The sequence below is a fragment of the Chlamydotis macqueenii genome, chromosome 2 (genome assembly GCF_036417535.1).
Source record: "Chlamydotis macqueenii isolate bChlMac1 chromosome 2, bChlMac1.mat, whole genome shotgun sequence".
NCBI lineage: Eukaryota > Metazoa > Chordata > Aves > Otidiformes > Otididae > Chlamydotis > Chlamydotis macqueenii.
In genome coordinates, this window is record NC_141557.1 from 149,773,349 (window position 1) to 149,845,437 (window position 72,089).

General features: G+C 41.1%; 2 protein-coding genes across 2 annotated transcripts in view; one reads left to right on the forward strand and one right to left on the reverse strand.

The window, feature by feature from the left end:
- Positions 1 to 435: 435 nt before the first annotated feature.
- Positions 436 to 17,962, reverse strand: TNFRSF11B (TNF receptor superfamily member 11b). Its single transcript, XM_010117928.2, has 5 exons — positions 17,703 to 17,962; positions 7,802 to 8,168; positions 4,008 to 4,202; positions 3,459 to 3,683; positions 436 to 1,556 (listed from the first exon to the last, which is right to left on the reverse strand). Exons 1-5 carry the CDS (start codon positions 17,730 to 17,732, stop codon positions 1,168 to 1,170), a joined length of 1,206 nt encoding a protein of 401 aa, XP_010116230.1. The 5' UTR covers positions 17,733 to 17,962; the 3' UTR covers positions 436 to 1,167.
- Positions 17,963 to 66,292: 48,330 nt separating this feature from the next.
- Positions 66,293 to 72,089, forward strand: part of COLEC10 (collectin subfamily member 10) — a 23,304-nt gene continuing 17,507 nt past the window's right edge. The window contains exon 1 of the mRNA XM_010130181.2: positions 66,293 to 66,574. Coding sequence (XP_010128483.1) covers positions 66,427 to 66,574 — 148 coding nt within the window. The 5' untranslated portion in view covers positions 66,293 to 66,426. The remainder of the gene's footprint in view (positions 66,575 to 72,089) is intronic.

Below are 72,089 nucleotides of genomic sequence, written 5' to 3' on the forward strand. Positions count from 1 at the left end.
GTGACCTCTCTGTGCTCCCTTCCTTTAAACATAGTGGCAATATGTGAGGCTTTCCAAGCCCATCAGGGCCGTGCATCATCTTTCCTCCGTGAAATTACAAGCTGTGGTTAGGGCAAAGGTTGTGAGCCTTCCAAGAATGACGCCGGGCCAAGAGTGATGCTGGGCCAAATGCGTCTATGGAGTTGTCATCGAGTGTATCGCTGTCGCTGGACACTCTGAATGAGAACCTTTAATACTTTTTACCTTCTTTTACACCTGTGCAATGACCATGAAAATCCATTGCTGGTCAATATTTACTTGGCTCACATATTACCTACTAGACCAGACAGGGAGGAGCAGAGAGACAAGCCCAAGATAAGCAGCGGAATCCACATAGTCTGTCTTTGTTATTAGTCCCTACTCCACAGTCAAGAGTAAAACACCAGTCAAAAAGTGAACTGAAAAATTTAATGGCTTTATAAAATAAGATTATGAAATTCTATGTAAAAATCCAGCTTCTTAAATATGATACATTCACTTCCTCACAGAATATTTAAATATTCAGGTCACTTATGCTGTATTTTCACCGTATTTGAATCAAAATCATTGGATAAATTAAAACATCCCTACCAAAAGATACCACAACTTATACAAATAAAACTAAGCAATAATACTTTTTAAATACAAAATGTAAAGAAATTAATAACTCTTAGAGCATGCTACAAAATTTTGCCAGAAAAATATATGGGATCATTTTTGTTTACCTAGAAAATATACAGCGTGCTTTTCATTTCTCTTCCTAAAATTCAGTCTCATACAAATTCCATTTAACTTAATAAATATGTACAACAAAAATGTTTATACCTCGAAGAATATAAATAGCAAATACTGTAGTAGAGCCTGGTCCGGCATTCTTTTCTCTTCTAGTGACTATAGTGGGTCTTTTCAACTCTGAATGTGCAAAAATGCAGAATCAGGCTCTTAGTGTTATCAACAGGTTAATAGCTTTTACAAAAGTGATTTTATTAAAAAAAAACCTTCCAAAAACACTGCAAAAGACTTAGAGCTATTCCAGTCAGGCATTTCTATAAATAGTAAGACATAATGTAGGGAAACGACGTTCCAGTTTAATTACTGCTGGCAGTAATTAGGGAAAAATAGTCAGTGGAGAATGAAAAATATCTTGAATTAGACACACCTTACTTTCACAGATTTAACTTGGTTCCCTATCATTTCTAAAAAGAGTTTCTGGTATAATCTATACATCGTAAATCTGTGAAGAACCTTGATCACCTTCTTCAGACTTTGGATGGCTGGTTTTGGAAAGTGGTATGTTTTCAAGTGCTTGAGTCCGTACATTAAACCTTTCATGGTGTCTTGGTCACCATTCTTTATTCTCCACAGATTGAGCAGCTTCAGAACTTGCTCTGTAGGTTGACATAGTTTCATTGTGCGCTCGATATCTTCTTTTCCCACTTTCTTGCCTGGTAAGCTTGCCATCAGTGTGTTCAGATGTTCAAAGGTGAGATTCGGGTGCCCAATATGCCTTAAGACACTGTTTTCACAAAGATCAATATCTATAGAAAGCAAAAAGAAAAGAGAGGTAAGTATGATGCATTACAACTTTACTATGGCTTGCAAAAAACCTTCCAAATTTCAAGGTTAATATTCCTTCTTTTTTAATGTTATTTCAAGTAATTTTCCCAGTAATGCTCTTTTTTAGGCGCATGAGAAGGACTTAACAATTTAATTAACTTTGTAAATACAAACAGCTCCAAATTACAAACCAACTTAGTAGCAAGTATTTATTGCTATACACTTGTTTTGTCTGTCTTGTAAAATGTTCTTTGCATGTGATAGGACTCCTAATATTTGATTCCAGTGAATGAAAAATTTGCTTTTCTTCAGAAATGCCTAGCTAAGCTTTGCTCAAACTGTAATTTTCATTTTTGAAGTATTCTAGACACTTCACAGTCTGACATAAGCATACATATTAAAAAGGAGAGGGAGAAAAAAACATTTCTGCAGCATTTTTCAAATCTATTCCTAGTGGACAAAAGGTCATTAGAATGTGGCAGTTGTTGATGGGGGCTTACATGGAAAGAGTTGACCTGACTCTCACAAAAACCTCAGTGTTAACATCGCAGCCCTATTTCACCTTTGACACCTGTCATGGCAGATTCAGCACAAACGAAGCTGTGAATTGGCGTGATAAACAGGTACCGGAAGGGAAAAAGAGGGGAAAGCCTGTCTGTGTATTCCTCACTCCCATGCGTCCCTGTTCTGTGAATATATGTCCTAGTCCAAGCTGTCAATCTCCTCTTTATAGAAAACAAATGGCACTCTCAGTGGCAGGCATCCAGCTCCCTCTAACCTCAACAGCCACTGTGCAGATGTAACAGTGGGAAATATTTTCCCCACTTGACCAAAATTCTTCATACGTTGTGCTGGTTTTGGCTGGGATAGAGTTAATTTTCTTCATAGTTGCTTGTGTGGGGCTATGTTTTGGATTTGTGCTGGAAAGTGTTGATAATAGAGGCATGTTTACGTTATCGCGTATTAAACTGCCTTTATCTCAACCTACAAGTTTCCTCACTTTTACTCTCCAATTCTCTCCCCATCTCACTGCAGCAGAGTTAGCGAGCAGGTGTGTGGTATTTAGTTGCCAGCTGGGGTTAAACCATGACAGTTGTGCAGTCTCAAAAGGGGATCTTGGATGTGACACGACACAGGTGCCCAAGCAGACTACATGTCTGTGAAGAATTCAGTCCTCAACTGATCAAGAGAAGCTGAATTCTCTTCCTGCTTCCCCTTGACTTCACTGTGCTTATTGCATCAATAAATCTCAGTCAAGCCCTGCCGGTTCTCCTCAGAGCATAACACATCACAAGGAGATATCTGATCCCAAGCAATTTTTTTAAATGCCATTTAGAACGTTGATTTTAATTGTCCTGGTTCTGGCTAGGATAGAGTTAATTTTCATCTGAGCTGGGAGAGGAACTGGAGCTGGTGGCCCCTGTGGCTGGGGGACACAGCTGGGATGTTTACTTATTAGCCAACAGCTGGGGTAACTTTACCCAAATTGGTCAAAGGGCTATTCCATCCCATGTGACATCATGCCCAGTATATAAGTGAGGAGAGTGCTGAAGAGAGCCTCCTGCTATTTAGGAGGGAACTGAGCATTAGGATCTGCTGTGAGCTATTGTACTGTAAATTATGTGCTTGAGTATTTTCTGTTATTGTTTTTTGTTGTTGTTGTTGTGTTGTTTGTTTTCCATCTTTGTTTTCTTTTCCTCTGTTGTTCTCTTAAACAGTTTCTATCTCAACCCACCGGTTTTGTCTTCTTTTCTTTACTGGTTCTCCTCCCTGTCCCACTGTAGGGGGTGTGGTGAGAGGGGAGTGAGCGCCTGTGTGGTATTTTAGCTGCTGAGTTGGGGTTAAACCACGATATTAATGTACATGCTATCCAAATAAGGTACCTTGAATGATCTTCTTGACTGTATCCTGTTCTTTGTTTTGCTGCTTCCATAATTTCAAAAGCTGGAAGGTCTGCTCTTGAGAACTGTGCCTTTGTTTAATCCTTTCAATATTTTCTGTGCTAACCTTTGTCCCAGGCAAACTATCTGCTAGTATATTCAGCCAGTTAGGTGTGAGCTGGGTAGGAACAGCAAACCTGAACATAGCCTCCTCGCACAGCGTTACATCTGAAATGAGAAAGAGAAAGAATGTCAATTGTTCTAATCTCTGTACTCTGCTTGTCTCTGGAAAAAAAAAAAAGAGCAAGCAGCAAGGATGATAAGAAAAAATGTTTAAAGAACAAACTAAGAAGTTGCCTTTATCATGCTGTTGCTTTCTGTGCTTGGGTTCCATTAGATCTGACCTACAATAATTAAAACTCTACTATGGCAATCACCGTAGCAGGCGAATAGCTAACAAGCTAGATATTTTTATCATAAATGCTGATACATTCATGTTAACTATAATTAAAGGTAACTTTTCAGATCATTCTTCCTTAAAATGGTGCATACCTATTCCACATTTCTGAGGTGCGGTATCTGTATTTTCCTGACAGACATTGTCACGAACTGCATTTCCCTTCAATGCTATTTTGAAACCCAGTGCACTACAGTTTGTATGCTTTAGACAGGCTGCTTTGGATGATGTTTCATTTGAGAAAAATCCTTCTGGACATCTCTTACATACAGTGTCACTCTCAGGGGTACCTGTGGAAACAGAAAAACAATGCATCCAATTACATATAGCCTCAACTGTAAAAAACAGAAAAAAAAAACCAAAGAAAACCCCCAAAAATACAGAAATAAAAGAAAATATTCTTCATAAAATTATCATGCTTCTACTTTTACATTTCTGATCTATAAAGGAATGACATTTAGGGAAAAAAAAACTTTTTTTTTTTTTTAAAAAAAGGTTCTTTAAAAGACTGATACAGTAGATTGTAGTCTTACATACACTCATTATCCACTTTAAAATTGGTAATTACTGCTTAAATCAGTAATTTAGTAAAGTAATGTCTTTAAATCAGTAATTACTTGAGTCTATTCAGACATTTCATGATGTCTGACCTTCATCCTTCAACTGTACAAATATTTTGTAAAATAATGAAATGGCACAAGAAACTGCTCTAAATTGTGCTCTGTGATACCTGCCCAAAACCTTACACTAATGGATTACTTTAGTTCTAGTTAAAAATATAATCCAGATAAATATCAACCAAAGAACCCCTAAGAAGTATTTTTCCTGCTCAAGTACTAAATTATACAGGAAAACAGAATTTCTGTAACATTTTCAAACTTCTTTCTGGGCTTGAATTAAATATTATTTAAAGCACAGAAAGTAGAATGTCCAATATAGCAAAAATATTTAATATACACGTTTGCTTGGTGTTCTGTAAGGCATAGTTTTACTTCAGAATTAAATATATGATACAACAATAGACTGACAATATATGGTTTATCACATTGACAATGAGGAGGAAAATTAATGCATGAAATCTGAAACAATGCAAACAGTGTAACCACCAGTGGCAGGACAATAACAGGACCGATAAATGCTGTATATTCACTCCTAATTCACCTTTGTTCAGCCAACATTTAAGCAAATGCCTGAAGTCTAATATCTAATAAGCATTATTGAACATGAACTTAGGCATGATTTAAAAGTATTTGGAAATAACTGGAAACTATATTTGAATAAGAAAATGCCTCCATCTAGTGTATTTTGGAAGTATTTACATGTGGATGCTTATTTTAATGTTAGCTTTTAAGTAGATTTTATTTATTTTGGGCATTTCCTAAGAGAAAAAGAGTATGAATCTCCAGTCTTCAACCAGCCATGAAATAAAGAATACTTGCATACACCCAGCCTAGCACTTCTTTCATCAGACAACAAGTGAAAACAAAGGAGAAGTTTTTAGTTGTTGGGCACCTGAAAAATCAGGGACCCTGTATATTGCCAAATGCCTCAAAATTCTCTGCTTTCCACAGCCAGCACCCAAGCCGCTGCAGTAGCATCTGCCATGGTGTTTTCTTGCACAATGCGCGCTGCCTGCTGCTCTGGGCTGTACAGAGCTCCAGCCAAGACCTGCACCTGAGCAGGCAGCAATTAGCTTTGCTGAGAAGTTGGAATTTTTAGCAACTTTCCCTGCTACAGGCACGCTGCTGACGTGTTCCAGCAGCGAGGACGGGGAAGAAAGGAGAGTCCCTCTCAGAGCTTCTCATATAACCTTTGCAGTGCACGAGGGAAATAAAACGGGTAATCCATCAGTGTTCTCAGGGTTGAGCATAAAGCCACCTCCCAGCTTTGCCAGCTTCTTCTTCGCTGCTTATCTGTCTTCTCTTGTTCAGGGCACAAACCGCCGCAGCCCAGCCACCCTTCCGCCGCTCCCTCCAATTTGCCTGGAATCCCCCATTCTCCCCAGGGAAATGACAGCCGCCGCCGGGGAGATAACACAGCCTCATAGCAGCACTGCTTCCCCAGCGTGTTGTTGCTAAAAACTCTGCCATGTACAGGGCCAGCCGCCACATTAAGAAATAAAACCTTAATCTGCACTCACAAAAGGGGACTACCAAAGTAAAGGGATCTGCCCAGTGTAATCCTGAGCCACTGGCAGAGGGGAAACCGATTTCTAATGTTTTAAGCTTTGAATGGGACACTGGACCATGCTAGCTCCCTGTGTGGCAGCGGAAGCGTATTTTTCTGTACTTAGGTTTTATTTCACCTGAATTTACATCATGTAAAGTTCATGGCTATCATATAGCAGAAACTGGGAATATGGTGTCGTCCATGCTTATTCAATTCTTAGTCAATGCCTCACCTCAAAAACTGACTGTTGACACAGGGGGATGCAATTATAGTTACAATGATTTCATTCCTCTTTTGAGGTCTGCTTGGGTTTAGCCTGTTCATTCTGATGGTCTTTTGGAAACCAACCTTCCAATAAATTACATGATTTGACAATTTATCTTCCAAAGTTTCATTTTGAACCAAGGGATTCAAATTTGTCTGCCACAGTTTCACTGTGCTCGCAGCAGGCTGGTTGCTCAGGCGATTTATACTTCTTTGTTCATCTCCCAAATGGCCTTTCGGAGAACTTTGTTTCTGGGCCCTTTTGACTGGCTGCCAAGGTACAGTGGATCCTCATTAACCCAAGCCCTTGGGTGTGACGATTTAGGTTAATGAAGGGTTATAATATGGAAATGTGGTAGGTGACACTAGAAATGCTTAAGAGTGGCAAGGGCATCAGGACACTACTTAGTTAACCAATTACTTGGGGACTAGTGAGCAGCTACAGCAGCAACATTGCTCCTTACATCAAAGTTGTTCTCCAATGAGATGTTCCTAATGTGAGGAGGGACTCCCAGCCTGTAATTCAGCATAGCTCTAAAATGTACAGGCCAGCCCTCATGTTTCTCACTGTATATACATAATTCCTAGGGAAGTAATTCTGTACTCTGGAGATTGGTTGCCTACGAGTTTGTGTCTGAGGCGCTTTGATCTTCTGTATTCCCTTCCTCAGTGCTCCTCTCCAGGCAGTTATCAGTCTCTGGTACAATGACAGTTTACAATTCTTTCAGGCTGTATTAAATACTGCAACTAAACCAGTCCATGATATTTGCCAAATGATAAATAATATATTTTGTTTTGAGAGAAGAACTTGTTATTGGTTTAACAATTTAAGTTGTCTTAAATGAAGAATGCACTCTACTAAAAAGTGCCACTTCGCTCTGTATCCCCACCAGGCCTACAGCACAATGCCAGCCTGCTTGACAAAAAAATGGTTGTTTGATAATAGTAACAGTTACCCTAAGAGTTCCACTCAGGATGCTGATAATTAATTATTACCACATATTGCTGTGATGCTAGAGCTGTATTAATATTGTTATAATTATACACTTGGTGTCAAACGTAGTCCTCCTGGTGTTTGTCAAGATATACAGTTGCTTGAAACAGCAGATTTCAAAATGAAAAACATTACTATTTATCACACGCAGAAATACTACATTCCAGATAATGTTCCTTTAAAAGAGGCAACCCATCATGTTTCTCATTAGAGTGCAATTTGCTACATTTGCTACTGCCATTAAGTTATACATTACCGTAGGAGCAGGGTATTCCACTGAGAAATGTTCCTTTGGCTACAGTCCAAATGATGCCGGCTCGGAACAGGTTCAATTGGCTTTACAATTTACTGTACTGTAATTTTACCCGGATGAGCCTCTTTCCTAATCTTGTAACTGCCACAACTCGTCGATGTGTGGCAGAGCTCTAATTAAATCTGTGCGTATTGACAAGCGGTACGTACCTGGCTGTGCAACGCCGAACCCGGGAGGACACTCCGTGTGCTTTAAACAAAACTCGAGCTCCAGGTATCTGCCTTCGACGCACTCGCAGACGCGGTTCTGCGTGCTGCTGCACTCCTGCTTGACATACTGCAGCTCTTTGCAAACGGCGCTGCAGTACTGGCACTCATCGTTGCTGTTCCACTCCTCGGCATAGTACTGATCCGGGCACGGGGCACACTGCGTCGGGCTGGTAGCCGTACAGTGCTGCTTTACGTAGCTCCCAGGAGGGCACTGGTCACACAGCAGCTGATGAGATGTCCCTGGGTCGTAATGGGGGTACTTGGGGGGAGAGTCCTGGATGCTCCACTTCACGGAAATGTCCAAGAGCTAGCGACAGGAAAACAAAATATTGCTCGCTTTAGTTCTGGGGAGCACCACGGTCACAAAGACAGCTGCACTTTAATGAGTTTATGAGTCTAATCATGTAGTTATGTGGAAATCTATAAAATATTAGCCAGGTTCCGGACCCTCCCATGTCTGTCTTAAAATGGGAAAATGTTAGGATCTTAGCCAGCAAATCTTCCCAACATAAGTACTTCCTTGTTCTTCCAGCGATGTAAATCCTATTCTTCTCCCATTTACACCCTTTTAATATCACTGGGCAATGACCTTTTAATGTCTGGCACCAGAGAACCCGGCCTATTAGTTTCACAGGCATCACGCTCAATGCACAGCAAGGCCGGCATTATGCACTCTTCTTGTTCTTAAGTACTTCAGGTGCAAAAGAAACGGTAAGTACCTGAGCGTACAAATCTGACCAGCATACTGCACCAGTACTGCAGACACCTTACAATGTTTTTATTGGCAACGAACTGCTAGAACAATATAGGTTACTTTTTAATGCCTTCCATTTAATCTTGCACTGAAATGCAGCAGCTTTGGGGATAAAAAGTGCTACCTACATCAAGTATGAAGATGCAGCTTCAGACAGAAGTAGAGAATGCTGCAGTTTATGAAGGGTACATTAAGGACTTTATTGCATGAACTGGAATAGGCCAGGCTAATTCTTTCACTTCCTGTCTAAAACTACAGGCTTAAGACTGCTGTGAGGGCCTGGTTCAGTACCAGCACACGTCATGACCACTACAGTCCTGCTTCCTACAACAGTCCGCTCTGCTGGTGTGAGTCCCCATCCCTGGAAACATTCAAGGCCATGTTGGATGAGGGTCTAAGCAAGCTGATTGAGTTGAAGATGTCCCTGCTCCTTGCAGGGGCGTGGACTGGATGAACTTTAAAGGTCCTTTCCAACCCAAGCCATTCTGTGATTCTGTTATTTGGGATCTAGCCATCTGAGACAACCCTGCCCTTCTGCAGAAACAACCTCCATACCGCCTTGTTTTGATCTTGTAACTGAAAATTTGGTTCTGTGTTTCCAGCATCCTATCAAAAAAATAACTCTCAGGTTTGCTCCTTATGTACCACTCCGAGCCCCAGAGAGTCCACTGTCAGCTTGCTCTTCTCACTGAGAAACTGGCTCTGTCCCAGCACTTCGTGATCAATGTGCCACTTCTCTTCTAAAATTGTTACGTTTTATAAAGAAGAAGTAAATTGGCTCTGAATGAAGATTTTTTCTATGTATCCCTGCAAATTATAGATCCAACTGACTTGTCTTTGTTGCTATTTTAATCCCAGTCAGCTAATACAGAGTTGCCAGTTCAATTGCAAGAAGATATTTTCCTCTTTTTCCAATGCAGATGTCTCCAAATTGTAAGTGGAATTAACTCTTCTTGTTCGTCCAGACTCATATTCCCTAAAGAGGCTTTACCTAAGGGCCTCTCTTCTGCCACAGCATGGCACTTCTTGAGTGACAGTCCTGTCGAGGCTGGAAAGGACAATTTAATCATTCACCTGCATTGACACAAGTCACAGCGTTTGCACCAAGTAACATTAGGTGCCTAAATTAGGAACTCTTACTGCTTAAGAAAATATTCTTCAGTGCATTCTCCTGTTTCCTGCCTATGAATCCACTTTTTACACAGCTGTACTTTGACAGGCTGGAGAATGAAAAGCAGATAGTATAGATGTTCCCCACAGCCTCTTCTAGTTACCCTTGACTAAGCCCTGTAACTTGTCCCTTGTGATTTCTACAGCTGGAGATCCCACTTTTTCTTGTGATCTCAATGCACAATCTCTTCCACTGTGAGAAATTCCTTATTACTCATTGAAGTTTGAGGTACCACTCCATTTTTCTTAAATGACTGGATCTGTTTCATGTTACCTATTTAACAAGAGGCTGCAGCACATTTTTTAATAGTGAATGGCTTTCCATTGATGAAAAATGAACCAACCCTTGTTAAATCTACAGCTACCTTATTCTAGTAATAAGGAAGTCCTGATAATCCCATTAATTGTTGATATGAACAGTCAGGTTTTCTTATATGTTTTTTTTTTTTTATTCAGCAATAGATAATACAGCATCCCAGAGTCCAAGACTTGCATGGACACACGCATTCTCTTCGCAGAACATAACGGACTGCAACATGAGGCACAGATGCTGCAAAGACAAGCATCAACCCAGATTTCATGCAGATGCCTGTGGAAACTCAGGACAATACCCAATGATGAAAATCTAACACTGACAATGATTAGGGACAGCAACTGGACATGTGGGGAGCACATCCTCATGCAGAAACACCAGTTTTCCTTCTCTGCGACGCATGGCTCACAACAAATCCCAAGCTGTCACTGCAGCAGAATCTGCTCCTCTGGGTCATGCCTCTGCCCTTGGTGACACATTTTCGGGTGCTGAATGGTTAGGTGGGCCATTTCCTGACTGCTCAACTCCCTTCTGCAACATGCAGGAGCAAGAACAAAAAAAATTTCTCTACTTTCCTTACTCAACCATTTACAGTGGAAATCATATATGAGGCATGTGAGAAGTTTTGCTGCAGGGGATGATTCAGGATTAAAAATAATTCAAATTCAACAAACAGGGTGTAGAAGCACGGGGTTTTGTAGGGAAAAATGGAGGCATTTGCTTCCTGAAGAACATACAGGTATGTGAAGTAAGGCAACAAAAACCTGAAAACAATTTGACACAGTTGGAGAGGAACTGATTTTAAAAATTAAGCAAAAAGATACTTGAATAATATGTGTGTGAGACTATGCAAAGTTTTGCCTTGGGAAGTACCAATATCTATGAACTATTAATGGCAACCAGAATACTATTAATCTAAATGAGCATAGCAAATAACCATAATAATAGAATTAATAAATCAGCATCACTAGATGGACAATCAGTCTTTGTATTTGATTTTTCCTTGTTTTTTTTAAAAAGAAAAACACATCGCACCTGTCTTCCCTTCTTTCCCAGAAACACACATTGTGCAGCTGCAGTAATCCATTGATCAGCGGCTGAGTCATATGTACGCAGGATCCAAGTCCCTTATTTAGTAAACAATTATGACAGAAGACTATTCAGTCAAACTATAAACGTAATCAATATCTCAGCATTTTACCAGAACATTTTACACGTCATTTTCAACATAGAGCTAGATTACCGTTACTATTACTGTTTGACTACCATGATCCTATCAGTACAGTGAGTTGTGCAACTCCTTGCCACAGGACATTGTAAATGGTTGAGTCCAACATGCAACTGAACACAGTAATGGAGGAAAATTCTAACAAACAGCTATTAAACATAAACATCACCTTTAGATCAGGAAATCCCAAACCACAAATTGCTTGAGTCTGAAGGAGTGTTTTGGAAAAATATCACTATTTTTCTGCCTTTTTCTTCTATCTCTTCTATGCATCAGTTATCAACCCATGCCACAGAGAGCATATGGGGCTTTTTTTCTGGATTAATTTTTTCTTAGACCCAGTACAGCCATTAGTATGTTGTTAAGTGCCTTTCTAGACTGCAATCCCCAATACTACACTTCTTCATAACACTACTATAGGTGACTTAATAATACTTAGAGAATGAATACACCTAGCACACATGAGTATTCTGAATATTAATATGAAACCTGAAAATCAGAAGTTATCTTTGAGCCTACGTCAAGTGCCAAAGTAAAAGCAGTATAATTTTCAGTTTTGCAGAAATGCAGGAAGAATGGTGGAAGGTAATTATGTATGATTTTTACTAGTTTTACTGCATCAACTTGACGTAAATAGAACGAAAAGACTCTTTTTGTCTCCCAGCTCACAAATTAAGCTAGAGCACAACATCACTAAATTGTCCTTTCTCTTGGCCTAAGGCACACTGAATTTGTGCTTACATTAGCAAGTTGGATCACCTGTTACAGCAGATTTGTAGAGCAAAACAGATGGTGCTGAGCACTTGACATCCACATAATGTGTGATTCAGAGGAGATATTTTGGACTAACTTCAGTCTGCTTTCGTGGACTGAGCATGCATTAATGGTTACAGTACATCTGGTGCATCTCTGGAGTCCGTCTCAGGATTTACTTTCATCAGTCCAGTTTACTTTTGTAAATCCACTTTGTGCACTCCAAGTCTGCTCTGATGTGCAAAATAAATACAGTAAATAAGGATGATGAGGAGAGGCCGTTCAAAAGCATGTTCTCGAATCAAATTTAAATGGTAATTAAATGCATTTTATGTCATTCCTGATATTTCTCCTGCTAAACTATGCTATGAAAAACTTGGTAGCAGATTCTCAGCCACATAAAACCTCTGATTGACCAGGATGCTCGTATTTAAAGGTGAGATATGTACTAAACACATGAATCCCTGTTGTAAGAAATACTATTTGGGCACATGAAAATGCCATGATCAGAACTTACTAGTTGTGAACATTGGTCTTCCCAAAAGCGTCACAGAAAGCAGTTCTCCTATAATCATACTAGCACTGGCCTGTTTTGCTCTTGCTAGAGAAGGCAGCATGTTCCAGTTTGAAAGGAGGAAGGAACTAGGAGTCTGGCTTCAATTTACTGGAATTAAAATAGTGGCAATGAGCATGTTCACCCTTTAGCCATTGAGAAACGAAAGCTGGAGCCTCAGTGCTACACTTGGCCAAAGTAATGGATTTGTCCTTCAGAAGATTGCGTAAAATTCTGTTCATCTTTGTTCAGGAAAGGTTAATTCAGCCTGTAAGAGGTATAGAGAAAGTTCAGAAGGAAATGGAGAGCTTCGTCTTGAAAAGGCTCTTGACTTGTTCAATAGCTTTACAAGTCAAAACAGTACCTATAGATTCAGTACAGACAGACAGTGAACACATGGAGAGAGAAGAACTTTCTCCATTAAAGGATAATGCTGGCAAATGAAAAGGGGATTATCTCGTCAGAGGGAGTTTGGGAACAGCCTTTTACTCAGAAGCAAGTGCAAGAAACCCAAGTAGTTTAAATATAGCTCTCAATGCATTTCTGAAAGCAAATGTGCCATTTGGTTTCCTGGAAGAGATGGGGAGCAGACTGAGAAGATCTAGGCAGTTTCTTTCAGCTTTAAACCCTAAGCAAATCTTGCAAATCCCAACACCAATGGAAGCCAATGCTACTCAACATCTTGTTCGTTGATTGTTAGTCTGATTCTGAGTGCATTCAATTGCAAATGGTTTTCCTAGGGGTTGTGAAATGCAAGGCTCAATTTAAAAAAACAATCCCAAAGGTTGGGAAGTTTTTTTGTTCTATGAGTATGAAATGCTATCAGTAACAAAATAATTACAACAAAACAAAACCAAACCAAAATCTAGTATCATTAACTACAGCTATCAACCTGTTGGGTGAAATTCAGATCTAGTGTCATGAAGTCAGTTCTGAAAGGACTGAAAAACTCACTCCTCATCCATCTCCCTCGGCCAAATCCAGGGTACCTCTCAAGATGGCTGTCTCTGTGTGAGGAATTGGGATGAGCTGTAAATACTGAAATACAAGTCTAGTGTAAGTCAGTGTCATGCGCATAAATACTGAGAACTTAGTCAAAATGAGTGACCCAAGGTTAAAAGCAATTATTTGATTGTGTCACTCAACACAATAGGCCTGAAGCTATATTCTTCCATACTGTCTTTATGTCAGCATACAATGCTAACATAAAAGGCCTGTGCAGTGCATTTATTTGAGCCCTTAGAAGATGCTTTTGAAAAAGAAATAATGTGATTGTAAAATTTCATTTCAGATCTTGGGCATGAAAGATGTACACGCCCTTTTCTTTCATCTTTGAATGTAAAGCAAAGAGCTGCTTGCTTTTCCTTGTTGAATTAAAATGAACTGGAAGACAAAGCACATAAAGCAAAAATCCTTCAAGCATCATCCCCTTAAATCACTGCTTTGTGAGAGAAAAGAAAGTGGCTTTTCAGTATATGAAAATATTATTATATAGCTTGGCTTTGTGGTTTTGGATTGTAGACCAAAGGAGAATGTTTAATTTGCTGAGAAAGATAAATCTGTTTCTGTTTTGCATTCCACAACTATTCTGAAGCATATTTTCCTGCGTGATAAATAATCATCCCAGGCATCTGTCAGATTGCTTCTAGTGTTTGCATTGGGTTCAACATAAAACCTCACAATGCTGCTACTTTGCTTTCTGCACAAAGTATTTGGACAAAGCTAAGGTGGGAGGCCTTCACTTACCCTCAGACGTTAGGCAGAATGCCTCACTCAAATCATGCACAGACCCCAGAGAAATACCAGTGACAAAAATATAGCTCTGAATGATATTAATGAGGCACTCCTAATCAATAGTTTCTCAAATCAAAATGGTATCTCTAGATCCAGTACACAACAGTGTCATGCTGGATCAGATCCATGGCTCTATTGCAGATAACCATTGTAAAGTATTTGTCATCTAGGGAGAAGTGACTCCCATCCGTCTGGAAGATCCTCAAGTCTCATCCTCCTCACCCTGCTGTTCTGGAGGGCCCCATGCAATCACCGAATTTAACCTCTTTGAGCTGTGCAGCACTGCCTGTGCTGTCAGCTGCTGCAGGCTCACTTAGAGCACAGCCTGGACCAAGCACCTTTCGGTAGACGGCAGCTGAGCATCAAGAACACAACGAATGCTAAAATCAAATCATTTTCGCTGGTTGGAGTTAGGTTATGAAGCTGTTCCACCGTTCTGCCAACTACTCCAATGCAATCCACTCACTTTGGACATAACAGGACCTACTTCTGTGTGCAAGATGCTTTATAAAGTGGAGGTTGCTCTTTTAGATAAGGAATATAACTAGTGACTCTCCTGATCCACCTGTATTCAAAATGGAGGATATCAACCACTGTCTCCATTTCTGTCAGTAAAGCAGTATGTCAACAATTCAAATCATTTAGAGACTTTGTGAGGCACAATTTGTTGCCACTCACAAAGCATTTCAGGGCTCATAAAGCAATTTAAGGGTCTAAAATTTCATTTTCAGCAGTAGGCAAATTGACATTCAACTGAAGAGCAGTTTTGCATCTTATCAAAGAAGTGCTAAATTGACAGTCTTTGTTTATGGGAGTTACATTTGCCTGGAAGCTTGTGGAGGAAGAAAGCAGAAAAGACTAATCAACTGCTCACCAGAAGATGCATCTTATGCTTAACTCGGATTTTTTAACATTATTCGCCAGAGTCACAGCAAGGTTTAGAGATAACCCAAACCTGGGATGCTGCCATCATGACTACAGTCTGCCTTTGCACAGAGCAGAATGACTGACAGCTGACCACCTAGCTAGAGACACAGTATGTCCAGTATTATGTGCAAACAGGTGTTTTTCTCCAGAAAGCCTGTCAGAGTAGTAAATCTACTAGCATAGAGGTTAAATACAGAAGGAACAAAATTGAAAGTTTCTATGAGATTTGAACAGTGAGAGTTGCTTAAATTGTGACAATATCTTTTAAAAATTCTTCTAGTAACCTTGGTGTTTTATTTTTAACCAGCACACATGCAGACAGACAGAAAGTAAGTCAGACAGAAAGATAACTCCTACCCTCATGGGCTGCAAAGCCACTGCTGCCTACACACAGCAAACCCAGCAGGCAGGCCAGAAAAAGCATGTCACATGCGCCCAGAGATCCAAAATAGAGAAAGGTCAAGTTTAAGGGTCAAGATAGTTACGTGACAAGTAACGAGATCCAGCTCTGGGGAATTTCTTTCAATCCAGTCTGATTTCATAACGCTTGTCTGTTCACAAGCACTTTTAGTGTTCCAGCAAACAACACGTACATGCATGCACCACCACAGCAGGTCCCCTTCTGAAACCTTAGCAAAGAGGCCAAGGCCAAAAGTACATCATGTCCAAAGAGTCTTTTTTGGCTGTGGTGTCTTCAAACTTGGTTTAAGCTATGTGAGCCAAACGCATGCAGCTTTGAACTGCTGTGATGCCTCCTACAAGTGTTCTTATAAAACAGGTACTAAAACTGCTTTTCTGAGCTCTAGCACATCTGACAGTACTGAAACGTCACTGACAGTACTTCACAATAACTTTAATTGCTTTTAAATAATAGAAATTTTTAAAAAGAGTGGAATGATGAAGCCCTCTGTTTTGTACTCCTGACACTGATGTATTTCAGCTCCAAGAATCATCTGCCAGAGGATTATGCAGAACTTCACCAAACACTGTTGCTTTATGGGAGATCAGGAACAGGCACATTACATTTAATCAAAATCAAAATACTGATGTGATTATTTTATGACAGCCACTGGTACGAAGCCAAGCTGATAACGGGCTGTTGGTGAAATTCCCAGGTTAACTTCCCATGCTTTCATATAGATAAAGAAGGCACAAGATCACACATGAGATGAAAAAGTTCTCCTGCATTTCGATTTGCTGACCACGAGCCTGACAATTTTTGCTTCCCTTGCACCATTAATTACTTTGGGTTTGTTTCTCAAAAAGCTCTTTCAGAAAGTTCTACAGAGAGTAGTAAACATGCATTACTCATCGGATCCTGGAAATCTCATTGCATTTATAAAGAGCTTTCAAAATAAATGGATCTCAGTTCTAATGCTCTGCCACAACATTAATGCCACTGTACTCACCAAAACAGCCCACGAACAACTTACTGCGCAGGCATGCATAACAGCCTGTTCTGGATATTATTTTTTAATGTTTTTCTTTTAATGTTTTCTTATCCAGAAGATGAATAGCCTCCAACTGGATGTTAACACAATATCTGTCTGTATGCAGGTTTTAATTAATCTGACATCATTTACAATTCCATACGGCTAAATGGATTAAATGACTTTTTGAAACATTTACTGCACTGCTAACATCTCTACATTTGCATCTGGAAGTATCTTGCTAAATCATCAAGTAAACAAAAATTTATCAAAGCAGGGGCTTATACCGGATTTTATAACACAACTTTTTCTGTAATAGCTACTGACACAGATACTAACTCATCACTTTCTTGCACATGAAGCTGAATTTTCTAAGCCAAAACAAGCACCACACACTTGTGCTTTTTTCTGGAGTTCATGGTGGTTTTCCCGGGTAACAAAGCCAGCCTGGTATCTGAGACACCAACCAGTGCCGCTGCAGCAGAGATTACAGAGACAGGCAGGGATGGAGCTTTTGTAAATCAAAACCAAACATCCCAGCCTACAGTTTCTAAATTCATTCTTAGATACAGTGTTTCATGTCAGCCTGGTACGATGAAGCCTTACAAAAGGAGAGGGGAAGATAGGAAAAAAAGGCAAAAGGAAAGCAAATCATGCCACTACCTTAAGAACGGGATGAAAATCCCAGCTGCCTCCCTGGAGCTGGACGTGTCCATCCCACTCCAAACCTCACAGGAAAGCTCGGCGCGATGAAACAAGAAGAGTTTACCAAGAAGACGGAGAGAAGGCAAAAAAACCCCAAACAAAAAAAAAACAACCAAACAAAAAAAACCCAGAAGAAAAGCTGTATGTCTTTATGGCCTGATCTCTGAAGCTGTAATGCATCTTAAAGCCTCTGTGCCTCTCTGAAGGGACTTACCACAAGCGTGCAGCACAGGAACTTGTTCATTGTGGTCGGTGGAAGAAACCTCAGCGAGCTGGGAAATCAGGCAGAGAGTCAGCTCCCGCTCCAGTCTCCTAGCAGCCTGCTTGCATCCCCCAACATTAAAGACACGATATATATATAGTCCCGGTGTAACAGGAAGCTTTGGCTCGGCTTTGATCACTCATTCCCTACCATGACCAAACTTTTCTCTCGCGCACTCTCTCTCCCCCTCCCTTTTTTTTTTTTTTTAAGGAACCTGTAAAACTTGATGACTTAATGGAACCCTTTGAGTGCTGTAACCACTGACTGGAAAATGCAGGAGGGAGTGTCAGGGGCTGGCCAGGGGAGGGTTTAATGGGACTGTGTCTGTCTGACTGTCTGTCCTTCCCTCCTCTCCCCTGAGCAGCTGGCTTGGAGGGGAGACCCGTGCCCCAGGGACGACAGCGGGTCCCTCAGCACCCCAGGGTTACAGGTGACAGTCACAGTTAAAGTCACTGCTGGAGGCTGAGCCCCAGGACCCTGCGGCAGCATGGCTGCCTGCTCGCAGGGTCCTCCAGCACACGGGGGCTGCCATTTCCCAGGGAGCAAGAAGCCTCCTTTCAGCTCGGCTCCCCAGGGGTTTCCAGGAGCGGGGCTGGCTGGGAAGCAAAGGCCAGGGAGGGGGAGGTTGAGGGGATGGAGGATCCCCGCTGATTTCCCTTCCTTGCAGAGACAGGAATGCAAGGAATGGCTCCCTTGCCCTTGCCGCCTGCCAAGGCAGGCCTGGGCGACATGATGGATGTCCGGCTGCCTGGACCACCCACTGGCCAGCACCAGTCTGAGGGGCTTTGCGAGGAGGAGAGACCTGCGGGAATGATACGGGGCTTTTGCACCTGCCGTTGTGATTCTCCAGTGACATTCAGTGTCTGAAAAAAGGGCAGACTTCATGTTTTCAACAAGCCCTTGTCTGCAGGAGAGGCCCCACTAAGGATCCTGTTTCTCCTTTCCCCACTTGCCCTGAGGTGCTTTTAGTTAGAAAAGGACATTTTTTTTTAAAAGCCGTAAGGGTTAAACCCTGCTCATCTGGCCTCCCTGGATTTCTCAGAGGGCTTCCAGAGAGCTTGTGTGTACCAGGCGCAGAACTGAGCACGGCTTCCCAAGCAAAGGTGCAGAGAAAGGTTTTCTTCTCCCAACCTGCAGATATTCAGAAAGTGATTATGGGAGGCTGTGGGATCCTGGGGTAGATGCCAAACCCAGATGTGCCTCCAGTTTTCACAGATGGTTTTCTCTCCTTTTTCACAGGCCAGACCAAAACCTCAGCTCTGGATATTCCAGCTCTCGAGCATTTGAAATCTGGGGCCCACGTTGGCTCTGGGTTGTGCAGTTTTGCCCCTTGGAGTCACAAGGTTGTGTGGAATTGGCAGAATAGTGAGGTGGAAAAAGCCTGTGTATTGTTTCACAAAAATTTTGTTACGCTAAGTCAGGAAACCATCGTCTTCAAGGACAGCCTCACACATTCCTCCTTACACATCTGTAACCATTTGAACACCCATCAAGCATAGCCCAAGATTGAAATAGATGCTGATTACACTTGTCAGGATGATAAAAATTCAATACACTTGAATTAGTGATGAGTTCTTTGTAACAGGTGGTGTCAAAACTGACACGGAAACCCCACCACCTGAGGGAGTGTTGCCAGCATCTATTGGGTAGTAGTCACCACTCAATTACTATTGTACCTTGAATGGATGCTGTAACTGTTCCTGTAATCTTTTCAGAGCCTTTTAGTACTTTATCATCTATTCTTAGATGTATTTATGAACATACTGCCCAGATACAGGAACAGTGGTGCCAAGAGCTCCAGTATCTCTCAGAGGCCTCTGGGAGGTGGGTGAGGCTGATTGATTCCTCCTCAGATGCAGCAGAAAGAAAAGCGCCAAACTCATAGCAAGCTCCTCGTGGTTAATTGAACTGAATTACAATGGGCTTTGGATTGGTCTGTGTCTTCTCATTGCTGATGCCAGCCATAAATACACAACATCTGGCTCCCTAGAGAAATAAAAACATAGCTCATAAGCCTATGCTTAAACAGGTTAATGTGTATAGAGAATATTGTTCATATCAGAATTTTCTAGACATTAAAATATTTTATTCCATGAAACAGACCAGAAGACAAATTAAAAACCCATTAAAATTCTTTAGCTGAGAATGTGTCTATGGTTAAGAAGTGATATCTTCTTCAACACATCTGTTTTGTGTATATTTGTGTTCAGAGTTAGATTTGCTGACCTGCATGAAAAGACATTTTACTCCCCGAAGCAATGAAAAAAACTGACACAGGTTAATGAGAGGAAAACAGATCCTCCTCAAGCTCATTCGGCTAAATGGAAGAGGGCCAAGGTCTATCTGTTTAATGAGAACAGCAGTTTTGGACAGATGCTAAGGAGATCATCATCTTAATGATACATGAACATGAAAGTTTCAACTATCTATCTAATATCTCTGGAGCCTGCGGAGCTGGCTGTGGATGTTAGGAGGGAACTACATAGTTGTACTTAGCATGTTTGATCTGGAAATCACAAATAGACAATAAATAAAGGATCCCACACTGCCATTTTTAGTGTCACTTTTCAGAGAAGAACTGCACTTTAACAAGGTTTAAACTACAGTTTGGATGTTTTCACAAGTGCTTTACAGCGTTGCCACTTTGCCTTTGGGAATTAGTTAAGATGTGCTTTGCAGAGCATGGAATCATAGGACAAGGCAGTAAACCCTGTAATAAACTCTTGTCCATGCTACAACCAAGCTGTTCTCAGCAGTGTTTAAAAGAACCACGTTTGTGACTACATGTCATAATAGGGGAGGAACATAGCCTGAAATTGTTTTTTAAAACTTAAGTCCCTGTAAATATTCATTGTCCGTAACATAGTTTACAAGATGTAATAAGAAATGAAACCAAATAAAAATCAGGATTTCTTCTTTTACTAACAAACCTGAAGTGGTGAATATGGGCATTAAGTAGTCCATTCCATGTTACAGGAATATGATCGGCTTGTTTTAAAGATAATTAGTTAAAAGTGATACAGAAACAGCTCTCTAGTTAACAGAAGTGGTTCATTGCAACTTGTAACGGTACTCAAAACTGCTGGAGAAAAAGGACCACTTTCATTGAGCAGACTGAAAGTTACTGATACCACATTGCTTTCAATCTGTAATGATGTGCTTTTGGTAGGACATCAGCTTATTGATTCAGAAGTAGTCATATTTCCAGACAAGTATTTATCTTTCCCTGGTTTTTATCCTCACTATTTGTATTGCTGTCCTGGATGTTATGATTGTTATAAATCTATTTTTGTTCCCATGCATCATTATAATCACCAGGTCTATAAATGGCTTTGCTCTTTCAAATAGCCTGTCTGCTATCTGGAAAAACTCACAAGTCCAGACCAGTGAATTGGTGCTGCCAGGTGAAGGCTGCGTAGCTGAGTCATCTCAATATATCAGTGTGATGTTTATTGAGCCCAAGCAACAAACAGTGGGAAGACTGTGGCTTCAGGCTTGGGACTCAAAGTTCACCACATGTTGCATTTAGAGAACACTCAGAGCTTCGTCGTCATTAACAGATTTCTGTCAAACTAAGGGGAAGAGGGATCTCAAAAAGATCGATTGCCTCTGAAAGCAAACATATTAGTAGCTGCCAAAAGGAAACAATCTGGCATTCTACCATGCTGTTACAGCAGTCCCTTAGAAATTAGTCTGTTTAAATCTTAAGAGCTGATGACCTGAACTATCCTGGGAAACCTTTGAAAAGGCTTAAGGAAACCTAATAATCTGTGGATGGTGTAGTAGTGCAGGTAGCAGGAAAGTGTGTTTCAGATTTTACCAAAGTAGGTGAAAACCCCCTTCAGATAATTCCCCATCCCTTTTTTTCTCACATAACTCAGAAACCCTGAAGAAAATATTTCATGCCAACATATACTGAAGGAAAAGAAAAGGTATTTAGCTCATAATGTTGTCAAAAGAAAACTTATACCTAAGTGGTTATCTTTGTTTTAACTGTGTGGCTTGTTTTATCTTGTAAATGGTTTTGCCTCATTTTTTTTTTTATTGAGACTTTGGCTCATTTTGTAAATCTGAGGCAGATATAAGGTGCTAATATACCAACAGAAAAACCTCACTTGTCAAAACGTGTATCCAGAGAAGGAAAGATGGAGCTTGTCCTATCAAAACAGAACTTGATTTGGATTACAGGATTTGAAGGTTGCAATGCAGGAACTGAAAAATTAGAGTCACAGAATGTATAAAGCTACCAGCCATAAACAATTCAATACAAACATCTCCTCCAGCTTCGAAGTGAAGAAGGCCATATATTCTTTGCTGTTCGGGCTTGCCTACTTAGGGAATTAAGTCAGCTCATGAATCTGAAAAGTGCTGGTTCCCTATGTGGACATCCTTAGCTTGCAGATAACATTATCTTCTCTACTCCCTCGTACCACATCACTCATCCGGATTTGTGAATTTTTCAGGTTGTGTAAACAACCTGAACCAAGTAGGGTCAGACTCCTTACTTTCAGATGGCTGTAGCTGCGAGTAAGCCCTGTACATCTATCTGGGGGACACCAAAATGCTGCACTGTAAATTTGCATCCTAGCCTTCTTCACAGTCACTCTGACCTACAGGCACACAACCATGAGCATAAGGAATGCTGGAGGGCTGGGAACTGAGAAATGGTGCTTTCATTTAGTCATTCCTGCCCTGGTCTTTTTTGGCCTTGAATTTCTTCCTAACTTGATCTCTGTGGCATCAGGAGGATTCTTGCAATGATTCAGACCCTTCAAGCATTCAGAAAGCTTCAAGGTGTTCTGAAAAACTCAGTCATAAACCCCAGCCATCTGATAAGAAGGAATTCATTGTTCTCAGAATCAACATTTCCAGTTAACACCAGTACTCCAAAAGAGACAGCACATACTTTACGGAAAGCTACGGAAACTGGAACTGAAACAAGACAAGCTTTAGCCAGTAAGATTTTCTGGCTAACAGGTTTTTCTTTTTTGTCTCTACTAATTTGCTTGCTACTCTATAATTGAAGGTCACTGGTTAAGGAAAATGGTCCCGTCAGCTCATGAGGAGCGGCTGTAATTTCATTGCTTTTAGTCTGACTTCATTGTGTATATTTGGGTGGTATTAACATAGCACCAATTTTCCCTCCTTCTGGTTTTCCACATACGCAGGGATGTCAGGCCAGCAATGATGCCGTGCTCGGCCTTCAATGAATTTTGCATAGACATCTGAGGTTTTATTGCTGTATGCTCAGAATTTAAATCTCTTAGACACTGGGTTCATTCAACTGTGAACCAGCTATTGGCTTGTGAAGCTTGATGGACAGCCTGTATAATTTACATCCAAGTGGTTTCACCACCTGTGGATTGCTAAGGCTTTCCCTTCCACCCAGGAAAGCAGTTAAAGGCAGCTATCATCTTTAAGAAGAAGCTGGCTACACCTTGGCACAGGACCTTGGCTGCTTCTTGTGACAGTAAACCTCTACAGTACAGCAGGGACTTTAAATGCTGAAGCATCTGAAAGACAGGTGAGATAAGAGACCGAAACCTCAAGTGTAGAATTTACTGAGGTTAAACAGAAAAATCGCTATGAGAGAGTGCAGTCTTTTAAGGAAATCAACCAAAATAAGAACATTGCATATAAAAAGCAGTATGTTCCGGTTGCAAATATCAAGCAATGTGTATGTCAGTCCTATGAGGTATGTAGAGAACATGACAAATCAGTAATTTCAGGCACATATAACATTGCTTTTTCCCTTATTTATAAAAAGTTTCTGACTTTGCCCTCTGGCATATCAGTACCATGTTCCTTTGAATTTCTCCAACAGCCTCTCCTTTTCCCACTGAATTGAGTTAAAGCATCTTGTCCACGCCTTTAGGGGATACATCGTCCTTTCTCATCCTAATCATCTTCATTTTTCTTTTCATGTGGCTTCTGTGTCCTTCACCGTGCCACTGAGGCCAGCCTCAGCTTGCCCATTTTCCCACAACCAGCTCTTTGTCTTCATCAGTCCTGTGCTCTGTTCACAGGTCACCCTTCTTGTGTGTATACCTATTATAAAAAAAAAAAAAGTACTTCTCTGCCATCTACTTGCTCTACTTTTAAAAACGTTTTAAAGTTTCTTAAGAAAGTATGCTACCTTCCTCGGACTTTGTGCAGCACCACCCATAAAAAGCCCCACTTACGATGATACACAGCACCAATCACAATAAAGTAACAAAATCAGTAATGAACACCTGATGTTTCCTCCCCAAAAGGACTATCAGAATTTGTTTGAAATTCCTGGTACAGTGTCAGCTCTGCAGCTTATGGCTTCAAAGGAAGCGCAGAGGTGCAAGCCAAGAAAACAGTAACACAGAAGGAATATGCAATTTGTGGATGATGGCAAAAGTTGCTCAGAAAGCTTGCCACGTCCCTGCAGAAATAGCACACGCTCCTGTACTAAATGCTCTGAAGCACCTTTTAGGTACTTTTGCTTGTGGCCAGAATTCAGGCATAATAAAGCTTTTGTCCTTTTCTTGGCAGATAGGGTTGAAAACAGAAAAAAGGAGGAGGGAGAAGGTGGAAGGAATTTCAGCCTCCTCAGGAGATGCATTCCAGCCGGCGTGGACTGCACTGCATCCTCCCTGGATGCTCCAGCACATTCCTTTGTTCCCTCTGACCAGACATTTTCTTTCGTTTAGTCCATCAGTGCCCTGCAAAGTATGTTTTACCTCCTCGGCAATGTGGAGTGCATTGCACAGTCCTTGTCTCCCAGTTCTGAATTTTCCCTAGATTTAGCATTTTTATCACATACTGCTCTTTACTCACTGTGTTAAAAGAACTATTAATTATTGTTATTAATTTCTCTTATTCAGTGCTGACAAGTGAGCTAAATTAAGCTTTAGTGGGAGCCAAACTAACTGTCGACTTCATGCATATTTATTCTCCATCACCATATGCACAGCAGGGTGGCACCCTGAGAGCAACAGCACAAATTCCAGGGCTTTGCTCAGCCAGGACCAGGGCTTTTAAAGAGATCACCCAGAGGCAAATAACTGTTGTCCACAAGGGAATGCAGTTGATTTAAAGATTTTACATCTACCATACTGTGCTCAGTTGGCAGCGTGGGTTTGCTTTAATTCATGCAACGTGAATTTGATGTTTGACTTCTCTGTGTGTATGTGTGTGTGCAAGATGCACCTCTTCCTTGAATCCACCTTTATGCACCCCTCTAAAAAATTCTAAGCTTCCCCCTCAGCTTTCTTCTAAGCTTATCTGCTCCCAGTGTTTGGGAGACTTTGCCTTTGATGCACTCCCTCAACTTTTACCCTCTGCTCCTTTTTTTGAATGGAGATCTTCATACACTTTCATATTTCTAGAGATACTAGAGTTCTTCTGGCCTGCTATCAGAGTAGGCAATACAGCTTTTTACTGTGAGACAACTTTGCGTATTACCATGTTCCTTTTGAATCAGGGTTCAAGAATATCACTACCAGGACAAATATTAAGGACGGAGCCCACAGTCAGTGGTGCTGGGCCATGAACCAGGCTTGCCTCAGTGAAAAACCAATTAAGGGCTCCTCCCTCCAAGCTATTAGTAAGAAGTGAATTTTTTTTAGTAGGAGCAAAGCAGAACTTGCTTGATAAAGCCATGTATTGCAGGTTATCCTGCCCACTTGATCTTTTATGAAATTTTGCAAAAAGTGTTTCTGCAGATATGATTTCAACTTGAGGAGAGGGAAGCATGGCTCCTTGGCCAAGTCTGCTCTTGGACTGGCTTAGGACTCAAGAGTCTTAGGAAGCAAAAAAATAAAGAGAAGTGAACGTTCACCCTAGTAAAAAGGATTAACACAGAAGAGAGTAGCAGAGTTTTTCCTATGTATGATCGGATACTGAAAACAAGAAAGAATAATAATAATTTCAAAGTGTCATTTCAGTTAAAGAATTCAGTGCTGCTGCTTTAAATTGTTGATGCTGACTGCACCAGGAAAGCTAACAGTGTTCAGATTTGTTGTGAGAACTTCTCTCTAAAATGTAAAAGCCTTTCTTATCAGAAAAGGCCTTTACTTCGCAGCTTCTGCCATCTTTTTTTTCATATTGCTATAAAAAGGCTAAGAGTAAATGTCAATGAAAATGAAGGCAATGTGGAAATACATAGAAACTGCTGCTCTGTTTTTTTTTCCCCCTTTGAATTCTTTTAAATAATTTTGATCTGCATCCAGAGCAGTTTATGGAGGCACAAAACAGTGCATGTGGAACAGCAAGCAAGAGCGTGGAGTGAATACTAATGCACTCCAACGCCCTCCCCCCAGCTCTCTAAGCCTGAAAAATCCTTCTGCAGCGTAACTACCAGTTCCTGTAGGGCCTGCTTATATCCTCATGGAGGAAAATCCTTTAGCATTTAATAGAAAATTATTATCTTTTCATACACTTTTTGAGCTGTTAGAATTTAATACAAAATTATATCCTTGCCATATAGTAGTTTGGAAAAAAATCCCCTACAGACCATCACGAATAAATTCTAAAAGGTTTTTAGGGCAGATTTTGCAGGAGAGTAATACTTTTTTTATAGGACCTGCCTGAATACCTCTTGTTAAATACAACAAGATTTCTTCACAATAGCAGAATCTTGAACTAAATAGATTTTTACAGTCAAATTTACCAGGATAAATTTTGGCCCTTTACTGCAAGAGGAGAACAGAAAGGAGCCACCTGTGAAAAACAGAAGAAAATTTAAAATTGACTTTGATTCCCCCTACATATAATATCAGTTCTAGAAGCCTAAATATTTAAATTTTTTAAACCTATTGTGCACAAAATGCCACAAAAGGCCTTTCTTTTTCTTCTAATTTCAAAGGCCTAATTGCAATCTGACATACAACCCAGAGATGCCAGCTGAAGTCACTGAAGTGCACAGGACACAGTCTGGGGCCAGACTGGTATCAGAACATTTTTTTTTCACTAAACCATTAGTTTTGTGAAAGGGGCTGTGTGATGTCTGGCCTGCAATAGCAGTGTCACTGCAATCAGTGACATCTCTTTTTCTGCTCCCTCCACCTCTTATTTCTTATAAATTGTGGTTTCATTTTTCTTCCCATTCCACCTATAAAATGATTTTACATGTTCAAAGTGAAAATACTCTTAGGTAGCCACTCAAAAGGACAGATGTAAAATGTCAGCGTAAGTGCGCGCAGATGCCTCTCTCCCATACAGACTCGGGCAATCCCGGGGACAAAACGGCCGCTGTTCCTGCTCACACGCAGAGTCTGAAGTTGTAAAGGGATGAAAAGCATCACAGTTCCGTAACTAAATGCAGCAGATTTACTATTTATAAACCTCACATGTGGGTGGCATGGACTGTTAGTAAATGTTTGCTAAATCGAACATTCAGCCTCGTGCCTGTGAGGACTGGGACTGCCTGGGAACATGGATGTAAAAGGAGAATGGAGAAATTGCACATTACTTTCCCAAGGCCATTTCTCCACAAAAGGATGGGTGGCCCAGTGGAAGGCTCTTGAAAGAGCTGACTTCAGTTCTCTGCTGTGGCACCGCTTCACCCACACATTCCCAGCAAGAAGACATCTACAGTGATCTCCAAGTTATTTTGGCGCTGCGATGGGATCTGACTGTCTTGCAAGATGGAGCGTGTCATTTATTTTTGCTTTGGTTTTTTTTTCTTTATGCTGTTCAGGTAAAAAGCCATAAACTGGGGTTGCTAATAGATTAATAACTCAAATTGGGATGCAGTTGAATTCTGCAGTGGGAAGAGCTATATAATTACCTTGGGTAGGTAACTAAGAAGTGGTGCTGACAGGCCTTGGCATTTAGTGCACTGACAGTGACAATGGAAAGATTTATTCAAAACTACTGCTTCAGTTAGAGTCTGTATTTTATTTCACTGCAATATGCTTCTTGGTGTTTTGCTTTGTAGCTTATTTCGCAAAATCAGCTCCCTGTTGAATACATCAGCTGACTATTAAAATGAATCAAAATCCATGGCATTCCACAAGAGCACCACACAAAAAAAGAGAAAAGCAAACTAAAGCCAGGCATGCAGATGAGAAGGATGGCAAAGGAGATTCCTCAGCCACCCTGGCAACAGCAAAAGTCAGACAGCAACGGTTGTCGCTCCATCTCCCCTCTCCCTGCCACACGGTGGTAGGGGCTGGATTTAATGAGAAGGGGAAAGCAAATCAGTCCATTTGGAGCAGAACCCAGATCAAGGACCTCCGAGCACACTTAAGTGGATTTCCATTGCCCCACAGTGAAGAGCTGGTTTTCTTCCATCCCTTAGCTCCATCTCCACATATTCAAGCAGCCTTGCTGCCTTTCCCTGATCTCACCCTTCCTTCCCCAACATTACCCCATCTTCCATCCAAAAAGGAAGAGACATAAAGCTATTATGTTTCTTACTGCTACTACCTAATTAATTTACCTTGCATGTTGTGACATTTCTTTTGGGGCCTGTCTGGACTATTTGCATTTCATACTTCCCTGTTTCACACTGCTCACAACAGGGCTGTGGCCTCTTGAATGTTACCCGAATAAATGAGATGAAGATAAGGTCAAGGATGAGGCAGCAGCATCCCACACACCAATTAAGAGCGCCAGGCACTATCTTAGACATCAAATCACAATTTAGGTGAAACTCAAATAATATCTGGGTCCAACACACACCAGCTAGTTTCATTGTATGCCAAGCCTTCATTCCTGAGATATGTAAGCACATGTCCATCTCTAAGTGTGTCAGTAACCCCACTGGTTTGAATAGGGTTACTCACACTATGAAGTACCTTTCTGAACTGGAGCTTCAGTACTGAGTTGAACAGAGAGAAAAAAAAGCTTTTAAGATCCATTGAAAAAGTCCTAATTCAAACCCCATGTAAAATGTGGGCTGGTCTAAACCAGCTACATTATTTCTCAAAAAAAATATACAGCTGTCTTGGCAAAGCTCACTTGTTATTGAATTCATTTTTATACTGCAAGTTACAGGAAATTAAATAATACCTCACATTTTTCTTTGTTGTGGAAACGATTTTAAAATATTTCAAGTTAACAATGCTAACACCCTTTAGTAGTCTTCAAAATGTAACTGGAAAATTAACATTTTTCTTTATGATGGATAATTAAAAACCACAGATAGGCACAACTTCTTTCAGCTCAAAACAATGGGAAATCTTTTTTAGTAGTGTAAGTGTAAATGTAACTGTAAAGGTAGATAGGTTTCTGATTAAAAAACATTTTTGTTTCTTTTATTGTCAACTCTTCTGGAGATCCTTCGCTTTCGCACATGCTGGATGGTTGTTTGAGGCATGCCACTCTTTCTGAATTGTGTACGTTTGCCCACCATTGCATTTGTCCCAATGACTTTCCTGTGAAAACACAGTTTGTGGTACCCCCTAAGGGTATTCACAGTGAAAACTTTGTGCATCATTTTAGGGATGTTGAAATAACTGAAATAAAGTGAATAAGAGACATACAGGAATTTCCCTCACCAGCAGGAGATGAAGTAAACAAATAAGAAAATATAATTTCATCACAAACTGGCGGAGGTTGGACTTGGGTCACCATGTCAAGCAGTATAGAAAGAATAACTAGATTTCCATGTTCATTAAATACTCCTTCTCGCTGCTGAAACTGCAAGCAAGAATGATAATTAGCACTTGCCATGCTACATTGGATTGACATTGTGAGATGTCTAAATATTCATCTGGCTAAAAATCTGTAGTTTCTTGTGACCTAAGTTATTTCTGAAGCAATTATTTGGAGGTAAACAATACTACTTCCCCTTTTCAAAACGTCTGTCTCTCCATCTTAAGCTGTTCTAATTTTGCAAAAAAATGCACAGTTAATTCTTCTAAAAAAAAAGCCAATCATTTGTCGCTTCAATAATGTACTAGATGCTGCTCAAAAGATCACATGACAGCTGTAAAATTTTGCACTGAAACTATTGTATTGGCTAGATAAATCGTATTGGGCAGATTAATGGACTCCAGAGCTGGAGAGATCATTTTGCTTAGCAAACCTGACTGCTTGTGTAATACGGATGATGCAAATACTCTGGACTGGCTTAGAGAAGATCATGGAGAATGTAGGCCCCCTCTGGAAGGAAACTGGTGTCCTGGTTACCCAGGACATGGAGAAGGCTGAGGTACTCAATGACTTTTTTGCCTTAGTCTTCACTGATAAGGGCTCTTGTCTCACCACCCAAGCTGTGGAAGGTACAAGCAGGGACTGGGAGGATGAAGAACTACCCACTGTACTCGAAGAGCAGGTTCAGGAACATCTGAGGAACTTGAAGGTGCACAAGTCCATGGGACCTGATGAGATCCATCCGCGGGTCCTGAGGGAACTGGCGGATGAAGTTGCCAAGCCACTGGCCATTGTATGTGAGAAGTTGTGGCGGTCTGGTGAGGTCCTCAATGACTGGAAGAGAGGGAACATAACCCCCATTTTTAAAAAGAGGAACAAGGAGGACCCAGGCAACTACAGGCCAGTCAGCCTCATCTCTGTGCCTGGCAAGGTCATGGAGCAGATTCTCCTGGAAACCATGCTAAGGCACATGGAGAGCACGTAGGTGGCTGGTGACAGCCAACCTAGGGCAGATTGTGCCTGACCAATTTGGTGGCCTTCCATGACAGAGTGACAGCATCGGTGGACAAGGGACGAGCAACGGATATCATCTTCCTGGACTTGTGCAAAGCTTTTGACACTGTCCCACATGACATCCTTCTCTCTACACTAGAGAGGCATGAGTCTGATGGATGGACCACTCAGTGGATAAGGAGTTGGTTGGATGGCCGCACTCAGAGAGTGGTGATCAACGGCTCAATGTCCAAGTGGAGACCAGTCACAAGTGGCGTCCCTCAGGGGTCCGTGTTGGGCCCAGCCCTGTTCAACATCTTTGTCGGTGACATGGACAGTGGGATAGAGTGCACCCTCAGCAAGTTTGCCAATAACACCAAGCTGTGTGGTGCCGTCAACACGCTGGAAGGGAGGGATGCCATCCAGAGGAACCTTGACAGGCTGGAGAGGTGGGCCCATGCCAACCTCATGAAGTTCAACCAGGCCAACTGCAAGGTCCTGCACCTGGGTCGTGGCAATCCCAGGCACAAATACAGGCTGGGCGGAGAATGGATCGAGAGCAGCTCTGAGGAGAAGGACTTGGGAGTGCTGGTGGACAAGAAGCTCAACATGAGCCAGCAATGTGCTCTTGTGGCCCAGAAGGCCAACCACATCCTCAGCTGCATCAAGAGGAGCATGGCCAGCAGGTCAAGGAAGGTGATTCTCCCCCTCTACTCTGCCCTGGTGAGACCCCACCTGGAGTACTGTGACCAGTTCTGGAGCCCCCAACATAAGAAGGACATGGACCAGTTGGAGAAGGTCCAGAGGAGGGCCACGAGGATGATAAGAGGGCTGGAGCACCTTTCCTGTGAGGACAGGCTGAGAGAGTTGGGGCTGTTCAGCCTGCAGAAGAGGAGGCTCCGGGGAGACCTTATAGAGGTCTTCCAGTACCTCAAGGGGGCCTACAAGAAAGATGGGGAGAGGCTGTTCAGTAGGGCCTGTTGTGATAGGACAAGGGGTAATGGTTTTAAAATAGAGGGAGGTAGATTTAGATTGGATATTAGGAAAAAATTTTTTACACTGAGGGTTGTAGAACACTGGAACAGGTTGCCCAGAGAGGTGGTGGATGCCCCATCCCTGGAAACGTTCAAGGCCAGGCTGGATGAGGCTCTGAGCAACCTGATCTAGTTGGGGATGTCCCTGCTCCTTGCAGGGGGGTTGGACTAGATGACCTTTGAAGGTCTGTTCCAACTCTAACCATTCTATGATTCTATGATTTTATGTGGAAATACATCCCATTTTGATTGTAAAATAACTTCCTGAGACCTTAAGGTGTTGTTCCACTGATTATTTACTAACAGCATAAAAAAATGTGTGGCTTATCTTGTCTGCATACATATTGCATTAACTTCTCTTATGCCATAGACTTCACAGAACACCACTCCGCTACCGCAGTATTGAACCCAGCAGCTTTTGTCCACTTTTTCCAAAGAGACATGTAGCCTGTATTCAAAGACATCAAGAGATGGAGAATACACCAGTATTCTTGGTATTTTGTTCCAATGGTTAACCATCACCAAAGTTATTTCCTGACTGCTTATTTTCAGTATCTTCTCATTTAAATTATGCAGACAGTTCTTCCTGATGTCATTTTGAACAAATGAAGCCGCAGTCCAACATCTATGTAAATCAAGGGAATCATTCCTATTGACTACAAAGAATATTGAACCAGGCTCTGAATTACATGTAACACTTATCTGTGGTTTATGAGATAAATGTTAAAGAAAGTTTCTTAATTTTCCAGCAGAAAGAGAATATGAATGACAGAGAGAATGCTGCCCTCTCATGGTTTTATGGATGAATGTATTCTCTTAATATATTAAAAATACAAAAATAATATTTTTAGGCTCCTGCATGCTGATCTGTTCTCTTTTATGTATTGCACTGAAAGTCAAACTTGTAACAGGCATCACTCCTACCATGATAAATGATATAAAAGCACTGAAAACACAGCCCATTGATGGCAGAGTTGGAGGTAATGAAGCACAAGGAGAAAGGGTGATGCAAGAGACAAGGTTAGGACCACTGCTGGCTGGGATGCAGCTGGGTATTCATTTTGTTGCCCCTGCCTGAAACCATGGAACCTCACACATTCCCAGGATGAGGACTCACCTTCTCTCCAAGTGAATTCTTTCGCACACCATGCTTTCCCTGCTGGAAAAGTCCTGGGTGCCACTGAGAAGGAGGTACAGGAAGATCTTTTCTAGTTTAAGAAGTCAGTTCTGCAGTGTGCAACCAAATTATTGGAATCTTTTTCCCCTCCAAATGAGTAATGAGTAATCTCCTTTGCATGCATAAAAGAACAGAAATAGGTACAAAGTGACTGCAAGCAAATCAGGGCTTCATACACATCCTTTGTAGCTGTTGAGCAGTATGAAACGTATCCAGCATACCCAACATACCCAGTGTATGCAGGGCTCAGGGTGGGTAAAGAACTAACCACCAGATCAGAGCTGCCGCTGGCCTTCTGTGCCCTCCATATGCACTCTCTGCTCAGTTGATAAGTTGACCTTTATTGTCTTCGTGACCAGTTGAAATTTCACAATGAAAAACATTACATCAAAGGAGAAGACCCCATGCGGTGATCTCCCTGGAAAAGGGTTCCTGCAGCCTATTCAAAAAAGCCTTCTATTTCTTGGTAAAAACTGGATATCATACCATATAACCTCAGACCATGAGCTCAGTCATGTCCCACATTCTGCACAGCCCTTCATGTGAAAAACCATGAAAGAAACCACATCAAGATGTGCAGACTATTGAAAACTTCAAGTAAACATTACCTACATTTATCTATCACTTCCTTACTAGGAATAACCAAATTCTATCTTGACTAACTGCTAAACTATGTTGAATTTGAAAACAATTACATAAAATAACTAGTTATATTTAGACAATTCATGGGCCAGAATAGGTCGTGTAGCATTGTCTCCTGCATAACACAAGTCATTGAATTTCACCTAATTACTGCCAAAAAGTTCAATTTGACATAATCCTTCAGGAAAGCACTCATGTGAAAATGTCAAGAAAGAGAATTTCTTTCTTCCTTTGACAGTTTGTGAAAGTTAAATCACTCTCATTCTTTGAGTATTTCTCCTTCATGTCTCACTGGAAGGTATCTGTCTGTCTTTTAGTCATCATTTTATAGCCTTATTGACAAAGTATGTCTTAATTTTACAGATGGATCTTCCCAACAGGTGTTACTCAAAGGATTTTTTTCCTTAATGGAGACTTTCTAAAAAAAATAATGACTTCGTCTCCACAATGATATTTCTTAATAGTTATGGGTACAGTCATAGAATCATAGAATCATAGAATAGTTTGGGTTGGAACGGACCTTCAAAGGTCATCTAGTCCAACCCCCCTGCAAGGAGCAGGGACATCCCTGACTAGATCAGGCTTCTCAGAGCCTCATCCAGCCTGGCCTTGAACATTTCCAGGGATGGGGCATCCACCACCTCTCTGGGCAACCTGTTCCAGTGTTCTACAACCCTCAGTGTAAAAAATTTTTTCCTAATATCCAATCTAAATCTACCTCCCTCTGTTTTAAAACCATTACCCCTCGTCCTATCACAGCAGGCCCTACTGAACAGCCTCTCCCCATCTTTCTTGTAGGCCCCCTTGAGGTACTGGAAGACCGCTATAAGGTCTCCCCGGAGCCTCCTCTTCTCCAGGCTGAACAGCCCCAACTCTCTCAGCCTGTCCTCACAGGAAAGGTGCTCCAGCCCTCTTATCATCCTCGTGGCCCTCCTCTGGACCTTCTCCAACTGGTCCATGTCCTTCTTATGTTGGGGGCTCCAGAACTGGACACAGTACTCCAGGTGGGGTCTCACCAGGGCAGAGTAGAGGGGGAGAATCACCTCCCTCAACCTGCTGGCCACGCAGTCATGACAATGTAAGGTAAAATAAGTTTCTGTTGTGATGTGGGGTGGTGAACTCCTGAAGTTACTGCACTTTATCCTTAACACATTGTGAATTTTTTCTCAAAATAGGACTGGGAAGTTTCAGTCTGGCCATACTAAGGCTAAAAAAGGTCTTGGATACCAAATGTGAGTATTCAACACATTTCAAATTACTTTATTTTGGGGCAGATTATAACACTGTAATGGGGTGAATGGCAGCAGAGTAATTCTGGTTTCCAGTTTCCTGGTTTCTCAAGGAGGAAAACCTATCACATTTACCACAGTCAACCAGATATATGCCTCTGAGCACAGACTGGAGTTTACTACTCTTGAGTGTCCTAGAGAAAGTGAGAGCCCAGGCTTCCCCAGTTACTTGTCTCTGTCTCTCCCTGGTGCCAGCACTGTATGTTATGCTAAGCAATTTTAAAATGTCAGAATAAAGGTAGAACAAAAATATGCTGTAAATATGTTTCCTCCTCCATTTCTGTGTAACAGTTTTCTGGGCTTCAAAAGCCAACTCACATATAGAACCATAGTCAAAAGATCCCTTGAATATATCCCTGTGTTTGTTACCAAAGCAATTATATCAGAAAAAAAAAATCAAACAAAAAAAAAACCCCAGGACAATAAAAGCTTGTAACTCTTAATACTGCTGTATAGACCAAAAGAGGGTAAATATCTGCTTAGTACATGTCTACACAAGAAGAAGATTCAGACTGACTAAGCAAACTTTCCTCTTTAATCCCTCTCAAAAGACTCAAGTGGAATAGATGGGATAACTGGCAAAGTTACCAGATAAAGCCCACTTTGGGGAGAATCTCAGACCTCAAATTTCCATTCCATGAAGATCTGATGGTGGCAAACAGGAAGAGATGCACCTGTAGAAAATCCACAGATCCAAAGGGAAACCTTCACGGATTTGCATCCTCTCGGATCCATAGGATGGTGTAAGAGGCTTGTGACTCATTCAGACATGCAGCTTGCTAACAAGGCTATCTTGTTACCCATGTACTCTGGGTTGAAATTATAAACGTTTCCCTAATAGAGGGTTACACTGAAATATGACGAGTTTGCATTTCTCATACTGCATTGAAAATGCGGATAAGCAATGATGCAAGTTAAATAATGCTTGTCAAAAACTACCCTGGCATTTTGATTCACCCAGTCTGCTGGTAAATGTTCTTTCTTCCTCTCCACAGCTATGCTAAATACAGCATGGCACATTTTATATATTTGGGCTTGGAAAGCATTTAATTCTTTATATCATGCATCTTCAGAGTCTTAACCAGAAATATACCTTGCCAAATATCTATTTTTATGCCAGTGGCTAAAGCTAATATTGCAGGGAACAGCTTCAGAAGACCATGCTACCCTAGTAAATGATATGCAAGCTCTGTAGCCTGAAGCTTTAGAGAACTGGCTTACGGGCAGTATTACAGACTTTCTAACTTCCAGCAATACCTGTAGTCAGGCAAGACTGCTACTACTAAAACTCAGGCTGACATGGAGAATAAACGACGTTGCTCTAGAACATACTTTAATTTAGTACTGTTACAGGCCAATAAAGTTTTGGGTCTAGAGGACATGAAGATACTCCTGAAAGGGCTGAAGGGCAGATGCCATAGATCTATCCACCACTGTGCAAGAATGAAAGCTCTGAGCTACAAGGAACAAAGCATGGGAAATGTCATTTACTCACAGTTATCTTAGGGTGCACTGAGCCCCACTTTTCCCCCACTCTTTAGCATAATGCAGTGCCAGAGAGCCCGTAGTGGAGACTGCATGCCAGTTATATTAGACTCAGGTGCTCAGGACTGTATTTCACACTTCTCTCTCTGTGGAAATCTGTTTACTAAAATAGCTGCACAGCTAAAACAGCTCCAAAGCTACAAAATAGAGACTTGCCATCTCCTTTACACATGTTTTGTATTATTTGTGCCTTGGGCTTGTTTTTTTACTCATACCTCATCCTGCCTTATTAGAATGGATAACAAAGATGATGACTACAGAGATTACAAGATTTTTATTCAGAATCCCTCAAGGGATATTTTGAGCATTTTTGTAGCTATTTGTCTACTCAAAACAATAGAAACCAAATGGACAAATGAAAGAGAGAGGAATGAAGCATTGTACAAAGAAAGGACTGAAAGAACTAGGATGACTTAATGTAGAGAAGGGGACAAGTTTTCTAAAACAGTTAAAAGTAACAGCAAAATTTGTTGTTCTCTACTCATATCGAGCACAGAAGAGGAAGAAGTCAAGTTAAAAGACAGTAAGAGAGATGCAGACTGCACTCTGGAAAAATACTTTCTGCTCAGAAGACAGTTAAATACTGGAAGAGATTATGTGGAGAAGCTATGGTCTCAGTGCCATTAGGGTTGTATAAGGAGAGGTTAGATAAACCATTGTTAGCTAAAATTGATTTTATCTGGAGACAGCAGAAGGTCTCTGGCTGCTCAGGGTCCTTTCTGGGGACCAGCCACACTCCTGAACAAGCTCTGTCAACTTCTGCTCTCCATCAACTGACGCTGAAATCACAAGAGCTGCAGTAGGTATGAAAGCCTCAGGGAGGAACCAGGCAACATTTCCGCAAGGTTTAGGGAGAGATTTTCCAAATCCACCTGAAGACTTTAGGCCTATTATATCCACAGCCACCACTCTGGGAGAGAGGGTTAGCAGAGGTGGAAGGATGAAGTCATGTGGTGAGAGGACATTTGCTATTGGATGTTTACACCAGCAGACAGGAAACCAAATTAACAAACTCTTGGCAGAGTTACCAGGGGAGAGCTTTTTATTTATCGTTCATATAGACATATTGCTGTTTTCTCCCACTAAGCCTGTGTGCCTTTCCCTCAGAATACATTTCCAGCAGTCTCCTATAAATTCTTCTACTTGGCGGCAAAGATGTGTTCTGTATTAGGGGCACACCAGGAGGGCACACATTCTGCAGGAGAACTTGAGCTGGGGATGTTGGCTTCAAAAGGAGATCCACCCAAGAGCTATTTAAACCTGTCTCTTGTTTGTGCCAGTAACACCAGAAAGAAGGCTTACACACAGAAAATCACTTTCTCCTAGTACTGGCCAGAGGCCGTTTTCAGGAAACAGAGAAGAGAAATCTCTCCCAGTAGAGCTTCTTTTCCTGTCTCCCTGATAGCACTTGCCTACCAGGTCTAAGAAGCAGTAAGTAGGTGCAGAAAAGGTTTTAAATGCTTGATTAGATATGGGGGAAGTAGCAAAGCTCAGATTTTCAAGGAGCTTAAAGTGCAGGGCTCAGTTTGGGGACTGTGTCCACAAGAAAGTGTGGGGAAGGTGTTCGTGCCAACCAGGTGAAGTAGTGCAGGGGAATACACCTATGGACTCTTACCACTCTAAAATGGATGTATACTGACTTAAATCCTCTGAGCAGCTTTGCAGTGGCAGGGAAGCATCTTCTAATAGACCCTTTGTTCAGGGGAGGCCTTGAGAGGCTGAGAGAAACCCAGATGCGCATCTGAAACAATCGTCTTTTCCTTGGCTACGCCAATCCCTTCTGGGGAATTGGGGAGCAAGTTCAAGGATGACTGCAGCTCCTAAATACACCACAGTGCTTTTATCTAAGCAAGGCAAATCCTCTGCCCATACCAGGGGCAGTATCAGGTAGTAAATTTCCCAGCAGTCATGTAGCATCTGTCATTCTTAGCACCCAGTCAATTTTTCTGGTGGGCCTTTTCCTCCTTTCCGAGGACTTTAAAGTAAGACTCAGTCTTTTGTTGCAGTCAGACATCCCTTCCAGCCATTTCTAGGATTTATCTCATGTGTGCTGCAGACATGCTGTAGGCTCTGCTCCAAATCATGTTTCAAGGACCATTTGTTTTAGTAATTTCTGGATTAGCCTGTACCTCCCAGCACAGCCTAGTCCAGGCACTTGCTCTCCCAACACAAAAGCGACTCACTGTGCCAAGACACTGTCTTCTCCACCCCTTCTCTCCTGGGTGAACTCACTGTCCCCAAATCATTTAATCTTCCCACTTGGCTGCAGGATAGCAGCTGCCTCTTCCAATGAAACTAAAGCCACTGGCAACTAAACCTTCATTCCTGGGAGAAACACCAAGAACAGTCCATCCGTCTGTTTCTTGATCGTTTGAGTCTGTTTCTACCAAACAGTCAGAGACTGGAGATGGAAGGAAATGTGTTCTTCAGTCACAGGAAATTTAGGGGGCAGGCTTGAGGAAAGGGGAAGCAACTCAAGGAGGGAAACAATAAAACATAAAATAATGAAATGAAATGAAGTGAAGTGAAATTAAATTAAATTAAATTAAATCAGATGTTCAGTGCCAGAATCTGAGTGGCATTTACGAGTGTACAGGAAAATACTAGTGTCTGTGTGATCTCGATGTTTTGTGAGTGCAATAAAGCTAATATGGATTCAGTCCCATCTCCTGCCACAGCATGTTATGGCTAATTCTTAAAGATCAAAGCAGCCTCAGTGGTCCAGTGTGTATAGCAGGCTGCCAGAAAATAAACAAGCGATATTAATTGCCCTCTGTGGTGGCGTTTCTTCCAAGAATGGCTGGCAGTATCACTGTACCCTTGCAAATTCTCACCAATGGCCACAACTAAGAAGTGGATGGATAATTGTGGCCCTTTTTTCTTGTTTCATACATTCACCACAGGTATATCATGCCACAGGGAATTTGGTATTAAAGATATTAAGACTGCACCATATAAAATGTTTCTCTTCATGTATTTATCATCTACAAGAAAAGTGTTGAACAAGGTATCCCAAGGTTAAACTTTGCCAGTAACTGGCAGGGATTAAAATTCAGCAAACAATGGAATTCACACTGGAATCACAACAGTCTTATCCCTTCCTGGGCAAAGTTTTGACTGATGACACAGTTTTCCAGTAAAGAAACTCAATGGACCTTCAGTCTTGTCAGTTGAAGACTCTCTTAATTGTGCATCAACTTAAAGCTGCATTCCATGGAACTGGAGAGACAAATAAATACAAATGATGCATTCCACTCCATTTTAAGAGGGTTTTTTTTTTCTTTTTGTTTGTTTGTTTGGTTTTTCTTTTGTTTTTAAATCAGCACAGATATCTGCTTAGATGTAAGTTCTCAGCTTTCCCAGTATTCTCCAGAACACATTCCTTACAGGAAAACCCTGAGTGTGGTCTTGGATTCAGACTTGGATTCAGAGCATTCAGTTATACTTGTGCTCTTTCCAGTACTCAGGGGAAACAACACATTTCCAAAGCTCCTTCAATAGTTATATTTTAAAGGTGTATGAGATCGTTGCACACACCTAGCCTTTTCACGTGGAGACTCTTTGTGTAAGTTATAATAAAGACAACATGTTTTGCAAACTGCATTGTTTCCAGGCCCAACGGCTATAATTGTTCACGCTTTGGTTAGTACTTTACGTGTGTTTTCTCTGAAATTCAGATAAAGTGGCAAGAGGATGCATCAGGTGGTGTGGAATATTGACATAGTTTTCCGATGACAGGAGAAAGGAGGCTTGAGAATGAGATCTGACAGCTCTGAGAAATTATGTGGGTAGAAAGAAGAATATAGATCAGAGTATTGAATTTCCATTGCCTTTTATTTAAAATGTAAGGAAGAGAAAAGAAGCTGCTGAGACATGTAAGTTGTTAATCATTGTTGACTACAGCACATGCCAAAATATAAAAACATTGCTTCACATTAGATTAGTAACAGTGCAGCGTTTCTCCAATGTAACCAATAAAGTTGAGTAAATAACTCATAGTGTACTCGGTACACTAGTGTTCAGTGGGTTCTGTGAGAATGAACAGCATTGCATTATTGTATTCCACTTACGAGATATCTGTATATTCTGGAAAAAGGTTAGTCAGACCCTGTCCCTGGAAATTTCAGCCTAATTATATTTAATATCTGCCTGAAGGGGACAACAGAGGACAACAGAGGACAATAGACACTGCAAATCTGATCAGCACATTTCCTGGTCCTTAGGCTTTGGTTTTGGCTGTGCTAGTTTCTTGTCATTACCACTGGAGCTAGGATTTGAGCTGAGGGAATTTCTGGAATGTAATGTTCATGAGTTACAGACACACTCTCTTTCCTTTTTGGTAGTATGTCCTTTTCCTGATTCATGGCTTGAGATCAGTGGAGAGGAAAAAAAGGAGGGTGCCATTCCAGCCTCAGCAGGAGCTGCTGCCCCATACAAACACAGCAAAGCAACAGCTCCCAGCTCTGACTGTATTCCTCTCACCGCTGAGCACATTCTGGCTTTGGAGAAGACGATGGAGATCCAGCCCAGTGGACATCACTGGTGGGACCTCAGCGTCACTGCTTTGCTCAGCCATACCCTGCTTCTGTGCAGAGCAGCACACCTGGCCGAGGCCATGCAGGCCGTCAGAATGCAGCCTGGAAGCCTTTGACGGCCATGCCAGTCATTCAGACAGCGGCAGCGCACTGTGCTCCTATGGAATTGGAGCACTCCTTGGGAAGGTTATTCTTTGCAGGAGTGGCATCAGGATATTTGCAGCAGCAGCTACTTTAAGTATTTGCTATTTATAATGAGGGCACTGCAAGAAGGCAGCCATGGACTTCTTTGTGACTGGAATTTTCTCCAATAGGATAAATGGATCTACTAAGTCAGAGAAAATGGTTTCTCGTTTCCGTTAGTTCGATTCTCAAGCTCCCTTGACATTTTAAAGAGAGTTACCTAAAATGTTCTGCTCTGAACAGTCAGGTTCTTATACAGATGTTCACTCATTCCCTTTACCCATTAATTTTTTTGGCTAAGCCTTTTCTTAGAAGAGCAGGCAACCAGAAGGTATGATACAAGTCCTCTCTTGTCTACATTGTTTATCATAATGGAGTAAATAGTTATTGGCAGATCCTCAGATGCCCCAAAGCTCTTCTTCTGTTAGAAGAATTGTTAGCTCCCAGCGATACAATGGTTATATCATGGGACCAAAACTCAAAAGTTTGTTACTGTAACGTTTTATCTATATGACTTTGGGGAATGTAAGGAAGTGTTGAGTGACCAAATAACTCTTTTCCCACTATTGGGGGGAAAATACAAAAGACAAATCCAAACCTTCCTTCTCCCAGATTTAATGAAATTAGGCAAAGGAGGACTTTATTCAGGTTCTTATCAGGTCAAGAAAGACTTTTGGTTGGCTTGGTTTGGGAATTGAGTTAAAGGAATTCAAGTAAAATGCTATTGTGGGGAATTTTAAAAGGTTAAAATTGTAATATATTTATTTTTAAATTATAAATGTATATATAGGCTCACATACACAGTGTCTAGCAAGAAATTCTTATGGTTTAAAAAGTAACGCCTTTGAACTAAACCCAAATCTCCTGCAGCAAAACTGAGAAGAATTTCTGTGTTCAGCAAAGGAAATACTTTGTGCATTTTTCCTTAGTGGAAGCAGCACAAAGAACAATTCGTACTGAACTGAAGTTTTGTGGTGTCTCAACTTTGTTTAAAACACTTTGGAAAGTCCAACTTTACACTGTCTGGTAAAAAAATCTATTTTTTCAATCATTTCACTGACATGGTGTGGTCTGCTTTGAAGGATGCAGAGCAGTCAGAGCAGTCAAAGAACAATTGCCTCTAAGACAAGAACAGGCTCGATTCTTTCTTGAAAGGCTGCATCACTTGTTTATCAAAATACAGAACATTTCTTGCTCACTTAGATGATGAACTCTGAGCCTGATAAGTCCTTTAAATGGTTTCCAGTTTTAATATCTAAACAAGGTGAATTAATACAGTTCACACATTCAGTGCCAAACCTCCTTTGCAATGAGACAGACTCCTAAAATGCAATTAAATGCATGGTTGTGGATGGGCACCTCCACTTCTACTCACGAAAACCACTGCCTTGGCCAAGTTCAGCATTCAGAAGCCCTTCTCCTGCCTAGGGGTGTTTGGGATTCATACAAAAAGAAACTGCAGCCATAAATGCCTTGGTTCGTTGTGTGTGCTCACAACATGAGTGGAGTGCACCAAGACTGCAGCCACAGCCCCCTTCATTTAAAGAAAGCGGGAAGAGGTGAGCTACACAGTAACCTGGAAGTTACTGTACTTGCCCAGGTAGGAAATTTGGCTTATGGACCTTGTATAGTATCACAGAGCCTGAGTCCATAGCTCTTGCTTAGCAGAGACCCAAACCATCAAGTCATAGGACATGCTGAGAAAGGAGCATACCCTCCTTTCTCATTGAAACCTGAATTTGAGGTCCAAAGAGACAGCAATGAGGAGACCTACAGCTGGTAACTCAGCAGTGAGGGAGCTCTGCTTCTGAAGCAGGGCTTAGCTTTCAGGTGTTCAGTATCAAAACACTCCAACTTTTTTTTGTCTTTTGACCCTTTTACCTCATGAAAGAGAGTGAATCTTCCAGTAGTGCTGCTTCTTTGTAATATAGACCAAAGTCTGCACTGAGTGGAACTGGATTGAAGTGAAGAGCCATTGCAAAGCTTTAAATAAAACACAGTCGGGCTCATAAAATTATCCTTTACCCCCCAAAAGTTTCCTTTCCACCTCTCTCCACAAGAAAGATTTACATTTCCCTTTACTTTTGTTGGGGGTACTTTCAAAAGGCTTAGCGGATGGCTGCAGAGCACCTCCATGATTTTACTGTACTGGGTTATTTAAAACTAGCCACAGAACTAAGTCATCATGAAATGTCTAAGAATATAAACATATAAAATTCATGGATGCATTGTTCACTTACCATACAACATAGCTAAGTATTCCTCCCTGTTATTGCCATCTTATTATTGGGAAAATGCCCAATCCTGCTCATTCTTACAACTCAGCAGGTTCTTTTAAGCCAAAAGAGTGTTTCAATAAGAGATGAGCTGGCAAATTCACTTTTAAGTTTTTGTTAACTAATTTCATGTGACCTTGGCAACAAAATACCTGCTAAATAGTTTCATATGACTATAATGATCAATGCAGAACCAAGATTCGCAGACAGTGAGCTGGTAGAAATTGCTGGACCTACGGTTGAAACAAAGACGCTCATTATTCTAAGGGAAAAATGGGATACTACTTTGCCATCCCTCTGGTTTTGCAATAAACTTTTCCATCTGTGCTATGCTGTTTGTGTCCTCTGCACTGGTGATGAGTTAAATTCAACAGACAACAACAACAACATCCTGAACATTTCAAGCAATATTTTATTTTGGTTTAAGTCTATTGAAGTAGATAGATAGTACTAACGGTGAATGGATGGAAACAAGCGTAAGATGCTGAAGAATCAACTCCTTTGAAAGCAGTGAAGAAACAGAAATTGCTATTAGAAGTACTTTAGTAGCAGGCTGGAAGGAGCATTACGGAGACACACAGAACAAATGGAGAGCTCATTAGAGACTGACTGCAACGAGCCAACCAGATAAGCTGGTTGGGTATTTCCAGCTCGAGCTCCTGATCCTTAGTCATTCAGGATATGGGAAGAGTGACTTTTCTGAAGTCGTGTCTATTTTGCTAAAGGATCAGCAAGCTGAGCCAAATCAGCAGATCTTAGTAGGCAGAAAGTCCACAAGGAAAAGCCCGTTACATCTGCTTGGCCAACAAAGCACTGACACAAACTGCCTTTACAAAGAAGTGACGCCACTTCTGCTGTACAGCTTTGACCAGAACAATGATGACTTCTTGATTCAACTTTGTATCAGTAGTTTCTCTTCGTGTCTATGTTCACAGCCACCCACACATTGCTACTTCCAACAAGACAGTAGCAACAGAGTTTTCTAGTTTTAGGGCTGTTTCTAAGATCAGAGTAGCAAGGAACTGATCTGCCCTTCCTAGACAGAATTTGGCCTGGAATCTTGGCAATGGGAAGTATCATAAACCACAATACAGGTTTGGGTGATCTATAAGTAAAAAAGTTATATTTTGACATCTTGTTAATGACTCTACTGATCATTCAAGAGAGGGTATAGATTAGAATAACTAACTTATTCCTCAGGTTCTCCTAACAGAAGCTGTTGTTTCTCGGCTTATGTATAAAGTAAGTTTTCAGGCTGGTACTGATGTTCCTTGTTCACCCTGTTACATTTCTCAGGGCTGAGCTAGGGACTGCAGGGAGTCCAGCAATAGCTCTCCTCCAGCAGTTAAAATAAGAGAAGCCTTGGCACCGAAACAGAATTCAGTGATGACAAACATAAAGGGATCCATTATCTGCTTTTCTGTATATATTACAGACCTTGGACCTCCCTGGTTTTCAAGATCAGAGAGACTGAAATGTGTGGCAGGATATGAGGCTGAAAGTACAACTCAAATTCTCCATGTAGCACTGAAGCGGGGCTGAGGTAGTACCAAATTTTACGCCAGCTTCCGGGGCAGGTGTGCTTTTCACCCTGGCTAAAGGACATAACATTTGCTTAACTCCCGACAATTGTGGAATGCATTGCTAACCTCACCACAGCCTGCCACAAACGCGAACAGCAGCCTACGGCAGCATGACAAACCTTCCTCCCTGTCTAGCTGAAAGCCTTCTCCTGCCAGCCACATGCAGCCTGGCAATCATTCAGTCCCTTACTGTCCCTCACCTGCTTTTTGTGAAAACAATATAATTTCCATTACTGGCATCCAAAGCCCAAGGTTATAAATATAAAAATCAGACGGCTATTCCCTCTTTCTTTATGGGATTTTCCAAGATTGTCTTGGATATATTTAGTATTCGTGTGTAATGAGTCAGAGTGTCCACCTGTGGTCTCCATAAACCGATTTTGTAAATAGCATTGACTGATGTGACTCAAAAAAAAAAAAAAAAAAGAAAAGACCAGTTTCTGTTTTCCAGTTTTAGTCTGAATTCTAACACTGTTTGCAGTTCCAAGAACTCTGTGGGTTTCATGCTCTGGGTCAGTGGGTGGGGAATACTGGAAAAGGCACACTCCATCCTGTCCCCTCGTTCCGGTGGGCAGTGGGTCTGCAGAAAGATGACTTTATTTTATAGCACAGCAAACCACCTTTTCATTTAGAAACTGTTTAATATGCAACCTGTAAATGAGGCCCTGGCACACCTACTTTCCTGTGTCCATTCGTCACTTAGAGGTTGCTATTGAAAAGCATTGAATTTTCATCCAGCACAAATAAATGCACAAAACAACTGTGTTCTGGTTTTTGTAAGTATCAAAAACCATGGAAGGATGTAAGTCTCACTGACTTTTCAGTAACACTTTGAAGAACATGGGAGAGCAACTTGACGTCAGTGTTATGTTATCTAAGCTCAATGTAGCCTCATGCTAACGGACATGGCCACACTGTGAAGTGACACCTGAACTGATTCGTTTGGACTGGAGTCACCTGTGTGTGTTGTGAAGCCCTTTGGGGCTTCAGTACTTGTCCTCCATCTTCAGAGAGTTGAACTGTGGGTCTGAAATGCTCTTGTGTGAATTGAGAGGGAACTTCCAGGCCTTTTTGGTGCAAGGGAGTTCTGGGCAGACAGTAAAAGGCTAGCAGCAAAGAAGAGGAGGCAGCTTGTGTCCTGTTAATAACTGAAGAGTTATGTTAGCTGCAGCTTAGATTAATGCCTCTGGCAGATCAATATCTCAAGTTAAAAGCACCATCATGCACAATGTAGGGCTATAATATAGATTTGGGTTTAATGTCAACTATAAAAGGATAACTGAAATCAGCTCTGCAATGCAGGCAGGCCCCATCTCCATGAAAAATAGACCTGAAATGGGAACTCAGGTTCCATTTTAAAATCTGGCATTTCTTAACCCATTCCTAAGGCTTTGCTTAAGTTCTTGCCTTAAAATGTAATTTCATCTGCATCCTTTGTAATTTTTGCACAAAATAAGCAACTAGACAGCTGTCCTATAGTTGCCAAAGGACAGTATAGAACCAGTTCAGATGAAGGTATTAAAAGGACTCATATAAGTGCACAGGTACATGCATTAGAAGGCTGTAAATGTTCAAAAATAACCAAGGAAATAAAGTAAGAGGATATGTTTGCTGAGTGCTTAAATAGTTTGTTGACTTTACTGGAAGTTTTGGCAAAAACTAAAGGCAAGGTAGGCCCCTGACTAAACAGAACTGAATGAAATAATTGCTGATGGTGGCAATGTCAGCTGCATTTCTTTTAGGATTTACATGAAGTGTGCTGTGTTTGGGCCTTAGAAAGAGACCCCTCACTCACAGCGCGTGTATCAAAAGGTCCATTAAGACTCACAGAGCTTTTGAACCTGCTCTGAGTTGCAACCTTCATAACACAGTTTCATTTTCCTTCACCAAAATTTTATTAATTTTACAGTCAGCATGCTTTCATTATGGAAGTCAGGAAATGTGATACCTTGAAGGATTTTTATATTAATGCTTCAGAAACACTTGAATCTGGAGCTCAAAGCAAACTTCAAGGCTTGCAAAACCACTTAGGTTGGAATGCATAATACAATAAAAGGCAATAGTCTGCATAACTCTGCCAACTGAAACCACCAAGCACCACACAGATCGATTAGGACTTGACTCTGCCAGGTGCCAACGTGTCTTGTGAGTCACTGTGTACTCTCAGCTCTTTGAAATCAACAGAACCAAGTCAAAAGACACTCAGTACTTATTGAGATTGGGTTTCTAACAAATCAGTAAAAGAGTGTTTTCTGCTATATGCTTTGAGTAGAAGAAGAAACTCAAAACACCCACTCTCAGACATAAAAATTAATAAAATTACCAAGGAGCCAGAATTTCTCATATCATAATGAATGCAAAGCAAGCAGCTGAGCTAGCAGATAACACGGGGCATGTTAATTTGGAATTACAGCAGCATTTGATAGCAAGGCGATGGCTGAAGTTCTATCAGCTTTTCTGTTATAAGCCACCATAAAAATCTACTGAAAGCAGATATTTGGTGTGTGGTTTCTGAGCCTCAGAGTCATTCTAGAATTTGCATTTAATTAAGTAGTTCCCACTGAAAATAAATCAAATCAGTTATTATTATGGCATTCTAGATAAAAATTCAACTGAAGTTATTTGTGCTTTTATTACCTAGCAAACTTTGGTCTTTAACATTAATTGCAATGCTTGTTATTCAATAACTGCAAGAAAGACCTTCCTTATTTTAAAAATAACCTGCAAAGGAGTAGAGTAATTGCTCATTCTTTATGATTATGTGCTAAGTGCTCCTGATGTGGATACATGTGGCTGACAATTTGCTGGTAGTGTTAAAATATGCACTAGAAATAAAATACAGTAACTCACTCAAGCCAAGTATGTCTTCTATGTGGGAATGGCATCTTCTGCCTATTGTACTTTGTGCTTTTTGGTGCCTGTGATGGTATGTAAAGATTATTTTTATTTACTGGCACAGCACAAATTTCCAGTGTTCCTCAGGCTAGCAGTATTCTTATTTGGATATGAATCCCAGTAGGTTGGGCACTTTCCAAACAGGAAAGGCAGTTCAGCTTTTGTTTCAGAGTTGTCACAAGCTAAAAAGGCACAACACAGCAGCAGCAACTCAGAAATCACTGAAATCTAGCCAGGTGCCCAGCAACATGACATAGAGCAAGGGAAAGGAAGTGCAGAAGAAAGAACCATAGGCAATTAAAGTAACCAGAACTTTAAGGTAATTACCTAGTTTGTAGTATAGTCAAAAGCCAGGATGCTGCTATTCTTGTGACAAGTGTCATCCAATATTTCATGACATGGAGTGGTCAGGAGTCAGAGCCTCAATGTTGGGATTTACCTGCAGGAGAGCACCCCAGCAGGGCATGTGTGATTCAGGGTGAAGAATGTCATCTTCTGAATCACAATGCCACTTCCTGAGACACTTTGTTTTTCCTTCCAGGATTCCCCTGGCTGCCTTATACTAGGTAGATTGTAGATCTTTGGAAAGATGACTATATCTAAGGTCTCAGACCAAGTTTGTGCCTGGTGCAATACAGTCAGCATTGCCGGCTTTGCCTCCAGGTTGAAGCTGAACTGTTTAATTTCCTCTAGTCCATATAAATGCAGGAATGGCAGGTCTAATTTTAAAATATACCCTTGTTTTTGTTAAGCCTTGCCTAGCCTTCTAGGTCCATAGTCATTTAAGGAGCAGTCAGTGTTTCCATTACAAACTTTTCTTTCAGGGATTTATCATTGCAATAATAACATATTTTTATGGCAGAAATATACTCTCTGCACAAATTCTCTGGTGAAAGAAGGTAAGTTTAAATGTCAAAAATTGTTATACCAGAGCAGGACACAAGGAAAAGGACTAAGGACTTGATTCTGAAAAGAATGTCACTTACTTGATTTTAAGCACCTGAGTTATTGCTTTGAGTTCCAGAGCTTTGTTTACATTTTTAATAAGCAACCATAGGGATTAAAGTAATTAATAGTTATTTAAAACAATTAATAATCTATGAAATAAATAGACACCATACATATACCTCACATTCTTGCAAGTAAGAGCCACAGCTCCCAATAGAAGAAAGGACAAAGATCACAATCCTAATACAGAAAATAACGCCATCTCAGTTGTGTCATGAATTTCAGATGTGCTTTGTACGCGCAGCTCTTGTTCAATTTAACTGTAAGAAAGTCAAGACGCTACGAAAGAGGATTGTCTCCTACCTTTTTAAGGAGATCAGTTTGATAATGCAATAGGTCTTACACGTCTTCCTTCTACTTGCTCACAATATCTATCTTACATAGATAAATCTGAAAAATTAATATTTATTACAGTTATTGGAAGAAGACTAATGTGTTACAGAGAGAAAGTGAATGATGTTTCTGTAGCTAACCAGTTCTTCTATTGAGGCTAGAATTATAATCCAGCATTTCAGCAGCAGAAATTGCTCCTTCTCTTATTAACACACTCACAAAATGGTATCTCTTTTGTCAAAAGTATTTCCCGGCACAAATCTAACAGGACCACATCTGCACAATCCTGTGATGCAAGTAGAGGCAGACTTAAAATAAAGCCTGAAACTATTGTCTTCTGATACATAGACCCACTTACTAACACAATTTTTACAGTTTATATAGTATGTTAAAGAAGAGTTGAAACTCTTACTTACTAAAAGGATAGTTGCAATTGTAATTATATATCTAATGAATATAATAAAATACAGATTTTTGTATACTGTGGCTACAGAAATTGTATAAGATATACTACAAAATTTAGGCATAACAAATGCACAATATAGCTTAAAGATAAAACTAAGAGATGGGATACAGAAGAGATGATAGTAAAAAAAAAAATATTTTCTGAATCATCCTAACTGTAGACCTTGCAAGAATTAGAGATCAAGAGAAATTCATAGAAAAGTGAAGGGAAGCCACTGAAGAAAGAAAGATCCTTAGACATCTTGAACCACTTTGTAGAGTTTATGCCTCTTAATTAAATTCTCTACTGCAGTTACCACAAACCCATATCCAATATTCAAAGAAACTGCCATAGTCAACAGATTTAGTGTAGGCCAAAAGCACGTGCCTGTGGAAACCAAAGAAAAAGGTTTTTGACAAGCAAGTGTACCAATATTTTATCATCTCCTCTCCTATTGAGCTGTACGGCAGTCATATCTAAAACAAAAATCCCACTTTCAACAGCATCCATTAAACCACACTTTGACAATTATTTTATTTTTATTCTGTGTGGTCCATTTTTTCTATGGAAATATCAGAATAAGAACAGTCCGAGCATATTAAACTACTACAGCACACTTTAATTACCCATTCAGGTGAGTTTAGTATTTATTTCCTAAATACTAAACATGAGGTGCAATGACTGCAGCCAGACCCACTGCTCTCAGCCCTCCTCATAACGCTGCATCTATCAGCTCTTGTGCTTCAGTCTCACTCCATGAATTATTTTTAGAAGTGCCCATTTTTAGTTAAAATCACTATATGATGTGGCAAAACTGTTACATAATATGGCATACTGAAACTTACCTTTCTTTCCTTTTTTCTTTTCCCCAGGAGAGATGATCCAGTTCTTCATAGACTGGAATGGCGCCTTCTGGGAAAAGTAGTTTCCTCCAGTTCAGCTCCTGACCAAACTGCTCTACAAGTTCAATTTTAGCAGGCTTTGATCAAACTTACAGAGAACTTATTGAAACAATCTTTTTCATATGTTTGGCCTGCAAGGCTTGAATCAGCACGAAAGTTAGTCATAGTAGTTACTGGAAAATAATTTTGAATAAACTTATAAAAGACACATAGGATTTTAAAACAAATTAAAAGAAAAGAATACGCTGCGAATAACAGAGGTAGCTGCACAGGTTTGGGACAGGGTATGAAGAAGCTGGCCGGGCATGCAGACTATGGTGCTGTGTTTTAACCATGTCAGGATTGACTTATATTTCTAGTTTAATGTATAAGCTTGAAAGGCTGAAGAGTATCAAATTGAAAATAAATTTATCTAAACTTGCTCTTGTTTCCTGTTGGACTCCTACTTCACTGGACAGTCTATTAGAGGTGTTCAGGGAAGTGAGAGTCACCTGAGAAATTTTTATAGGAGTTCTCCAAGATAGAAAGACATGCCGTAATAATGAATCAATTTTTTCAGTTTATCTTCTTTTTTAGCTAAGGGAAAAGTTAAAATAAGAGCAAAATAGATAATAAAGCTGACAAGGAAAGGTTGTTGTTGTAAGGAAACTACCTACTTTCATCTTGTACCAAACGTGCCTGCTGAAGGGAGTAAAGACACAACTTGTAAGAGTTGTTTTGAAGTATAAGGGAAGAATCTGGGTAAAGCCTCATCCCTTTTACACAGCACAAGTGCAATAGCCTGAGTGCTTTGTGTGTGTTCTGCACCCGGTCCCAGGAGTGGATATGTCCCCAAAATAACACAACGGGGCACTCATTTTGCTGAACTAACAAATAAACCAGCTGAGGATGCCCTGGTGAACAAAAAAAAAAAAGCTCCTAACAATTTTCCCAGTGGAGGTACTAAGCTGTTTCTTTAATACTGAAATATAAGAAAACAGTGCTTAGGCACATTTAGTCTGAAAATGTTGTCAAGTGCCGTGCTGCTTCAGACAAAGAAGTATTTTACAGTAATATCTTCTCAAAACTCAAGTCACTTTTAACCAGTAGTTTATAGTTACAAACAACAGGAACTCACATGCCTTTGGGCACTTGCGTCAAAAAGCTTTTACAGAGAAGGGGTCAACACACTTAGTCTCAGCAAAGCACTGCTGATGCAGAAAACTTTGTCATATTTTGTCAGCATGTTGCAACGAACAAGAGCCATTTGGGAAGGGCTCGTCTTAACAATTCAACTTGTCTTGGGGAAGGGTTCTGTCTGAACTGTTCAGCTGCATCTGTTCGCCTCCACTCGCACCACAATACGAAAAACGTCAGAAAAAGGTCCTTTGCAAAAAAGGAAAATAAGTTAGGGCTGAAAACTTGTAATATATTGTTATTATTAGATTAATCTTAGAGGTAGACATCCACATGAAGGAAAATTCATAGGAAAGGGACAATCTGCCATAAAAGCCTACTTGTTAAATAAGCAAAACACTGAATGTCTGGGTCTGCTTGTGTCATGCAGCAGGTCAGGGACAAAACCAAAAACAAGGTGTAGGTTTGCCAAGCCTCAGCTCAGCAGTCTGGTGTGAGACTCAAAATTAAAAAAAAAAAAAGAAAAAGAGTCTGTGATATTTGGTCTTTTTTTTTTTTTTTTCTGAAGTTGTTTTTCCAAACTTCTTCATAATTTGTTTTGGAGGCTGGAGGGGTTATATTCCTATCGATTTAAAAATATCTGCCGGTTTTCTTACATTCTGTTCTACTGTTAAGTACAAAGGCTGAATTTCTGCTTACAGCCGACACATTATTTGATTTTCTCTTTCCTGTGCCTTGGAGTTTATAGGAGCCTTTGATTTAGGTACTTCAAAAGTGACAGGTACACATGAATGGATGAACTGATCCATCAAGTTTGGTAATGCTGTATTGGTAGCCCACAGCCCATTCACATCACTGATCCTTTCAGATTGCTGGATTCAATGGGAGTTTTTCTACACCATATTTTACTTACCAAAGAAGGAGCATTAAGAGATTGCAACATTGGCAAAATCACACTTTCAGAAGTGAGGAAATAACAGATTTGCATTTTCCCAGATAGCCTAAATTTTGACACTGTGTTCAAGCTAAGAATGAAATGGAGAAGGGCAGGCGAGCAAAGTTGCAGAATTAAGGATACTTGGAAAACCCCAGGTTTGATACTTCCTAATTTCAAACTGTTGATTTTGAAACCAGGCCGAACTTCATATGAATCAGGGCCCTGGGGAAGAAAGAGTCCATGACGAAGGCAAGTGAAGATCGTAGCAAAACACACAAACACGAGGCTAAATTTGGCTTGGCCAGACAGACAAATATCTGGCATTTCTCAACTTCAGAGGACTTGATTTTCCACCTAAAATAAAGAAGTGTGAGTTTCAAGTGTGTGTTGTTAATTTATTTTTTTTTAAAGAAAGCCTATTGCGTTCACATGCAGACTCCTCTTCATCATCAATGGAACATCAATGCCGACTGCTTGTGATAGCTACACAGAAGCCAACTGCTAGAGAAACCAGATGAGCACTCTCAGCTACCAGCCACCACATCTTATTGCCAGTGGAGGGAACTGGTGAAAGAGGGGGTGGAGAGGGCTTCTGGAGCAAGGCAAGGAGGGAGCTTCTCGCAGCCCCCTTTCCCAGGATGGCAGATTCAGCATCTCTGTAACCTCTCTTGCTGTGCTGGCTGCAGTGGAGCTACCAGCACGCCAGTGTCGGCTTGTGGTGCTGGCAAGCTGCTACAGCTTCCCTGAGCTCTGGTAGGAAGAGGTGGGAAACATCTCTGGAAAAATAATTTTGCAAGACAAAAGAATCTTTTTTTTTTTTTTTTCTGCACTAAGAGCTCCCTCATTTTCCTCCTGCCACATACGTATGTGCACACTCCTCACATAGCTGTATTTCAAAGCCCCATTGGAAGCACCAAAGATGTTAAAACTTCTCAGGATGAAGTAACAAGAACCTTTTATGCTGAAATGGGTCAGGGCTCCCAGGCGTGCAGGTAGGCCACCTGCCACCCCGATGATTAAAGCACTGTAAGATACAGCCTACCACAGAGCATCAGGCTGGAGAAAATTTTCCTCCTGCATATCCTCCTTTCCTCCAGTGCACACTCATGTATGAGGTGCCCATTGCTGGTCCCGATTATCTCAATAAAAGTGCTACCACTGACTTCAAGATGAGAGGAACCCTCAGCAGGTTTCTTATTTGGTCTCCCTGAATGAATTTTAAATGTGCAAAGCAAATGCTGAGCATCTGTCACAGCTATTACAGGAAGAGAAAAAAGAATAATGTCATGTAATAGCACATTTCTCTCTCAAGAAGCGTTGATGTCAGGAAACAAAATACCCAAGTACAACTATTTTTCTAACTTGTTCAGCTTTGGGGGTTGCCAGAAGAAGGTCTTTTTTGCCTCCCAGACCACCACAAAGTTGAGACATGGAGAACAAGTGATCATCCACATGACTCTTCTGTGAAAGTTCTGGATTTTCCAAACAGCAGTTTACAGTTACATGTTTATTCATTTTTCCAGTCAGTGAGCATTACAAAAATAAAGGACAGAAAAACAGAGGTTATGCTAATAGTTCCCAAGCGACTATCAACAGCATGCAGTTTCAGTCTCTGATGCAGATGATAGGAGATTTTCTCAGGAAGCTAAGGGAAGACACAGTCCAGCTTTGTGAAATTGCATAAAATATAATAATTTGCAAAATTATCAACATATCAACAATTGATTTTTAGGTGATTCTTTGAATTATTGGTAACATTCATCACATTCTCTGACAGACACCATCTGTAATAGTTGTAGTGAGGAATTTTCCATCAGACCGGAAAAGCCCTTAGGTGAGCAAATACAGCTGTGTCTTAAAAAAAAATATTTCAGTTGAAGAAACAGTACCAAATTTCTGATCTTCTGACACTCTGACATATTCTGTAGTTGAGATCTGACATTTAGCTTAGTGGGTTTTTTCTTAATTAGATTTTCTGTCTTAAGAAAAAAAAAAGTCAAATTAGTAAAATTCTGTGTACTTGACTAAATACTGAGTGTGATGGCCCATTTTACAGCTCTCCAATATGATTCACTGACTAATCCAATATGTAGACTTGCTCCAGCAGTGGTGGAATAAATTATACCTTCCTTCCTCATTGGGATGTTGATAATAGATAAGCTGTTCAGCAACATTAAATGCAGCAACCTTTCTTTGTGATTTTTTCAAACCTCAGAAACTTCTGAACCAAACTTAATACAGATTGATGAGCCATGCAAAAACGAAAGCACTCATGGACACAAAATTGTATTGTTGGGCAAAAGCACAGAACTGTCTTCAGTAGAAATCTTTCTGCATAAGTCTCACTATCTTTATCATATTATTTGTCATGTGGATTCGCCTGTACTCTTTCTGCTTTTTTTCTACTCCAAAGTAAGTGAAAAACAATCATTTGGAATGGAAGGACCATTCCTCTACATATACCTGTTCCTATTATGAGTTTAGATCCTTCTGTTGAAGTGAATCTGGTGAAGAGGTGGATGGGACTCTTCATACTTAAACACTCGATTTTCCACGCTATGTAATTAATACAGAATTTGGTACAAACTCAGGGAAGTTCACATGAGTTTTTGTATTTCTCCATCACAGATCTTTAACTCTTCATTGTCCTCCTGAACATTCACCTGTAAAACTACTTCCTTGGAGTCATGGTTTTTAATTCATTTGCATTCAAATACCTACTGGAGAATCTCATTCCAGTTCTGTATCTTCCCTATGTTTTTCTCTTTGCCCTATTTCCTCCTTTCCAAAGAAAGGCAGCTTGGGATAGTCTCTGTTGCTCCCATCTCTTTCCTAATTGCATCATGCATCCAGACTCATCATATGCCTCATTGGTGTAATAAGGTGGGACTAAAAGAGCTACCTGGCTTGCTTAGAATCATAGAATCGTTAGGGTTGGAAGGGACCTTCAAAGGTCATCTAGTCCAACCCCCCTGCAAGAAGCAGAGACATCCCCAACTCCTTCAGGTTGCTCAGAGCCCCGTCCAACCTGGCCTTGAATGTTTCCAGGGATGGGGCATCCACCACCTCTCTGGGCAACCTCCCTTATTCTCATTCATGGTGGAATTTGTTGCTCCACATATACGTATAAAGTCAAATGCTTTGCAGAAATCTATTAGAATGAATTCTCCGCTCTCCAGAGTTATGAGATACCACAACCAAAGGAAAAATACAGGCACAGCTCCTTCTGGACCTGAACTGTTCTTGGGAAGAAGTGCATAAGCAATACTGTGGCATTATGCCTAAACTCCTTAGCTTCGCTGGACCTAAAATGACTCATACAGGATCATCTTAGCTTTCTCTCTCTAACCGCTGCTTTGGTTGATCTGCAAACCAAATTGTCTTCCTATGCATAATAGAGAGATGACTCTGCTTTATCAAGCAAATTGGCTGTCTCATCTAAAATGTTAGTCAGGCAAAATGCTGAGGTTTTGTTGCGAATATTGGAACTCAGTTTTTTCTCAAGAGGGACATTAAGGAGCATCAAAAGAGAACAGTCAAGGTCACTAAGGACAGCCAGGCAACATCTCAGCAATCTCACTACAAGAAAGACAGTGGTAAGACTAAAGCCTCCAACTTAAATAGCTGTGGAGTTTGTCAAGAACACTACATGCTGCAACAAGCTAAACCAGTGGACCTCAGGACTGTTATCTAATGGAAAGCAAACCAAGAAACACATATCGCTGTGTGCTGAAAAATTTCACTGGTCAGAAGTGCAAAACTTCAGGATGAAAGCTGCCCTCTAACTGCCATACACTGTGTTGTAAATTGGCTTTTGGTATACAGGATGTAGGACTAGTTGACATTTGGGACTAAAATTGATAGAAAGTTATAAACACTTCAGATGCAATTGTTTATTTAATCAGGCACACATATTAAATATACTTTACTAAATATGCATTGCAGAAAATCCAGCAGGTTACAAACCAAGGGTGACTAGCCACTGGAACAGGGTAGTTATGTTTTTCACTCACTTGAAGTTGTTAAATAGAGATGATACATCTTCCCATCATCACCAGCAGCTGTGAGCAGGAATCGTTCAGTGAAATTCCAAGGCTCATGTTACGTAGGAGGCCGGCCGGGATCATCGTAATGATGCCTCTGGTTTTAAAAGCTCTGAATACTATATGTAATCCCTGTAATTAATGTAGCTCCATAGGCTTCTGTTTACAAGTCAGTTATTTTGGCTGTCTGTATCAGAAGAAATAGCTAGTTGCAGTCAGTCAGGGTTTATTGAAAGTAGGGAATTACTATTTGGAGCGAAGTCTGTTTCTAAAAAGCCTGCTGTATAAGCCTGTGCTCTTTGGAAACACCGAGGTTGATCTCTATGACACATCCTATTTGCCGAAAGTTTACGGTAGATTGACTCATGCAGTTTTATGTTGTGCTCTGTTTAAAACCCTATTTTTTTTTGGTTGAGTGGTAGCTGTTTCAGTGGTTACCTTTTGGTTTGATGGTTTGTTTTTATAGGGCAGAGAAAGTTTACCCAAATTACGAGCAGTTGCCAGTACTGCCTGAAGAAAAATGTCATCCTGACATTGATTTCTTTGGGGAATGAATCATGCAGCTATATAACTTTTAGCAGTGCTGTCTGTCTAGATTTGTGATCTTTTTTTTTTTCTTTCTTTTAGTACAAAGTTTGTAACTTGAAACAATGCGTGATGTCTGGTCTTAAGCATATTTATAGTTTTCCCTCTGTTTACTAACAGTTCTGTTCTGTGTGTCACTTTTGTCTGGCATATGCATCATCAGTAGTTCCATTTCAGTATAGAAACCCATAATTTCACTTTATATTTTGTCCATATGCATCATTTTTGTGGCTATGTTTTATCCATGATGGGGCATTTCAAGGAGGCCTTCTTAATGATAGAAACCATAATGTGTCCCAAATATAGCGCAGTATGGATAATTGTAGCCAGGAGTTTTGGGGTATTTTTGGTTTTGACAATTAATGACTGCCTGCATGAAAGTTTTAATGCATTGTATCATATAAATAACCACCAACAGAAAACCAATGGCACATTCCTTTGGAGAGTTCCCTTGAGCTCAGCTAATCCAAAGAAAATCAAAACGGCCAAATCTTTAAATCAGCACAAACAGAAAACCTAAGTAATGAATACAGCTTTATGGATTTCTTCAGGCCAGATCCTGCTCACTTGAAATGTTCCCCTTAGGAGAAAAGGGCTGAGGAATCCCAAGAGCAGCAAAATCAAAGCAGCAGATGTTTCTAGTCTGGTTCTAATCTCATGTAATTAGAATAACAGATAAATCATAACTTCTCATTTTCTCATCCCTGCTTTATTTTTAAGATCACTCGATTCCTTTTTTCCTTGCTCTATTACTGTGTGTCCCTGTTACTTACTACTTATTAATTGCTGGTGGATGTAAATCTTTGGAGGTATAAAGCCATCATGTTTGTTATGACGTTTAGAGGCTCTAGTCAATAAACCTCAGCTCTTGCCTTTTGCCTCCTTGGAAGAGGGCAGCTCAGCATTCGGTTTGTGCCTCCATCACCCTCCCCACCACAGCATGGACAGACACTCACTGAACGTGCGCCTGTCCGTGTGGCATAGCATGACAGCGGGTACGGTCATCGCATCTGAGGGAGTCGGCACTGAGGACACACTGGCATCCACGCACAGGGAAAGACTCGCAGTTACTGACTCATTGCCTGCCACAGATCCTCCTTAAAGGAAAATATGTGCTGTCTGTGAATCTCTTCCTAGTGCTAATAGGCAGCAGTTCACTCCCAGATCTAGAATTTAAAAAAACAAACAAACAAACATACAAAAAACTTATCACAGAAAAGAAGCCAGTTCCAGCTGGGGAACTGGCACAGGCAGCATCCAGCAGGATGCCAGTCTAAATCCACCTCCAGTGCTCATCTGTACCCTTGTGAAATTGGCTTCCCACCTCTGTGAACAGGCACCATGCCATCCCACTGCATGGGTACGAGGGTGGGCAGCCAAGCAATCATGTGTACACACTGACTGCGGGCAAGAAGGGCACGAATCCAAGCCCAGGAATGTGGATGTAGCAGCATGGCTGAAGCTTCTGCACAGGTTCAACATTTAATGGACCATGTCAACAGCGTGAAGCTAGAATCACCTCAGAGATCAGCCAAAACAGCCTCCTCCACTGTGTGAAGTCACTTTTGTCGCCAGCAGATCAGGACATATATTGCACAAGAAAAGAAGAGGGAGAATAAGAGGAAGAAGAAGAGAAATTGGAGATTTCTTCTTGATGGGTTGGGCATTCAAGCTCTGCCTGCCCTTTGTATAGTCATTCTTTTGGTTAGGTCATTGGTCTTCGGAAAGAAAACATCTGATCTGTGATGCAGCATTCTGGATGCTTTGCATGGCAAATCTCTTCTGTTCTACAAAGCCAAAGACCAGTTAATATTAGAAGTAATCTCTTACCATTAACCCAGCGCCTCACAAATTCAGTTTTATTCTTAGCTACTTCTGGCTGGTTATGGCCCAAGGGGTAAGACCTCTCCACCACAGCATAGGACAGAAACCTGCCAGGATTTACCACTTCCTCCCAGCAACCGCTGCTCTGACCAAACTGCAAGCACCTTTCAGATTGTGGCAATTTCCTGTCCCTTAGACTGAAAGTGACTGTGAATCCCATAGTAAAGCGGGAGACTCCAAAACCCTTGGAGAAATGACAATGCTACATAATGTGTTGGACATAGTCCAATGCTGTCCTTGGAACTGATTTAATGTTACTTCTAAACTCATAAATGCTTTTGAACATTGTCATAAAAGCCCACACATTAAACAAAACCATGCACCTAACTTTGGTGATGAGAAATACTGTGCTGATTTATGAGCCTTTCTTCTATATGTATACTTATATTGCTGTAGCCAGAGAGCAGGTAGATTAAAAAGCAAAGCACCCAAGCAGGTGTCACTTTTTGTGTGGGAACGAGACAAACAAAAACTTGAAGTTTGGGGGAATCCTGCCTTGGGGAAAAACGCTGAAAATTCAGTGGTTCCCAACAGTTCCAATGAATGGCAAAATAATTACTATTCAGAAATCTTTTTATAAGCCCTGAAACTCAATTTTTTTTTCCTTGCCAGGGGTGGCTCAGCAGTAGTTCCAAGTGATGTGAATTACTCCAAATGGTAGAAGTCATAGCAGTCCTTTTATCCAGTCTGTGCTAGTCCTGAACTTTATATGTTAAACTACTGTTAAGCTAAAACTCAGCCATAATGGCACCATGTTGTATATCTAAGCAAGTATCCACAATTCAGAGACATGCATATGAAGTGGGGACTGGAATCCAGCCTTCCAGTTTCCAAATCATAGGTCAAAAGCTCCGGAGGTACTAGCAGCAATCAGAATTGACCAGAAAAAGACTTTCATTTACTTTTTTTTTTTCTTTACACAAAACTTGAAGTTGTAAAAGTCAAATTCATTAGTAGGTTAAAAAAACCCAGACCAAACAGCTTTCTGAGTAGGGACTGAGTGAAGGGGGTTTTTTTCCTTTTGTTTTGTTAGGCTGTCAAGCAGAAAATATTCCACCACCATCACCCTCCCTCCCTTTCACTAGCAAACAGTCTGGCAGACAATAAGTAGAAAGGTGGGAGAATGAGGTTCAAAACTTTCTTCTTCTTGCCAGAAAGACACCCACGCAGACATGAAACCAACATTATGATACATATTACACAACACTGTGCGTCCCCAAACAGGCAGGGAAGCAACTCAGGAGGTAAGACAGAGTTCACTGAGCGAGGCAGATGTCTTGAGACACATTTGGTAGCAGGGTTTAGGCAGTGACCAGGGCCAGGAGCTCTGAGCAGCAAGCCAGCCCCTTGGGAGCAGTGAGAGGTCACTCATCCCTGATGGTGCTTAGCAGCACAGCAAAAAAAAAAAAAGAAACCTGGAATGCCTGGTTTAGACTATGCACATATTAGCACATACCTATGGGTTTAACAGGGAGGTCTTCAAGCTTTCTCTGACTTCCTGTGCATCCTTCCCTTTTCATTGTGTTTCCCTCTCTCTAGCTTCCTCATACCCTTGCCTTCCCATCTTCCTGGATGAACCCATAAATGCGCCAGGGCAGGTAGCTGCCTCCTGGTTTGTCGAGGATTCTTTTGCGAAGTCCTGAAGAAAGTGCTAAAAGCTGTTTGGCTCTGGCTCTGTTTGGAAGGTGTGCGGTAGAGTTTGAACTAAAGAAGAAGAAAACCAGGAGAAACTAAGTAATAATAAATCTACATAATCTATAAATACATGTGTTCAACCAGAAGGTCGAACAGGTAATGCAAGGCACAGCAGCTGAATGCTAGGACCAGGAGATAAAGAACCTGTAGGACTGATAGAACTTGTTCTTTGAAGTTTTGTCATTGCTCTGCATGATAAACAGGTCATAAAAAACACCTCTCCTATGAGGAGAGTAGAGGAGAGTGGAGCAGCTCTCCTATGAGGACAGGCTGAGAGAGTTGGGGCTGTTCAGCCTGGAGAACAGAAGGCTCTGGGGAGACCTTATAGTGGCCTTCCAGCACCTGAAGAGGGCTTATAAGAAAGACAGGGACAAACTTTTTCGCAGGGCCTGTTGTGATAAAACAAGGGGTAATGGTTTTAAAATAGAAGGAGGTAGATTCAGACTGGAAATAAGGAAAAAAAAACTTACAATGAGAGTGGTGAAACACTGGAATAAGTTGCCTGGAGAGGTGGTGGGTGCCTCATCGCTGGAAACATTCAAGGCCAAGTTGGACGGGGCTTTGAGAAACCAGATGGAGTTGGAGATGTCCCTGCTCCTTGCAGGGGGGTTGGACTAGATGACCTTTAAAGGTCCCTTCCAACCCTAACTATTCTATGATTCTACAAAAATCCACAGGCCACCATATCTTCTAGGTACCACTTACTCATTTGAATGTTTTATCCTGGGCACAAGTTCAGCATCTGCCATCTTTTGTGTCTGTGTGTCTTACCCATCACATGGCTTTCTTCAGAGCACTGCACACAGTTCATGACTTCATGGAAGGGTTGTGATCATGTTGGCAAGCAAACGTCAGCTTTGCAGTAATGCAAGGCTTTGTACAAGGCTCTGTCAGTCTGTGCTTTAAGGTCAGTGACTTTTCTTTTCTCTTAAAAAATGTTAAAGAGAGCAGGATCAACATTTTTGCATTTGTTGTGGTGGGGAGTATGCCTGTTCTCATGGGGCAATTCATACACCACTTTGCCACTACACTAATCCCTACTATAAACTTAGAAAGCAAACTCAGAAGACTGCATGCCAAATCTATTTCAGTTCACAGCAGTGTGTTTAGGTCTGTTTCTAAATATAAATACTTTCATTAGCCATGGAATCCTCTGTTTAATTGCTTACAGGATTTTTTTTTTTTTAGAGAGGAGTCTCAAACCAGCATAGAAAGGGCATAACTGGGCAGGACATAAGTATGATTTCAGGCAGAACATTACATTTGCTCCCCATTTCTGCAGCCCAAAATAACAACTCTCCAAAGAGCACCAGGGATGTTCAAACTCCAGAGACAAAACTAAGCTCCGTGGCTCAAGACATGATGTGATCTCTAGGAAGAGAATGAAGGAGAACTCTAAATGACTGAAATGCCTGAGATAAGAATGTAAAAATCCGAGGCTGGGTACATGCCCATAGTCTCTCATGTGTAAACAAACAGTTAAATTTGTGTCAGGGAGCAGCATGTTCAGTTTTCTGAAGAAGACATGTTTCCCAGAAGGAATTACATAAATATTTATGAAAATGAAGCAGGAAATATTTTCCCAGGGTAGGACACTGTTCAGCACTGCATCAGGTCAGCAGAAGCCAGGGTTTATTTTGTCAGTCTTCCCTTGGAACTGAATCATTGCCCTCTTGTTTGCAAAAATCTGTTCTGACACAGGAAGAGGCTGCACTTAGATAAACACAATTACAAACCACACTGAGTATTTCACTTTCTATCACATCTCTGAATGCATACGTGAATTACTTTTTTTGGACAGCTTCTCCTAGTGATTGCATGGAAAACAATAGCAATAGGTGTCTCAGGCCTCTCAAGAAGGCTGGTGCTATATGAGGAAAGTCAAAGACACCTTCCGTAGATTGGAAAGCCTGCAGACTATCTGTCAGAGAATGATTCACAATGAAAGCGTTCACAATAAAAGTGCTTATAACACATTGACTGTGAGCCAATAAATTATTGCAAAGTGCAAAAGCTAGAAATGCAAAGTTGTAATGCACTGCTACCTGAGTGCGCAGAAGTTACACACAGTTGAGGTCCCACAAAGAACGGCGTTCAATGTTCATTACTGCACCTCATAAAGCATTCAGCAGCTCTCTGAATCTGTGGTCTGCCACCCAAGTTCCTTCTGAGATTTCAGTGCTGACCAGCCATTCTGCTCCCTGGGCACCAGCTGTCTCTATATCCCTCCTGCCTCGCAGCAGATGTTTCCACCTGGAATCTGGGTCAGCTTTTCTGTTTGAGGGCTAAAAGCTGAGGGGGATAAGAGTGGGAAAGGAGATGTAGGAGTATCCCAAAAAGGGGTTGTAAGCTCTAAAGCAGACCTAAGGTTCTCCTAGAGTACCATCCCTGTGTCAGACCAGGGTACGCTCACACCCATCTTTCAAGGTACACAACTCAACAGAGTCAAACTTACTAGCAGGAAACCAGGGAGATCATTGTTGATAGGGAAATGTTTATTTTTGCACTGCTGAGGCTGATGAAGCCCCTCAAATATCCAAAAAGAACTATCTAAAATTGTTGGAGTCCTACAAGGTCTGTTTACTGAACATAGAAGCAAGGAGATTTTGTCCTTAGTTTGGTTCTTTTTCTCAGTTATTTGCAAGCATATTAAGGTGTAGTCATTGTTTGTATCTTACTCAGAGGAACAACAACTGTCTGGTGGAGACTGTATTTACAGGCTTGAGTAGTCATTGCACAGTGTAAAAACCAAAACCAACATTTTACACAACAGCCCTAGGATTACTTTCCTCCCTACACTTAGCAAACTACAGGTTACTGCTTTTCCTCTTCCATTCCCTTTAAGCTTTGCCACCATGATTGATGTATGACAGCCTGAAACACTCCAGATCGTCATGACCTCTGATAGCAAGAGAACTGAAACTGTGTAGGATGCCAAAGCAGAGAAATATCATACATTTTGTTTTCTTTTACTTCAGATGCCCCCAGATTTACTCAGTGTAGTATGGTACAGAGGAGGAAAGTTCTCCTTAATACTAAATTTGGGTTAGAAAAGACACCAGCGGACTCTCAGTACTTCTGGTTAAATCAGCCCATGGTTGTAAGCAGAATGTATTGATCTGGAGTCCAACCACAGGATCTGGGACCCTATGAATCATTAAAATTGGCTGTAGATCTGGCTACCTTTTGATGAAGACTATTTTGGGATGTTGTCTGTGCTCCTTATAGTCTATTGACATTTAACTACCAACCTCTGAAGAATAAGCAAGTGAAGGTAACAGAAAATACCAAGGAAGTACTTGGACTCCAAGGAGGCAATGCACTACACAAAAGTTACCTGACTACTCCTCAACTCAAAGCAACAAAATCTTTCAGGATTTTCTTTTGTGTTTTCTCAGGCTTTCCTTGTAACACCAAAGGAAATGTTTTCTTTATGTCTTTTATGTCTGGACAACACTGCTTAGTTTGTTTTTCCCTCTTGCCTACAGACATTTCTCCAAGCCCAGTTCAGTGAGAATTAACATGCACAATAGGCAATGTATCTTATTAAATCTCCATCACTGATGAAGCTGCTTGAAGATTTTTCAGTGAAACTGGTTTGATAAATACCAATTTGCCAAAACCCAAGGTTTTTGTGCTACTATATCACTTTTGATAGATTGCCTGTTAAGGCAGGTTTCCTAGCTCCAGGACAGGATTTGTGATCCAACATACAGGAAGACATAACTGATTAGCAAACAGCCATGTAATAAGACAATATAACCTTAAGGCTCTTGTGCAAACACTGGTTTGAATTAAGCAGAGAAAGAATTTGAATCTGGATTTCCTATATTTTAAATAAGGGCCTTTATTACCCAGCTCTTGGATATATTAAGCTTCCTTTCTCACTTTGTGTTTAGGGTTTTTGTGACTTTCATGAAGGAATGGTCTTCATTTCTTTTCTCATGTCGAATGAGAACGTATGAAAATGATCACAGCAATTGTAGTATCAGAAAAATGTTCCCTGCTCAGTCCTGGTCACTGACTGAACTGGTTAAACAAATGGTTTCCTCTCTCACTTCACTTAGTCCTCTTTATCCCTGATAAATAACAAAGAAGTCACTGTAAGTCTCTCAGTACTGTGGAACAGATAGCATCATTCACGTCACTTTGGCAACATTTCCCAAAATGCCTCCTCCAGAGCTAAGTACACTAGCTTCCCACTCCTACGCTCTCTATTCTTGCTCTTACATTGACCTTCTGCTCACAAAATGGAAAGTGAAGAGAAGAAAAAGATAAATAAAACAGATTTACAGTGTACAAGTCAGAGGCACAGTGCCCAACGCAAATCACAGAGGAACAAGTTTATTCCTGGTACAACTCTATCCATCTATAATCCCAGCTTTCTCTTTCCTCCCCGCTCTAGCTGTGGTGTATCTCTTATCAAGGCCACATTTGAGGGTGTTAGTTAGATGACATTCTTCAGGACAGAGACCACTATTTATTTCTGAAAAGTACTGTATTCAGTTTAACAAAAAGAAAAGTGTTTTGAAAAGTGGGACAGTCTGTGACCAGGATAGAAAGAAAGAGGCAGAGGAGTGTTTTGACCCCTCTTGGGACTTTGGCCAACATTTCATCCTACGTGAAAGCTTGAAATCAAAGCCTTCCTTCAGCCTTTAAGAGAAAGTACTCACTTTTACATCACTGTTGCTACTTTTTCTGTCTACCAAAAGGCTGAAATGTTGTCAGGCTAAAGAACTGATGCTCTCTTAAATAATGAGGAAAGCATCTCAAGAGCTATTATCATAGGAAATAAATTTTTTGCCTAGAATGCAAGGCAAATGTGCTCTCACACACTGGGCAGTTCAAAAGCATAGTTCAGCTTTTGGAGTAGCTTTCTCCTTTGTTGTGTAAGAAACCAGAAGTTAACAAAATTTCTGGAAAGATTACAAACACTCATATCCCCTTTCTTTGCTGCCACGCTACCTCGGAACAGTTTGCTGTCCCTGATTATAGTGTTCTCCCTAACAGAGAGCTAAAGGGTTTTTTCTAGGAAGAGATTGCACATGGACAGATATCTCTTACAGCTCCATCCAAGAGGATATATATATAGCGGTTTTGCTTGCTATCTGTTCTCCCATCCAGGAGGCCTCCTACACCTGGTTTCAAAGTCCCAACATCTAACTGAAAATCTGACAGCTACCTCATGTGGATTTGAACCAGCAGCAGCTGGCGGTAGGGGAGGAGGTACTGCAGTCATTCAAGCTCATCCTACTCTGTGGCTTCAATCCTGAGGTCTGTCCTTCTGTACTGTGTCTATCAACATAATCTGGGCTTGGAGCAATCATTGTGGAGCAATCTGTAAGCATAAAACCATCATTTGTGGGTTTCTGGCTCAAATACCCATTGGTAACTTTAACTTTTCATTTGCTACCCTGAGGGCTATGAGTACATAGCACCTGAAAGGTCTGAAATAGCACCAGTGACTTCCATCCACAGCAGACTGGCAGCTTGTCCGTTGTCACTAACAGTCTCCTTGGAGGAAAGCTTTTGTGGAAAAGTCTCTCTACATGTTACATAGAGTCTGCATTACTCTTCCAGCACAAAACCAGCCACAAGTATCCTACAACTAATTAGTACTCTGTTGGATACAATACTGAACTCTTTTGTCTCTTGAGTAAGTGAAAAGCTGGGCATGAAGAGTCAGTGCTGAAAGGGGAAAAAAAAATTACAAAAGAGATAACACCATATATTGAAGAAATTTTCCATGGCAAAAGCAGCTAAACATCTCACAGATAAGAGATAAATTGGAATAAACAGCTGTCAGTGTTAAATAAATATCCTGGATAATGTGCAGGACAGAAATAACTACAGCATCGTCAAACTCCTTTCTTCACTTTATTTAGCTGTTCTTGCATGTAGCTCCCAATCTTTGCACTGCTTCAGTTAGTGGAGCATTTATTTTTGAATCAGCTGCATTTGTTAAGACTGTAACAACGAAAGGCATTTCCTGAGAAGCTGTAAGGATGAGCAGCAAGAAAGAACAACAGCTAAGGAAATACGGGACTGTAGTAGTGCTCTTTGTCTTCCAAGTGCAGATTTTTGGTTTTGATGTTGACAATCGACCTGCAACAGATGTCTGCTCGACACACACAATTTTACCTGGACCAAAAGGTGAGGAATATCAGGTTGCTAATGCTGAGATCAGTAATGATAAAGGCTGATTTTTAAAAAGAGAGATGTGGAGGACTTGTGGCATGGGCTGGGGATGAAAGATGTGAATTATTGCGGACTGTACAAACATCTAGAAAAGTGAAACTGTGACGGGGGAAAGTGATGAAGCAAGGAGATTTGAATTTGCTTTTCTTTCATTTCAGGAACAGTGCCACATAGTCTCATATAAGTTAGAGGTGTCCTTTTGCATCTTTCTCCAGCCACATAAATCTTCTCTTACTTCTTGTATTCATCACACCAGTACAGCTAACAGCCATAAATTCAGTGACTTTGTCTAAAAGTAGGCACCTATTTTGAACTGCTAATGGTTCACTTTGCACCTATAGGTAAAGAGAGATATGCAATATTGACAATGACTGAACTGTCATTATTTCCAAATGCTTACTTGTAAACACAGCTCTGCTGCTTTCATCAGATCTGATCCAGCAGATCCTGTTGAATTAATCAGGACCTTCACTACAGGTTTCAAGAAGAACTAGATCAGCTCTGGCTTGTGCAGTTCTTTTGTCTTCAAAACAGTTTGCAAATATCTGAAACCAAATTTTCTGCATTAACTTACTTTTTGTGTAACACAACCAATGTCAATGAAATTGCCTGGAGGGTATCACAGCCAAAAATTAGGTCTGTGATGTACAAATCTATCTTGTGGTGACAGATCTAAAATATATATTCCACACCATGGCTATTACAGCTCAAACTATTGCTTTCTTTTTAGTAATTCATTGCATTTCTCAATAGGCTACAGACTGAGAGAAAAAGATGCAACCGATTTAAATTTTAAGCAGAAAAAAAGATTATCAAGTCAAAAGCACTGCTACAGACTCATTTGTTTTTATGATAGATTATTCAAATACATGTTGCTTAAAGGACCATTTTTAATCAGCAAGTTAATTTCTTTATGATTATAATCCAAGCTTAAACTTTTGCTGCTACAGCATAAATGCAGAGAGATGTAATGATCCCCAAGGGAGCTAGTGGGAGTTTGTTTAGTTAGTATCTGAATAATGGCAGGCTGGAGAACAAGGTTTGACAGAATTGTGTTCAACAAGTCACAAGGCTAATGAGGTGGTCTGGTGGCAACATGAGAGTAGCTGGGACTCCAGCTGGTTTCTGTGGTATAGGTTGTATAAGGAGCCTTTAAAGGCTGGGTATTATGGTTCTTTGCAAGCATGATACTGAGAAAGTCAGGATTTAGTAATTGCCAGTCCTACTGCCTCCTGGCTGACACAAAGACACAAGAGGAGCCAAATAGTATATTAGCAAGGTCCTACTACTTTAAAATCAGTTTACCAAGCCCAAGCTCCATGATTGGTAAAAGGAGTATCGAGTAAATCACCTCCAAATTACTGGCTCACATCATTGCAGGTCATCAAATACATGTTGCAGTCTATGTGGTACGATCCTATAGACTAATTTCAGTTCCTAACACATTTGATCTCATCCAGGACAGTCACAAACGCCTCTCAATGGCACTGGTCGTTTTGATTGTCAGTCAGCTGGGCGATTAAACACTGAGCAGGCTGGGTGTGTGAACTACTCTGTTACTCCTCAGGCATCCCTTCTAGTCAAGGATGAAGCATGCTGACCTAATATGGCAGAAGTCTGTCCTGCTGCCAGTTTTCCTCTATCCATCTTATGTCTATGGACTCAGAGCACATGATCCCCAGTCTAGAACCACACCACAGCCACAGGCAGCACTTTGCTGCTGAAATTTTAACCCCAACAATGGACCAGCCTCTGACTTCTGTTGCTGTAAGTTTTATTTTCTGTGCTACATCTGTTGTGCGCCTTTGTCCACCATTCTCCCGAAAATTAGTTTTGACCCACCCTGCACAAGTTTCACGCCCTCACCTCCATCTGCTCAGCATCTTCAGCTATGGTAGAACACAGTGGTGCTCCCACAAGGTGGAGGTGCTGAGCTCGCACAGGAGATTGGCCAGTTTTTTTCTACCACCACAGGCCAGATTGCTGTTGTGGCAACTTCCTCCTTCCATATGAACATGGGAGTGTCTAATGGGCCAAAGCAACTAGAAGAGCAAGGAATTAAAAGGTATTCAATAGCTGTAAGACTCCTTACACTGTCCCACCTCACCTATGCCACTGCAAGGCAGAAATTGTCCTGTAGCCTAGATCCAGTCTGTGGGCTACAAGTGGGCTAGTCCCTGGTGCTGTGCAGCAGCAATACTGCTGTTCGCATCACACAGCACAATGGAGAGGAGAAAGCTGAGGGAGAAATTAGGTTGTTTGGAGAGGCTCAGAATTTATAACCCTTTATTTCTTGCACTGTTGGAGGTTGCATTACTCACTTCATCACCTAGACATTTACAGTTGCTACAGGAGCAAACAGTAGACCTTTCCACATGCTCACGTTGAAAATCACCTGTTCAAAAAGGGTCATTAGTGTTGTGAAAATTGGCCACTTCTTGTACAAGCCACATGTAACTTGTCCAAGTTAATTTGTGCAAGCCAAATTCTTCCCCTTCAAAAATATACTCTTTGTTATGCTCATACCTGAGATGTCACAAGAGAAGTATGATAGGAGTGATGGGAAGAGAAGAAAGGGTAATTCCAAGCTGATTATCAGGAAAGTCTTCAAACCCATTGTGAGAGAGTCCCAGGAGCTCCCAAAACGCATGAGGCAAAACCAGACGCCTTTGTATAACACAAAGAGCTAGAAAATAATTTGGAAGGATGCAGTCTCCCAGGAACTGAAGGAATGCAGTAAATGTCATGTAACTTTTGCACTCTGCTGCAGTGATGGAAGTCAGTCTGAATCAAACCGCTCAGCATTAGAAACGAACAGGAGTTTAGGCCTGACCTCTGCTGGTTCCGCGTGATGCAAACCAGGCGCCACGCAATCCCCTCTGTCTCTCTGCTGCTTTCCATCACTGGTGCAAGCAAATGGAAGCTGAAGTCTGTTTGTAAAGAATTATGCAAAGAAATTGTCTAAACAGGGACTCCAGAAAAAGGGGGAAAAAAAGAATAAGAGAAAAGCAAAAGCTGGCACTCCTCTCACAGTTTCCTTTTCTAGGCAATGCTCAAGTCTCTTCTCCAAAAGCGGGGATTATTTTTAATGAACACAGCCCTAGTGCAATGGCTGTCTTGTTCTATCTTCCTGAAAAGGCTTTTGAGGTACACAGCAAGCTGGTTTATACAGCAGTGAAAAGCAGAAATGTGTGAGGGGCCCTTATTGAAATACTGCAGAAAACAAAAAAAAAAAAGAAAGAAAAAATATGTGCTTTGGACTGAAACAGATTTTCAGTATTCATAACTAGTGATTTTTGGTGTTTGACTTGAAATGTTTAGGAACAACTTGATCTTAACTGGACTGCTGTGGCACAGGACCTCTGAGAACTTTTATTAGGTAACGCTGGCCCACAGCTGAGTAACTAGGGCAATAAAGGCCAAGTTCTGTGCTCTATCAACTTCTTGGGTCCAGAGGGAACCAGACAAACATAAAAGTATAAACAAAAGCATTAAACAAAAAAAAAAGCATAAACAAAACAATGAATTTCCCAGGGCAACAAAGTGCTTGGCCTAGCAAAATTAGTCATGGCTCTATTACTTTCCACCCTTCCAAGCCTGGAAGCAGGCTGGCCGTTGCCGCTGCCGAGAGAGGACCTGGGACTGTGGGGAGGTAGCAGCCCATCCAGCGTTGTACCAGTTGTTGGCCCGTGCCCTGGCAGTAGCAGGAATACCAGGCTCTGCCCTCACCTTTCTTCTGGTCTGCCCTTGCCTGGAGACTGCAAGCTCAGTTTTGTCTAACCTGCAAAGGAAATTTTAAGTGGGCTGTTGTGATAGATGAAATTAGACCAGATTACCTAGTCTGAGTAAATCAATAAGCAACAACATGAGGTCAGAAATAAGCAGAGGGCCTAAAACTTTGACTCCTAAATTCCCATTAAAAGCATGAGCAGGGGGAGAAGAAGACTGGGGCAGGGGCTGGCTCTGCAGAAGCTGATTTCAAGTGGGTTCATGGGAGCTCAGTGCTTCAGAAGACTGTCTCTAGATCTTGCTATCGGTCCCAGGTCCCAGCTCATTTCCTTTGAAATCCAGACACAGGAACTTCAAAGATCTTGAATCAGATCCAGGTTGAGAAACTGGAGTGAGATGAAATCTGAAGAATACTGGGAGTTTCCCATAGCAATTTAGATGTAAAATGTTTCCTTATGATTATTTCTGACAAATGGTGCTTATAAACTCTATGACATTGGCCGGCACCTCAAAATAGCATTTACTGTGGTCTCCAGTATAGCTGTCCATTTCTTAGCTTTAGTTGCACTTACGCAATTCCACTCCTGGAAAATCTCAAACTCTCTCAGAAACCAGATATGCTGTTATCCACATTTCCTTCTGAAAAGATAAAATGACTTACCACATCCTGTAGGCTGTTCAAATCTATAACTAAACTTCCCTCTTAGCGCCTCACGTTTAGTCTGATGAGCCCTTTAATTTCAACACATAATTATCTTTTTCATGGCTTTTAGACTTCCTCATTTTAGTGTACATTGTTTCTGAAGTTTATCAGGCTGAGCTACAAAGCATGTACGTGAGGATTTAAATACGTAAATTGAAAAGATATTTGGTCTGTATTTTTTATCAATGTCAGTCTGATTTCTCGCTGAAGCCACCATAATCCATGTGTCTCTGAGATCATGTCAGAATGGCAGGGGAACAGGCTGGGAAAATTAAATTAGGCAGATCAAGTAAAAGAAGAATCAGGAACAATTTAAATTATTTCTCTGTTATTAAAGAGATAATTTGTGTCCCAGTAATGCACAAAGGCCTATGCTTTCAAATAATACAAGTCAGCAGAGCTTCACTGAGCCTACTGAAGGCTTGGGTCTGGCTCATGCACTGCAACATGAGAAGAGGGTATTTCTACAGAAGTGAATCAACGTTATAAGTGGAAAGCAGAAAAGTGAGCAGAGAATTCAGTTTTCTCTTGAAGATTCTTTCTCTTTCACCAGGGAAGAGCCCCTGTTGTCTAATTTGGAGCGGAGTGAAAAAAGACATGTCCAAGAACAGTGGAATCTGTGAGAGCCCTGCATGTTCCTGCAGGACACCTGGGAAAGTGGCTCCGGGTGCAGTTGCACACTACAGCTGCACATATCTGTCAGATTTTCTACCAAAAAGAGAGGCCAAACATCTCCTTCACTGACTCTGACCATGTGGTCCTACTTCTGCTTGTGCTGGCTCAGCTGTTTACTCATCAGACTTTTCACTGAGCCGATTCAGCTCACTCACTAAAAACGTACATTTGCCTTCTTGCTGTTCCTCTGTTTACTGAGTCGAATTCCTTCAACGCCGGGTCAGAAGAGTGCTCAACATCAGGCAGAGGGGAAGGAGGCCTGCAGGCCAGGGCTGAGGGCTGAAGGGAGGAGGAAGGACAGGGAAGAGCACTTCGTGGCAGACAGGCAGGTGCCAAGAAATCCGGTCCTCACTAGCCATATAT

Coding starts and splice junctions, on each gene's coding strand:
- TNFRSF11B (XM_010117928.2), bottom strand. CDS start 17,732: ATGAACAAGTTCCTGTGCTGCACGCTTGTG. Junction 8,169..17,702: donor TCCTGTGCTGCACGCTTGTG/GTAAGTCCCTTC, acceptor TCCTGTCGCTAG/CTCTTGGACATTTCCGTGAA. Junction 4,203..7,801: donor GTTCGGCGTTGCACAGCCAG/GTACGTACCGCT, acceptor CTGTTTCCACAG/GTACCCCTGAGAGTGACACT.